Source organism: Amaranthus tricolor, chromosome 4, assembly GCF_026212465.1.
Source record: "Amaranthus tricolor cultivar Red isolate AtriRed21 chromosome 4, ASM2621246v1, whole genome shotgun sequence".
Classification (NCBI taxonomy): domain Eukaryota; kingdom Viridiplantae; phylum Streptophyta; class Magnoliopsida; order Caryophyllales; family Amaranthaceae; genus Amaranthus; species Amaranthus tricolor.
In genome coordinates, this window is record NC_080050.1 from 9,145,798 (window position 1) to 9,217,886 (window position 72,089).

The following is a 72,089-nucleotide window of genomic DNA, read 5'->3' on the forward strand; positions in this document are numbered from 1 at the left end:
ATTGAGAAGTTTGATAGGAACACAAATCTCAGTTTATGGCAAGTAAAGATGAAGGTAATTTTGATTCAAAATGGTGTTCATAAGGCACTTGAAGGTGATGAGAGGAAGCCCATTGGTCTTAGTGAGGCTAAGTGGGAAGAGATGGATGCAAAAGCTTTATCTGCCATACAACTTTGCCTCTCCAATAATGTTTTGAGGGAAGTTGTTAAGGAGGTGATTTCAAAAAGGATTTGGGAGAAGTTGGAATCACTCTACATGGCCAAGAGTGTTACGAACCGATTACTCTTAAAGAGTAGATTATATGATCTCCGATTGCAAGAAGGTAAGCCCATGAAACCTCATTTTGATGAGTTTTACTCTATAATTTTGGATTTACAAAATATTGATGTTTCACTTGATGATGAAGACTTGGTCATTCTCTTATCATGTTCACTACCCCCTTCTTTTAAGCATTTTAGAGAGACCTTATTGTATGGTAGAGACACATTGTGTAGTGAGTAGTTAGAAAGGCCTTGACACAAAAGGACCTTATGGATTCTCAATTTGCATAAAAGTTGTCCATTGAGTCTAATGATGCTTTGTTTGTCAAGGAGCCAAGTCGGAACAAGAGAGGTATGACTTGCAATTATTGTAGGAAGAAAGGCCATCTTAAGAGAGATTGTTGAAAGTTAAAATCCAAACAATCGAATGATTGCAAGTCCAAAGGAACTAGCTCCGTCGAGGCTAGTTATGTTGAGGAAGATTTTGATGTTGGTGCTCTTGTTGTGACTAGTGAGTACAAGGGTGGTGATTCTTGGGTTTTGGATTCGGGATGTTCAAGCCATATGACCTCTAACTCTAGTTTCTTCTCAACCTATTAAAAGGTTGATGGAAGAAAAGTCACTATGGGCAATGAGGCTAGTTGTCCGATAGTTGGTATTGGTAATGTTAGGATCATTATGTTTGATGGTGTTGTGAGAACATTGACCGGAGTCCTCCATGTTTCAAGCATGAATAGGCAATTAATATCCCTTGGTACTTTGGATAAAGAACGTTTTGTGTGCATTGGTGAAGGTGGAGTTATGAAGGTTGAAAAGGACCATAAGTTGTTCTTGAAAGGGTCCATTGATGATGATGGCTTGTATAAGCTACTTAGTTCAACCTTAGTTCGGTTTGCGATGCTACTACCTTAACCAAGCTTTGTGATGTTGATACTTTTTTATGGCAAGAATGTAATCTCAATATCTTCCAACAACTCCATGGGTTGTATGGACTTGGTTGGTGTCTGATTCATACTCTTTTGTAAGCCCTTAGAGGGCATTGTAGTACATGTGCTTTTGTATATTGTTGTGCACATGTTTATTTTGTTTTGTTGAGTATGTTGCTAGCTAGAGATTTTTGTGAGTGTTGTTAAATGATCTTTGAAGGTGATGTTTTGTGACTTGGAGAATACAAGTCAAGGTGGAGATTGTTAGGATTAGGGTGACTTATGTTCACCATGTAATCAAGATGATGATTAAGGTAATTAATCACTTTAATTAGTAAAGGTTAGAACAGGACATATCACATGTTTGTGATTTGGTTTGTATGGGTATCTTAGTACAATGTACTATTGGAAGAGTATATTTGACATGTGAAAAGTTTGAAGGGTAAATATCAATCCTAGGATAAATGTGCAGGGTTATGGGAGACCGTGGCTTAGCATGAAAGAGGCTTAGCATGGAATAGGACATACACTGACCTGTTGCTCGACCCTATGCTCGACCTAAGCTCGACCAACAGCAAATCGAGCGAGACTACAGTGGGTATTTTTCGTGTTCTATTGGAAGCTTCTGCTGGATCTTTTTTGTTCCTTTTACTTGCTGTCCCTTTAGCTACTTGAAGCCTTAATTCTTTCTATATATAAACTTGTCTTAGGCCCTTAATATGTGTACCAAAGTTTTATTATAGTGAGCTACTCTCTTGCTTAAGAATACTCCCCATTTTAGCTCCTCTCTTCCCCACATTTATACTCCATTGTAATTCCTTCAAGTTTTTGTATTCTCTCCTTTAAACACATTAATATAATCCTAAGTTAGATGGTGGATGTAGCGCGTGTTTGGTTAATCACCTTAAAATCTTTATCTTGATTATCACTTTATTATTGTTATTCATCATACACTTGCATATTTGGTTCTTATACTTGACACAACAAAAATCTACACTTAAACCTTAATTTAGTGATCCTTGATTGAGGTTTATAGCCTCTCCTTTCAGGGCAATAAGAATTAAAAAAATATTAAAATGAGGATGAAGGAGATTAATCATGTTCAATACTTGTAATATCAATAGAAATATTCTCTAGAGGAACAATAAATAAAACGACCCAAAATGACAAATGAAAACAATTTTAAGGAACAATTAAAAAGTATGCATCATACTCAAGGAACAAAATATGTTTTTTCTATTTTCTAAAATTGGGGCCGCAACGTCACTATTTTTTTTTTTTTGAAATATGTTGGAAGATGGTGACGAGAAGAGGCGGTCGTCAGGGTCATCACCCTTTTAGCAACGTGTTGGTGTTGGATTTTATTTAGCGTCCATTTATTTACTGACAAGACAAAAGTTCGTCACCCATTCGTTGAGCGAGTTAGCTTCCTAAGGATGACTAAAGTGTCTTTGCTAAATGTTTGTGTTTTTAATAGCGTTATGATACTAAATATTGTTTAAATAAATTAATTTAAATGAAGCTTACTTAGAAGTTGCACTTTTTTTTTTGTTTTGAAGAAGCAAAGCACTTTGGTGGAAATGTAAACCATTTAAATGTTTTGATAAGTTACAGGTTGTTTGTGTGTAGGTTGCTTGTGTGCAGATTTTTGTTAGTTTTTTTGTGGTACTCAAGCTAATGTGCAACATTATCTTTGATTTTGCAGAATACAAGTGTATTTTGTCTTTTTTTTTCGGTTTATTGTGATCTTTCTTTTTGGTTATGAAATACTAGTATTAGTTTTATAATAGAAAGTTGATATAATAAAGATATTCACGACCATCAAACAAATCAAATAAGATCTTATTTAATGATTATATATATCTTTATATATTTAAAAACAAATTATAAAATAAGATTAATTGATGAATACCTCTTATTATAAACTACCTTACATTCACCTTAAGTGTCCCACTTGTCTTTGACACTATTAATTAATCACACTTAAATTGCATTTTATTCTTAATCTATAATTTATAATATAGTCATGCTAGATTTTGTTTGATTTTGTTTCAATAAAAAAATTATTAATATCAACTTTCTTAATTATAATTATTGGTAATTAAAGATATATATTAATGATAGAAATAATATGTTGGCAAACTTATCCAATCAAATAGGACACTAAAGCTGAATAGGATGGAGTATAGTAATTTAAAAAGAAAATTATTAAGGAAAGATCAATTAATTAGGAAACGAAAGAGTATTAATAAGCATTGCTTTAGCTTATGGTGAAATCTTTAAAGGAAATAAGTTAACTCAAATTTATATCTTATAAGCCTCATTTATAAGCCTACAAGCTAAGACATCTCACAAGTTGCTATATAAACTTAATAAAGTATTATTAACATAAGCAACACATTTCCTTCACTTATATATTGAACACAACCTCGTGACAAAAACTTGCCAATTTTAGAATTTGGACAATATAAAATAGAGAGAAAAAAATTAATAGGGAGAAATTAAAGATCATAATTAGAATTAATGGCTGCTGAAAGTAGCAAGAAAGAAAAGAATGGTTCACCAATAAAGACAGTGGTGGTTTTGGTGCAGGAAAACAGATCATTTGATCATATGCTTGGCTGGATGAAGCAATTCAACCCGGATATTGATGGGGTTACGGGTCTGGAGTCCAACCCATTAAACACTTCAGATCCTAATTCTGCCCGTATTAACTTTAGTGATGGATCTGTTTATGTGGATCCTGATCCGGGTCACTCCATTCAAAATATCTACGAACAGGTGCGTGATGCATAATTCACTACTTTCTCTGACTCTCTGTGGTAGTACTTATGTACGTAATTACGTATGCAACTCTATTTGATGAATTATTTAAAAGTGGAGCCTTCTGCAATGTCGTTTCTGATTATAAGCAATATAGATATTTGCTTAGAGATTAAGGCTTAGGCCTTAGTTAGAGTTAGAAAGGGTCATGATATTTGAAAATTTTATAGGTCATTTAAATTATATATATATATTATATAGGTCATTTAAATTATATATGAAGTGCGTCTTATAGTGAGACCGTCTCATACAGTAATTTGTAATTTAAAATAATAAGGATAATTTTTTTTTTCTCGTGATTTATCAAAAAAATTACTGTTATAAAAAATAAAAATTTAAAAAATTTCCTATTCTACAACATAATAACCTTGACAATATATATTTTTTCTTGTTTGGTATTAATCTTAGATTTTTAATCTTATTGAAAACAAAAGTGTATAATACTTTTTTATCCTCATAATTTTAAGCGTCCTTCTTATTAGATTTCTCACACACTTAATATATTGCCCATAAGATTATAAATACTATTTTCTTTTTCAAATAGTAAAGCATAATGATTTAAATCCTTGTGCGAAAGTGAAAATTGAAGGTAGAGGAAAATTAATTTTATTTTGGAGAAAATAAATATATTAATATACTAAATTATTTTCAATCATAACCTTTTATTTTAATTCTAATGTGGAACCAAATAATGAAAAACAAGAAAAATAATTAGCCAAAAAAGGTTATTTTCAAATCAAAAACTCTTGATGAGTAATATAAATAAAGTAGTGTAGTAGTATACATGTTTTGGTTGGTTTCTTAGGTTGGTAAGAAGTAAGCCAAATTAGTTTAACTTCCAATTTGAGAATCATTAATTTAAGAAGGAATAGGAAAAGATAAAATAATATTCTTATTCTCTGTATCTATGAGAAAATGCAATTAGATTAAAAAATTATATATTTAAGATAAATAATGCTAGAGAGATTGAGGGAGTACTAAAAATAGATATTTCCAACAATTACTTAATATAGTAAATTTTGTTACATTCATGAACAAAAAATAAAGTAAATTTTGTTACATTCAGAAAAAAAAAAACGAATAAAAAAGTGTAGTTACGGTAAAATTACAGACGAAAATGGATTTAAACAGTCACAAGAGCCGTTTGGAAGGTTTTAGTTAGGGTTTTTCGAAAACCGTGAATAAGAGCAACAAGAAGAAAAGTAGTTGCAGTAATTACGAAAACTTTCTTCTTCTCATGTTCGTAATTGAAACTCAAATTGAAGCTTGTGGGTAATGATTTGCGTCTAGATTGGTGGATGCGTGGGCTGGACAAGCTTTATGGTCGGCTTTGGTGGTGGCGTGAGCTGTGCGGAAGGTTTGAGTTAGGATTTTCCGATAAAGCTGTCAGCTTTGGGTGGTGGCGTGGGCTGTGCGACAGGTTTGGGTTAGGGCTTTTTGGTAAATCTGTCGGCTTTGGGTGGTCGCTTGGGTTGTGCGGCGGGTTTTGTATGAGGGTTTTGGAGAGGATGGCGGGAGATCAGAATTCGAGGGGTTGTTTGGGTGAGACTTGAGAGGGAGAAGGGAATTAATGTCGTAGCCGAATAATTGTATTTCAGTTTTGTTTGCCACGCTTGTCTAGTGTTGCTGAATTATTTATATTTTTTATTTAATTGATTTTTAGCCATGTTTATTATGTGTAGCTGAATTGATTATATTTTTCTATTTACTTCACATTTACCCACGCTTATAAGTGTGGCTGAATTGATTATATATATATATATATATATATATATATATATATATATATATATAACGATTATTTGTTTAATATAATTGCATAAGAATTCATCAAAAAGAACTATAAAATTTATTAATCGGGTCAGGTCATGGGCCACAAGATACGTTGAGTCATGTACCCATTGACCCGAGTAGAGGAATTTTTATTTCTAAAACATTAAAGTTTATCTATATTTTGGTTATGGAACAAGTGGATACATACAACAGTACAATTACTACAATAACAAACAAGAACAAGACTAAAAGTGAGAATTAGAAAATCATAATGGATGATTGAATGAGCAGAGACAATGTGATCAGACTAAATAAGGGAAAAGTGAGGATATGAAAAAAAATGAAAAAGCTACTGAAAGCCATAGCATATTCTCCAATTATAAAGGATTAAATTTATCAGTGTTTACTAAATCATAAACAAACGTCAGCACTGCCACATTAATATCAACAAATGCAGTTCATCTATTACCTCAATACAGTAAATCTCCATTAATGAAGCACACAAGAGAAAAGCTTTTAAATATTGTTCTCTGAATATAAGGAGCCAAGAGGTAGGCAACTTGATAGACATTATTTCACATTAAGATAAATTAAAGCCATTAATACAAAGATGGTACACCATATGCTTAATGTAAACCATCTCAGTAGTAATAGTCACCAAATACGCAAACGCCCATGAATCAGCAGTCAATGTAAAGGCCGAATCAGTAGCAACATAGCCAAAAGCACCACTCAAAATGATCAACAATGATAACAAATGTTAACTTAAATGGCAATGGCTGCTTCCTAAATATGGTATCAACGAGGGCAACCAAAAAGGGAGTACACGATCGAAACACAATGAATATATAGACATTGGCATATTAAATCAAATAACGAAAATTCAACGGACATGTGCAGAATGTGCAGCAGCAGCAACGTACATTAACACATAAGCAGCACATAAGCAGTGGTTTTCACTTTGTCTTTTGGTTTCCTATGTATATGCAGCAGCACATAAGCTGATACATAAACTGAAGATGGTCAGATTTGGTCTTTCTAGGTGTACACTGATTATAGAGCAGAATGTGCAACAACGTAAAAGAGATCAGCAAGTCAGTATGGTGTTGAGCAGCAACGTATAGGAGATCAGTAGGTCAGTCAGTATGGTGTTGAGCAACAGTGCTTCACAAAGTGCAGAACAAGTTGGTAGTTCGAAGGTGTGCAGCAAAGGCAAGGACTAGTCTTTGGTAGTTTGAATTAACACATTAACACATTATAACAAACAAGTTTGGTCTAATCTTTGGAACCATAATCACCAATTATCACATGTCTTTCATAACTTATTCATACCAAATATCATACTCACCAATTATCACATGTCTTTCATAACTTATTCATACTCACCAATTAACACATTACAACAAGAATATAAGGATATACACCAACAAAAGATTTCAAGTAGCCTTCAAGATGATTGGACCTTGAAATTCTTTACAGTACCATATTCTAACTCAGTAAGAAATCTTTATAGTACCAAATTCTGACTTGATATGACTTGGTATGAATGCTTTACAATAAAATTATCAAAACAGAGAATGAAGTAATAGCATCAAAACAGAGATTATCAAACACCACCCAAATTCAAAATTGTATAATACAAATATAAGATTATGCAAAAACAAGTAAAAAAAAACTTAATACATCTATAAATTTGATTGAATTCGGAAATATAGAACCGAATTCTGAAACTTAAGACAAAAAGAAAATGGAAAACCATATGCAAAACTTACTTGAAAGAGATGAACACCACGATGAAGCGCACAAGGACAAGTTTAGGGTTTTCAGAGTTTAGGGCAAATTTTCAGAAATTGGGTTAATAATTTCGAAATTCATTCGAAAATCGGATAATTTCAGTCGAAAGAGAATTTGAAAGGCCGAAAGTGTAGCGTGGTTTTGACTATAATTTCGAATTCATTTTACCTTTTTTTAATTTGATAGCGTTAGCAACGTTTAATAAGCATGCCTGAGATTAATAGCTTTTAGTCACGCTCATAAGTGTTACTATGATTTTCAATCTTAATAAACGTGCCTAACTAAAATAAGGCAAATTAAGTGTAAGTATAGACAATTTTTTTAGTAGCGTTTTAAATTATAAATAACATATGCTTAAATCTCAACCATCAACTTAATTTTTTGATTAAGTTGGTACTTCACATGACTAACAAGTTTGAATTTTTTAAATATTTAATTGATTTACATTTATCTTTTGTCCCTCAAATTAAAACTCTTATCCTTATGTTTCTATATAACTGCTAGTTTATAATTGAAAATCCATGTATTATCTAAGATTTTTATAATATTTTTAAAATTATAGGATATGATGATAAAAGAGAAGGATATATCAAGTGAGATTTAGTTTCAAAACTTTGTCTGACAAAAATGACATTTAATCTAATTGATTCTCCTTAATAATAATACCTTTTAACATCTACTTTTAAGATTAAAAGAATTATCAACTAGCTTGCGCCAATTATATTTTTTTTATAAAGATTCTTTGGTCATCTATATTTTAAGACTACAGTCTACATATAAAATAAGTTAATTATTTTCTTAGTGACATTGTCATAATTAGTTTACCTAACTACTTATTTTTCGATAAGATAAATAATTAGGATTAAAATAAACTCTCCAATTTTGTTAAGCCATCAAGATCGATCATGGATGGAGCTAAGTAAACAAGATGTGCTATTAAGTATTAGAGTGGGTGCATATAACATGGACCAAAACCTATTTGACATTTGTATTCTCTCAATTCTTTATGAAGAAACAATAAAACATGTTTGTGGTAATTTGGAATTTAATTTTAGATTCTGAATTTAGACAAATCTAAAATTTAATAGTGTTGATTTCGGTCAATTTCATAAAAATTTCAATGACACAATAAAATAAATCTATTTTAAATTTTTGGAATTCTAAGTAAATCGGTGTTATTTACATCTCTTAAATTTAAATACTTAACTTGATTTTTCCATTTTCAAAAAAACGCTTTTTTTTTTCTATTTAAAAAGCTATCTTGAATTCTTAAAGTTAACCACCAACTTACATATTCATAACAATTTTATGAAAGTAAATAAGTTTGTTGGGCCCACACTAGTCCCATGCATGAATATGATGTTGTTTGCTTTTAAGTAAAGCCCGCACATTTTATGTTTGGACGTACACCTTCCCAAAAGGCCTCGTAATAGAGAGCAAAGGTTTACCTATAAAATTAAGAAAATTTGAAAAACATAAGAGAAAAAATAAAAAAAATTAATAAAATAAATTAAGAATCAAACTTATTCCAAAAGTAAGCGTGAAATTCTCAAATATGAGGTTTGAGGCTGTTCGCAGTTAGTTACTGCGAACAGGTCAAAAAAGACAAAATAGCTGTTCGCAGTTACTAACTACGAATAGCTATTTGACCTGTTTTGACCTGTTCGCAGTTACTAACTGCGAACAGCAACAGGACAAAATAGCTGTTCCCAGTTACTAAATGGGAACAGTTATTTTTGTCTTTTTTGATCTGTTCGCAGTTACTAACTGCGAACAGACCCAAACCTCAAGTTTGGGAATTTCACGCTTACTTTTGGAATAAGTTTGATTCTTAATTTATTTTGTTAATTTTTTTTTTTTTTGCTTTAAGTATTTCAAAAATTCTAAGACTAACATCTCACATGATTCTTCAATGTGGGATTTTGGGATGACACCCAATAATCCTCCAAGGACCACATGCACATGGCCTCTCCTCCAACGATAATTCATTTACTTGAACTGTCGCCACATTTCACAAAAAATTAATCGTCTATGTTTGAATTTAGTTGGACCCGATCTAAATTTGACCCAATCCGATTCTGACTTTACCTTTCCTAACTAAGATGCTCCTATATCGCCAAGCTAAGGCTGAGTCACACATATTCGAGAATCATACAACATATTCTTCCTAGTCGAACCATCAGTTGTGATACCAATTGTTAGGCCCATGAACCACATAGAGGATCCCATACTAGTATACTATTATCCGCTCTGGATAAACTCCACACGAATTTGTTTTGGACGTCTTCCTGAAAAGTCTCATACTAAAGTAGGAAACAAGGTTTATAATTCTTCAATGTGGTACTTTAGAATAACACCCTAATTTTAATGTTGGGACATTTCACGTGGTAACCCTTTATTATTGGCTTTTCTATATGGTAAACAAACATTTTTCTTGATCCATGTAGTAAACTTAAGCTTCCAACTTTTTTATGTGGTAGACAAAAAAGAACTATTTTTGTTAACATAAAGCTATTTTTCCCCAACATAAGAATTTTTTTTCAAAAAATAGACTTCGTGATCATCGTAATTGGCCACATATATCGTAATCCAGTCGAAATGAGTACTTAATTTAACTAAAAATTTAACATTTTGCCTACCATATGAAAAAGTTGGAAGCTCATGGTCATCACATGGATTTATTATCAACCATGTGGAAAAGCCAAAAACTCAGGTCACCAAATGAAAATTTAAACGGCCTGTTTGGTAGATAGTAATAAACGGTGGTAATAGGAATGAAAAACTAGTATAATTTTAGTTGAAAAGTATCATGGCTACCTTGATGGCCATGCTTGTCCAACTCCAATCATCTCATTTTCTTCATAAAATTCATTCCAATGCATTACTATTGGGAAAGGTGGTATTAGGCGGTAATGAAAATTTGTAAACAAAAAACATTTTTGTGATCAAAGTTTCATTACCATGAGAATGATATGAAACTTTTGATGAAATATTACACTATAAATCATTCTCATTACCACCATTTAGTACCACTAACCAAACGGGCCGTTAATGTTTTATTTTATGTTTGACCATATTCAAATGTTGTTCATCTATGATAGGTATTTGGAGAACCATGGAGCCAAGAATCATCCCAAAAGAAGTTACCCCCAAAAATGGAAGGATTTGTCCAAAATGCAAATTGGATCAAACCCGAAATGGGTGAAGTTGTTATGAACGGGTTCAAACCGGATCTTTTACCCGTTTACAAAGAATTGGTAAGCCAATATGCAGTTTGTGATAGGTGGTTTGCTTCAATACCTGCATCAACACAACCCAATAGACAATATGTGCATTCAGCAACGTCTCATGGCCTAACAGGAAATGATACTGATAAGCTAAAGGCAGGAATGCCTCAAAAGACAATTTTTGATTCACTACATGAAGCTGGTTATAGTTTTGGTGTATATTATCAGCTCCCTCCTGCCACTCTCTATTACAGGTATTACAAGGCACATCGTATAATTTATAATTTGGACTAATTATATGAAGTATTTATACTTTCTCCGTCCCCCGGTATATATGTCTTATTTAGTTTGATACATATGTCAATATACTTATTTACACTTTTATGGGTGGTTCTTTGGGCATTTCAGGCAGCTGACCGCCTAGGGCCCCTCGAAATAAGGGGTTTAAATATTAAATGATGTTATTCAGGCTTAGTTTCAAGCAATACTTTTTAAGTGAATTGTTTGTAATCCTTTTTTATATTTTGAATTAATGTAATGTTACAATATATTTTGTCTAGAATTATTTTTCTTGAAGTTGAATTTTTTTTATATTTTAATATAATAAAAGGCTCTATTTTAAAAGGTATCGCAAAAATAAATAGGTCCCTAAAATCTTTCCTCCACTCTTATACGCTTTAATATATTTAATTTAATATATAAAGTTGATATTGATTTTAATGTTTCTATTGAACTGAATCAAATAAGACCAAAAAATGGGAAACATAAGCTAGGACGAATGGAGTAGTGTATAGGAGGCAATTGATTAGTGATAAAATTAACTATTCAATGTTGCCATGTTGGTTGTGCGATTTGTTAGAGAATAAGTAAAGAAAACAGCTTTTAAGTGGAGGTGTTTATTTAGCTTATAGGGTCGAGTTTTGGTTAAGTATTTTGGGTTGGTTTACAATCAAGTCTATGTTCATATTGATTTTGACATAATTTTAATCATTTTGAAATCGGATCAAAGTCAAATTTAATTACTAGATCATATAAATGTCGGATCTTTAAATATGTTTTGAACACCTTTAAATCCCAAGAGTAGGTTTTTTTTCCTTCAAATCACATTTTGAGCTAATTTAAAGATCTATCTACCAAACAAACTAAATATTTTAACTTGTAGATTGATCAAACAATAAAAACCTCAAACAACTTTTAAGCAGATCAAAAAACTTAACTTTAAAGCTAAATTGAAAAATATAACTATATATCCTTTCTAAAACAACAAAAAGTAATAACTGTTTTATTTAAGTACAATATAAAACTTATAAAAAAAGTCAATAATAACACTAATCCTTCAAATAAGCAGACTGAAAAACCAATAGTCAATTAAAGACCCTTTGTTTATCAAGTATATGTAAATAAAGTAAACAACTTATATGCGGTGGTAGAGCTACATAGTGAATAACGAAGTCATTTGACCCCAATTAAAATTTTTAAATTAAGATTTTTGCTTATCAATTTGATAAATATTGATAAATATACCAAATTTACTATATGTATAAATTCTTTCAGGAACCTAAGGAAATTAAAATACATACCAAAGTTCCACGAATATGATCTCTCATTCAACAGACATTGCAAGGAAGGAAAGCTACCAAACTATGTGGTAATAGAGCAAAGATACTTAGACTCTAAATTATTACCAGGGAATGATGATCATCCATCCCATGATATATCAAGCGGTCAAAAATTGATCAAAGAAGTATACGAAGCATTGAGATCAAGCCCACAATGGAATGAAATGTTGTTTATAATCATATATGATGAACATGGAGGTTTCTATGATCACGTTCCAACTCCTGTGGAAGGAGTACCAAGCCCAGATGATATTCATGGTCCTGCTCCTTATAATTTTAAGTTTGATCGTCTTGGTGTTAGAGTTCCTGCTATTTTTATTTCTCCTTGGATTCAACCTGGAACAGGTAAGTAACAGTCACCGTAGCTATTGCTGTTTCTTAATTGATCTTATATATTTAACATAATTTTCTATGTTTAATTAATGTGAAACATATAGTCAAAGGAGATCTTATTTGATTCATCTTAATACATATTTTTATAATATTAACTTTTATAGTTTTCATCTTATAAAAAAAGTTATGCATTAAATATCGTGAAAAACAAAAGTATAACTATTGTTAACTACCAAAGGAAGTATATAATAGGGATTCAACAACAATAAGTTTAAGTCTTTTAAGATATTAGCTAAGTTGATTATATAATAGTAGAAGTCAACGTGAAGAAAGGTCATGATTCTCATCCATACTTAATTATAATGAGAGTTTGTATTGCCTCTGCACTTCTAATTCAAAAAGCTCTCGTATGATAAGTACAGTAGAATATATAACATATTATGAGATTTCAATAAAGATTTTGCTTTTTTTTTCTTTGTTTCATTTCTTTTCAAGACATGCATCACCCTTAATTTAGGCCTTTACTCTCTTCTATTGTGCTTCAAATTTTAACTTTTTTTATCACATCTATAATTTGTGTTAATCTCATTATTTCTTTAACCAAAAATTATTTTCACATTTGTAAGTTAATTAGCTAAAAAATATGACTAATTAATGAAAATGGGTAATGCAGTGGTACATGGTCCAACAGGGCCTACACCAACATCACAATACGAGCATTCATCAATCCCAGCAACTATAAAAAAGATATTTAATTTAAAGGACTTCCTTACTAAACGAGATGCATGGGCTGGCACTTTTGATGTTGTCTTGAACCGAACCACTCCTAGAACTGACTGTCCAGGTACTCTATCTCCAGTATTTTCCCCTGATATATGATTTTTAATTGAGTACATATAAAATATTAAGGGTGTTTGGCAAACGGCTGATAGCTAATTATAGTGGCTGATTTGACCAGCTGATTAGCTTATTCAAAAAAAACTTATTCATATTAATAAGCTGTTTCAACAAGCTAGTTCACCAAACATTAGTATTTGCTGATTTGACCACCAATCCTCTATTCACATCAAAATAAGCTAAAAGTTATTCAATAAGCTGATTTGCCAAACACTCCATTAGCTTAAATTAGTTGTTTGGTTGAATTGTAATTTAATAAATAGTATTAGAAATTATTTGTATATGGATGAGATATAAGGAAACAATTGATCTTTAAGACCTATTAGATCTAACTCGACTCATGGCTCAACCCAAAATCAATTTATGCTATGTTTGGAAATAATGATTTTATTTGAAAATATAAATTTGAATCAAATTTAATGTTTGATAAATATAAAAAGTATAAATTTGGATTTAAGTCAAATCTACCATAATTATAAAAAAGTTAAAGACGGAAATTTGAGAATAACTTTTCAAATCTTGTCATTCTCAAATTATTCATTAATGATTTTATAATTAAAATCTACACTTGAAATAAAATATTTGTTCCCAAACACAACCTTAACAACTTATTTAATACTCCTATTTATTTTGACCAACTTTAGACTTATATTTGACATTTATACCATTTTTAGACCTAATTAGAGTTTACACATGTAAAATTAGTAAAGTATGAACGTATAGATTAAGACCTATTTAGTTAGCACCCAATCAGGACCTTTGACCCATCAAACTTGAAGAGTTTTGGTGTAAATCCAGTCTATTCAAATTTATGGGTTGAGGTGTGTGCCCCAAATATTTTGATTTTATAGGTTTGGGAAATGAGCTTGGGTGATTTAGTCCACACAAAATTAATTGGTCTGAAATTGAATTTGGTCAAATTCAACCCAAATACAACCCATAAACATTTTACCTCCAACAATTAATCAATATATAAACTTTTAGTTGAGTTAACATCACAAAAAAATGATAACATTGCAACGGCCAAAAGGTAATGAACTGATGTTTATCACCTATTTTAGAAAATGGCAACAGCCTAATAACTATAAAACGTTTCACGTCAAAATTAACGACTTATTTATTTTTTTATTTTTGAAATCTACTATAAGGTGGCAACGAAAAAGGCGGTCACCCCTATCATTGCCCCTTTTAGTGACACGCTGGCATCAGATTTTGTTTAGCGTCCACTTATTTAACGAGGACACAAAATACCATCGCCTAGACGATTCAGCGTCCAAAGAGCGATGCCATATGTTTTGCGTGTTTTTTGTAGTGTTAGTTTGTGAAAAACTTTCCCGTTGTTGTATAATCATCCTGCAGTTACATTACCTGAACCAATGAGATTAAGAGAGTTTGATGCAAAAGAAGAAAAGGAGTTATCAGAATTCCAAAGAGAAATGGTGCACTTAGCAGCATGTTTAAAAGGAGATCATAATAAACACAGCTATCCACACACACTTGTTCAACAAATGAATGTTGCTCAAGCTGCTCATTATTGCAATCAAGCTTTCACTCTTTTCCTACAAGAATGTAACAAAGCCACCCAAAATGGTGCTCATGAAGATGCAATTGTTGTCATTGAAAAAACTCAAGAAGAAGACGTAGTTAGAAGTCATGATTCATTCTTTTATAAGCTCTTTTCTTGCTTGCCCTGCATCAACCATCATTGATATATAAGCTACTCTTTCGATTCTCACCTAATCGTCCTTTGTAATCAAAATTTAATTGTGTGCATGGATTCTCATTTCATTATTACCAATTTTTTTCTTCTTTAAAAATATTGAAAATATAATGCTATTAGTAATATAATTACACGTACAAATGACTACAATCACTACAACATTATATATTTTTAGTGGGATATATTTTGGGACATTTAATTTAAATGTCACTACTTTACATTTCTAATGGTATATACAGTAAATTTAGTGACATTTATTAGATTCTTTAGTAGCATAACAAAAAATCATACTAAAATTTTTCGAGACATAAGATCTAGTGACATTTTTCATAAATGTCACTATAGACAATAATAATAATAATTACATAAATCACTTGACAGAGGAGTTTAAAATTAAAACCAACAATTAGAAATATTACATTAAAAGTATAAATCAATAAAAAAATTTTAATGTCACAAAATCCTATATCACGAAAAGTTAATTATCAGTACAAGAAAACTTGTTTTTAGCAACAAGTTTTAGCAACGACTAAATTTTTTTCGTTGCGAAAAATATAAGTTGTTGCAAAATCCATTGTTGTTGCTAAATAGTCGTTGCCAAAAAAAAAAAATTTTTTCCCACCCTTTTTAATAGTTTCCCCATGTAACCCAATTTTTTGCAACAAACATTGTTGTTGTTAAAATTAAATAAATAATTCGTAACAGTATATGTTGCGAATAATATTTAAAAATACGGATACAATAAAGTCGTTGCAAAAGACCATATACTAATAATTTTTTTTTATTTTCCCTCTCAAAACTGACCCAATCCCTCACAAATTACCTTTCGTCCTTCGAAATTTTAATTTCCCTTCCACATTATCCAGCGCCCATTCCCTCCCTCACAAACCCGATTCCTCACAAGCCCTAATCCCGCACACCACCGCACACCGGAGGTAAGCCACTGCCGCCACCTGCACATCGGAGGAACTGCTGCTTTTCAGCCGGTGCTGCCGCCAAGCTACCCTTCAGCCGCCTTTGAACCCACGACAGCAGGTAGTTTTAATTTTATTTTGGCGTTCGTTTTCTGTAAAATTGGTTGTTCTTGTTTCTTGTTGATTTCAATTTATGGCTTGTTCTTTGAATTTCTTGGGCTTTGTTGTAATTATCAGATTAATGTATGTGTATTTCATCTGTTTGAAATGTTGGGTTGTACTGATTTTCGGTTTGCCTTTCGTTTTGTTTGAATTTGTTGTTCTTGTTTCTTGTTGATTTCAATTTATGGCTTGTTCTTTGAATTTCTTGGGCTTTGTTGTAATTATCAGATTAATGTATGTGTATTTCATCAGTTTGAAATGTTGGGTTGTACTGATTTTCGGTATGAATTTCGTTTTCTTTTAAAATTGGTTGTTCTTGTTTCTTGTTGATTTCAATTTATGGCTTGTTCTTTGAATTTCTTGGGCTTTGTTGTAATTATCAGATTAATGTATGTGTATTTCATCAGTTTGAAATGTTGGGTTGTACTGATTTTCGGTCTTGGCTTTGCGAAGGAACAAGATTTTGCCTTTTTGTTGGGCTTTGTTCTAATTATAAGATTTATGTATGTGTATTGGAAATTACTTTTCTGTTGCTAAAAATAACTTTTCTTGTAGTGTATGTTGTAATTGTTAGAGTATATAACATATCCTGGGGCTTCAACCATAAGCTTAAGCTTTAGGTTGAGTTGGTTCCTTGACATGGTATCAGAAGCCAATGTGACAAAAGGTCACGAGTTCGAATCTCAACCACCCCTCATTCAAAGTGGAATATTGAGCACCATGTATGAGGAGAACATGTGTTTCATCCACACTTCTAGCCCAAAGGGCTCTCGTGTGAGGGGGCGTGTTAGAGTATATAACATATCCTGGGGCTTCAACCATCAGCTTAAGCTTTTGGTTGAAGCCCTAGGATATGTTATATACTCTAACAGTAATGAACAAACTTATATTTGTAAACCCTTGTATTCTATTGGCTATGAAACCTCCTCAGACACCAAATATGACACCTCCTTGAAGATAATGTTGCAACGATGAACGTCCCTCAAAAGTTCAATAAAAGTAGAAGATGCGTAATTATTTTTCTTTGGTGATAATACTTGGAATGATAATGAAACTCACGAAGAGATACAATCTACAATCAAAATCCCTAGAACACAAAGAGATTGCAACGTGAATTCAAAGTGGTGTGGATGAACTTAAAAAGATGTAGAGACATTTAATTAGTCCTTCTCCGCGCTCCATGTAAAATAGAAACAAAAACAAAGGATATGCTCGAAGGAAAAATTAAGAAAAGACTTTAGTGGGTGGAATACCCCCTTACATGCATGTTATATATAGAGCAATGCATAACCATATGCTTATCCATTAGAATAACTGATAAATGATCCAAACTGGAAAACAAAGGACATAAGCCAAGCCACGACTCGTCGCTAAAAACGTCGATTTGATATTTCCTTAAAACTGACTCGGTTTGTTCTGTCACATTTTGAGACAAATCTGAACACAAGTGACGACTCGTCGCCTATAAGCGATGACTTGTTGCTTCCTCTCTGCCTTGATTTTGCGATTTTCATTTTAAGCATACTTTTAGACTTAGCTATTATTGTTTATTTGTCCACTACTTAATGTAGTATATATAATATATACTAGTATAATTTAGGTCTTATATACTCTAAATGGCCAATAAAAAAAGTCATTTTTCTATGCTTTTATCCTAGAGGGATAGAGAAGTATGAATTAAATAGAATTTTTATTTATTGAGTTTTCATATCATGACTAAACACTTACTCCTTCTATCACAATTCTAAAAATACAAATAATGATTTACTCCTTTCTATTCACTATTATTGTTTTATTTGATTTTTGCACGTTTACTGAAGCATTTATTCAATCATAAATATCTCAAATTGTGTTTATTTAAAAGTTATAAAATGTTTTTTTGATAAAATTTACATCAAAATGAATCAAACAAGATAAGACTTGACTATATGCTTTAATTTATAAATTAAGGATAAGATACAAATAAGAGTAATCTATATATAGCATTAAAAAATCAAATGAGACAATAGAAATAACTATTATTTAATAAAATAAAATATTCACCATCTAAAAGATTCTATTTTTCTTAATTCTCGTTAAAAAAAAATATTGTTAATAACAGGTAAGAAAAATTAAAGGTATTTCGGAAGCAAATTATAGAAAAAGTTAAATTATTAAAAAATAATAAAAAGTGTAATTATTCATAGGTGATTTTAATTATCAATGTCAATTTTTCATTAAAAAGATTGTTGTAATCATATAATTTAAAATAATAAAAATAAGTGTGATTAGTAAGGTTTAGTGGCTGGTCAATGTGGTAAGCATGAAAGTTGAGATCTATGGTTCAAAGTAAAATACACGCAACAGTATTAATATTTTGAATATTTTAATTTAAGACTGTTAAATATTTAGTAATAATTTAATTTAAAATAACAATTTATATTTTTATGGTATTTCAACTTTAACATTAAGTTTCAAATTTAGAATTTCTCATCAAAAAGAACAACTTAATTAGAATTTTTATTTTTTAATATAATTAATTTGTTAGTGTATTGGTCATCTGACTATAATCATTTTTTTAGAATATTGACTATTTAGAAGCTTTTAATGTAGGCGATTAAAATAAAAAAATGTTTGCAAGTTAATTTAGGTAGGTTTTTACTCATCACAGAAGTTCTTTTCGTTTTTCCTAAGATAACTAACGAAATCATAACTGTTCCAACATCAGTAATTAGGCTGGTGACCTTCAATTAAGTCTCCTCGCCCTTTGCCCATTCATTTTACGGCCCATTTGATTGATGGTAATAAAGTAATGAGAATGAAATGTTATAATGGCAATAGTAATGAAGAAATGGATATGAGAATTGGTAATGAAGATTCTTTTGTTTGGTGTGCATGACTAAAGAATGATAATGGAAGATAATATTCCATTGATTGCATTTGGTTGTTAGTAATAAAAAATGGTAATGACTCTTAGTTTCATTATTGTACATTTGTATCTAAAAACATTATTGTATCTAAATTATTCTATCTAATGATTCTTTTTTTAATAATAATATTTTTTTGGATAATTACATACATTACCTTTTTTTTCTTCATTATTTTTTTCTTCAGCTCGAAACAACATTACCTTATTTTATTACCACAGTTTTACTTCATTACCATTACAGCCTAATACCAGGTTGTTTGATAGTAATAAAAATGGCCCTTTTTGGTAATTTCATTACCTTATTTTATTACCATCCATTACCATTGAAGGCATCCAAACAACCAAATTTTTTATTACTTAATTTTATTATCATTACCGCCCTCTAATACCATGTACCAAACGGGCCGTTAACGTACTTACCTTCTTAGGCATAAGCATTTAAAAATATTACTATCACAAATTTTTGTATGAGACAACATCATTAATAGACGTATCTCATATATAGATTGAACAGCCTGATTAATACAAATATAAATTTAGCTAGTTATTTTAAAATCGCCTCACCAAGATACGTATCCAAAATATAGATTGAGTTGTTATCAATGACTTGTATTGCAAAGACAAATAGTCAACAAATTAACAAATATTTGTTTGATTAATGGCAACCAAAACATTACTTATAATAAATATAAAAATTATATATTCACAAATATAGTATTCATTGATAATATATATATATATATATATATATATATATATATATATATATATATATATATATATATATATAAAAGAAAAATCAAATCATATTACATTATTTATAGAATGTGAAAGTAATAATTCAATTAAATATTACCTAGAAGAGGAGAAATATATTATGGGTCATCTGTAACAAAATTGTACTTCTAACTTATTAGTTTGTCACATTCTACAACAAACTCAAGAACCCATACTACCCTCTAGGCGAACAGGCATCCCAGCAAAGTTATGATCTGAATTATTTGATTAAAATATTTATTAATATTGAATTATATAAAATATATCATTGTAAATTTTAAGCACACGTATAGATACGAATGTTTGTCACACATAGAAATGGATGTTTGACCATCCAATACAAGGGTTATGTCATTCATTTATTTTTTGTCGTGTTATTGTTTTACTTAGAATTAACAATTTAAAATATCTAAATTATAAAATATCGCAAACTCATTGGGTAAAAATACTATATTTAATTCTTGTGCAAATCCCTTGTGAAATTAGTAGTATAAATTTCCTTCATTTTAAAATATTTGCCACATTATGGTTATTGACACTATTCATTACTTACTTTATATATTGCAACTAACGTGTAAGAAAAAATATAGTCAATTGGGATCTTATTTGAATCCTCTAATTACATGCTTTCATAATATTAATTTTTTTTAATTTTAGATGTGCATATATAGTTCAATATATAAATGATCAAAATAACAAATTAAATTGCGTAAAAACTCAAATGTAACAAATATAATAAAACAAAGAATTATTGTACTTAGGGTTGAGCAAAACTATCTAATTGTTCAAAGATCCGATTATTCGATCCGACATCCGATTCGAAAATATAATTCAGAGCACATATCCTCAGAAAATCGGATATCAATACGAATTCAAATATCAATTCAAAATTTTGGATATTGAATATCCGACTTTTTGAATAGTTGGATATCGGATATCCGACATTATTTTAGATAATCGGATATCCACATGTTATACGTAATTTCGGATATCCGATATTTATGAGAATAAAATTATATTAAAAAAATATCATTTTTGACTAAATTTGGATATCGGATATTTTGATCCTACTTAGCTCAAAAATTTAGGTGATAGGATCATAACACGATTCTACAATTCTACGATACTACGATCCGATCCCACATGGGTAGTTTCAATCGTAAAATATTTTCATATAATACAGATTTTACGTACTTATAAATATATAATTAAAATATTTATAATAATACCTTTATAAAATTCAAGTTTTTCTTAATTTGCAATTTTAAAATGATTATTAAAAGTATTTTTTATTCAAAACTTAATAGATAAAGTCAAATAAGTTTTTACTTACACCTTAAAACTTAAAAAGAAAACAAATATAAATAATAATAATAATAATAAGTAATTCAAAGCACATTGATGTATATTTGTAGGATCACACGATCCTACGATCCAATTCTACCGATTTCGATCCTACTCCCTCAATGATTGTAGGTAAAATCCCGATCCTAATAACCTTGGATATGTTAGTTTCCATATGTCCGATCCGTCTACATATTTTGGGTCGAATATCTGATTTTGGTCATCCCTAATTGTACTATAACATACTGCATTGCTTGCTTTGTACGCAAGCTAACAATTTCCCAAAATTGCAATCATACAAAAACTTACCTAAATAAGGACGTCATGTCCCTTTGGGAGTTATAATTAAGCACATACCTTAGCTTTATTAATAAGTTAAGCTAACCTAGTTATCCACTCCACTTTATAAACTTGTCCCCTTTTATATATCTTTGCCTTTACACTTGAACAATAATACATACTACATATTAAAAGAGAAGAAACCCATAAAATAGGAGTGTTTTTTTAGGAAGTTTTAACTTGTAAAGCATGGATAACAGTGGGACTAGCCTAGCATCTCCTATTAAGACTGTGGTGGTGTTAGTCCAAGAAAATAGGTCATTTGACCATATGTTGGGATGGATGAAGGCAATCAATCCGGAAATCGATGGTGTCTCGGTGGGTCAGGAATCGAACCCATTGGATATTTCGGCTCCAAATTCAAAAAGGGTTGAGTTTGGGGATAGATCGGTGTATGTCGATCCTGATCCAGGTCACTCAATTCAAGACATTTACGAGCAGGTACGAGTATTAATAATAATGTATATGGAAATTTAGCAAAATGAATTATACATGCTAAAATAATAATAATATAATCGAAACAATACTAAATGCATATAGCTTATGGTATTTACGTGTCTCCACGCTTTTACGCCCAATGAATTTTTTATTCTTAACTAGTTGTAACAGTACGTGCAAAAATAGTTGTAATTTTATTAATAAAATTTGTTGTTTATAATCCAAAATTTTCATTATAGTTGAAAATAATTGTTGAAAATAAATCATATGAAGATTGATGATCAATTTAATTCACTTAAACTTTATTGAGTTCAATTAGCAAGCACAAAGTTAGCTCCAAGGATCCATAGAGAAGGAGGGCATAGCCCCCATAGATCGTAGTGCACCTAAACTCTTCCTTCTATCAAATAAGGAAGAAACTCAAATAGAAGTATCCAATGGGTATAGATTTTAAGCAGATACACTTGAGAAAAGTAAAAATTTAAACTTAACTAAAAGAAAAAATTTTGAACATCAAAACAAATTTAAAATCACAAACAATCACAATGAACTTACTAACTCATAATTATTCAAAGGCTATAATCTTCTAATGCACAAGAATTAAAGAAAATTAGTCAAATATACGAAAGAAACAAATTAGGTACATTATCGTATCACTTTGACGTTTGTACATGGAATCTCTATGTAATAATTAACACAATAAACAAACAAGAAAACAAATTAAAAGTAAAGGTTTTTATTTTTTCAATTAGTTCGAATTTCACTTTATAGAAGACCGAACTTAAAATGATAATATCATCGCATATCTGTGAATTCAAACATAAACCTCTGATATTTAAAAAAAATAATGTTCAATCCTGTTTAAGGGTTTTGGCGCTTTTTAAGTATAAGAATAAAGAATAAGGATAAAAATAAGTGAAGACTCTATTAACCTCTCTTTTTAGGGCAAGAACATAATATTTTTATAGGAGCTTGTCTAAATAAAGCAAAATAAGTAAGACATTAGAATACTCAAGGGCTTACTTTGATTGAGAAAAATATTTAAAAGGAAAAAAAAGTCAAATTAATGAAATAAAAATAATTAAAGATGCAAATAAAATAATTAGAATAACTGTAAAAGAGGTTGATTTTCTTTATTTGGAGGAAAAGAATTTTTTCACCATCTCTAGGGTAAATTTATACCCAAAATAAGGAAATTAATTGCTATTTTATTCATTTTCCACTACTTTCTAACCATTTTTTCTATCTTTTTTAACAATTAAATTTCTTTAATTATCTATCTAATTAACTTTGTTTTTCTACTTTAACTTTTATTTACTCCTTAAAATATTTACTCTTAATCCAAGCGGACTCTAAAAAGCACGAATAACAATTAAATTTCTTTAATTATCTATCTAATTAACTTTGTTTTTCTACTTTAACTTTTATTTACTCCTTAAAATATTTACACTTAATCCAAGCGGACTCTAAAAAGCACGAACCATGCAGCACCAATTTGAAGCATGTCATCACCATTATATATAGTCCGCTCATAGAATATTGATCAGGATTTTAGGAAAAATAGAAGGCAATAAATCATACCCTTAAATAAGAATGCTACGCCATAAAGTCTCTTAATTCAAGAAAAAAACCATCTAAAGATATAATGAGCTTAAAATGAGAAAAACAAAAACCTTCCAAGTTACAAATCTCTAGCTATGAAGGGATCTAAGTCCAAATCTATCAATATGACAATATTGATGAATCTTATCTCCACAAATTTCAATTTTCGGCTCACCTTATAATAGTATTCGAAATTTCAACTATCTTAATGATGGAAATTCAATGTTGAACAGGTATTTGGTGAGAAATGGAGCCAAGAATCAGCCCAAAAGAAAAAGGCAGCAACAATGCAAGGATTTGTTCAAAATGCAAATGGGATCCAAAGTGGGATGGATGAGGCTGTGATGAACGGATTCAAACCGGATCTTGTACCCGTTTACAAGGAGTTAGTAACCCAATTTGCAGTTTGTGATAGATGGTTTGCTTCAGTGCCTGCATCCACACAGCCTAATAGATTGTATGTGCATTCAGCAACATCTCATGGATTAACAAGTAATGACACAATGAAACTCATTGGAGGATTGCCTCAAAAGACCATTTTCGAATCTTTGGATGAAGCTGGTTTTTCTTTTGGTATATATTATCAATATCCTGCATCTACCCTATTTTACAGGTAAACTGTTGGAATGATTTATTCCACATCGATAAATTAAAATGGTGTGTACCCCGTAATTTATAAGTTATTAGAGTCTTTTCTTCCATTGTCATATGATTTTAGAATGATATGTTCTTGGCTTATGATTTATAAAGTGTGCACCCCGGTCCGATAGCCCTTGTAAATCCACTCCTATAGAAATGGGTAGCTGAGCTCTAGTATATGCTAGGGCTATCATCTGTCACGGTCGTATATGATAGATTATATAACATGTTTTGGCTTCTAGGGCGCTTTATTTTAGCTATTGACTTATACCATGCGAAGTAATCATCTCAATCAAAAAGAGAAAACTAATGGTTGGAGTTGCTCAATGTCATATATCATTTTATAAGTATGGATAGCAAAGAACGCTTGCCTAAGAGGCTACCATCCACTTATTGGATCGGAAGCCCAAACATAGTCATCTATGATACGAGTCAAAATTCTGAGATCTGATTATAACAACTATAATAAAATAGTTAGTTAAATCATCTATAATACGTGAAATTACTGATAATATCAATCAAAATATAATGGTAATATTGCGTACATTTGGCTCACTAAACGCCGCATAAGTGAAAGCCTCAAATAAATAACACAAGTCTATACATTTATATGCTTGAAATAGTAAATTCAAAAACATAATCACCTTTCTATTATTAGAAGAAATATATGTAGATTAAAATTGGTAAGATATCTTAAGAATGAGACAAGCTTGAGAAAAGTTGATCAAACTAGTAAGAAAACTTTGATCTTTCTATATTTGGCAGGAACCTTAGAAGACTAAAATACATAACACATTTCCACCAATTTGATCTACACTTCAAGAAGCATTGCAAAGAAGGGAAGTTACCAAATTATGTGGTGATTGAACAAAGATATTTTGACTTACTATCAATACCAGGAAATGATGATCATCCATCTCATGATATATCAATTGGTCAAGAATTCATCAAGGAAATTTATGAAGCATTAAGATCAAGTCCCCAATGGAATGAAATGTTGTTTATAATAACATATGATGAACATGGTGGTTTCTTTGATCATGTTCCGACACCAATCGAAGGCGTTCCTAGCCCTGATGACATCGTTGGTCCTGAACCATACGGTTTTAAGTTTGACCGTCTTGGTGTTAGAGTTCCGACTATTTTGATCTCTCCATGGATTGAACCTGGAACTGGTACTTACTATAATTATAGTTACATTTACACGAGATTGAGTGGACAGAGTTTTTTTTTTTATATATATATTTTCGACTAATAAAGAATAGTTGTTGGGTGTAGTGTTGCATGAACCTTTAGGGCCATACCCCACATCACAATATGAGCATTCTTCAATTCCAGCAACTGTTAAGAAGATATTCAATTTGAAAGAGTTTCTAACAAAGCGTGATGCTTGGGCTGGTACTTTTGATGGTGTGGCTAATAGGACAACTCCTAGGATAGACTGCCCAGGTAAATTTAGCTATTTATGGCTTCATATTAACTACTAAGTACTAATTGATTCTTATAGAAACATACATAAAAGATAAATTACATTTATACAAGTCATAAGATCAAAAAAATTATGTCTACAGATTTCAAGGGATGATACTCAAGTCTAACTACCACCATTTAGGATTGATCATGGAAACAACATTTTAACCCGAATCTATCTTAAGGGTCGATAGTGCTATAATCGAGTAAAATCGATACTAAGGTTGATAATGCTCCAATTGAGTAAAGTCGAATAGAAGAGGACGATAATGCTAAGATCGAGTAAAATCGAATAAATTAAGGGGTGTTTGACAACCGGCTGATAGCTGGTAGCTTATAACAGATTACAGTGGCTGATTTGACCGGATAATCTATTCACTAATTTGACCAATTGATTTTGAACTCGCTGCTATGAGCAGTTTATTCAAAAACAATTTGTTCAATCAGCCATTTAGCAAACATTAGCATTAAAAAGTTTAACCACCAACTCTCTATTATATCAAATAAACTAAAATTGTTTCAATAAGTTATTTTACTAAACAGCCCACTATTATTGGTTGATAATCAAAACTCTCAGTGCTAAATAATCTTTAATTTGTGTAGAGCTATTCAAATGTGACCCGATTCGAAAATCCGAACCGAAACCGAAAGTTAACCGACCAGAAAATATGTTTCTTTTTTAGCTTTATCGAACCGACATTATCCGAACCGAAGTTGCGCCCCGACTGATTTACGACCGAAAATCGTAAAATCGAACCCAAACTGCGACCGATTTTTATAACCGACATATAAACGTTAACCGAGATTACCGAACCTAATAGTGACTGACCCGAGTCATACCCGACCCGAATCATACTCAAAATCGAACTTGATCCGGCTAAAACCGACTTAACCCGAACGAATTTTTAATTGAAATGCTGTAAACCTGAACCAAATTTTAACATAAAGGTATGATCGACTCATATTCAATCATCTTATTAGTTAATCTAATAAAGTAACAGAAATTTTAATAAATTAAATTTTATACATACATAATTTCATATATTTAGAGTTAATAATCAATGGTCAACGTCTATTTAACTATTTTTAATCAAATTAGATGAAAAATGATAAAACTTTAATTTTAATTTACAGTCAAACAAGTAAAAGTAACAAAGTAATAATCACTAACTGATTTGCATTTTAACTATTTTTCCTTAATTAAGGGGAATCTTATCATCAATTAAAAAATGTCTAACAACTTAATCTGATATTGACTCGGTCTATAGTAATTAGTAATTCGTAGCCGAATTCTACTGGAAAATAATACCCGAACTCGATCTGTACCTGGTATAACCGAACCAATTATTAATCAATGATAGTCCGAGACCGATTGACTACTCGACACGAACTTCAACCAACACCGAATCAATGTTAATCAGATAGCTCAAATAACTAATCTTCAATGAACCGTGACTAACCGACCTGACTCGAGTGTGACCCGCAATAACACACATCCGAAAAATAACCAATCCAAAATACAACTGAACCGAATGACACCCATCTGAAACCAACCCAATTACCCGAATGAAGACCTCTGCGTATGAGCCTATATTCTCTTTCTCGTTGATCAATATACCTTACCTTGGAAAATTGCCTATAAATGCAGTCACTATGCCAAAACCAGTTAAACTAAGAGCAACTTCAGCAGTGGAAAACAGGAAATTATCCGATTTCCAGGCAGAGTTAGTGCAAATGGGCGCATGCTTAAATGGCGACCACAAGAAGAACACATACCCGGACGCATTAGTAGCCAAGATGACAGTTAAAGAAGGTGCTGAATATGTGCAAAAAGCCTGGAAAACTTTCTGTCATGAATGTGATGAAGCGAAGAAGCGAGGAGCAGACGAGAACACGATTATTGAAGTAGATACTGAACCATCAAACAAAATTTACAGATCATTCATTGATAAGTTTTTCTCTTGTTTAGCTTGTAACAACTGAACCGTTGGTTTCAGCATTCGTTCGAACACATACTGAACAAATCAGATGAAATCGAACAAGATCGTGTTTTGAAAGAAACCAATGATTCAATCAATTGCAAACTCGAAATTATCTAAGATTTGATCTGATTTGATCTATTCCGTGTACATCTAAATCACAAAAGATTAATTTAGAACTTTGAGAATGAAATCTAAGGGTATGATCCGTCCATAAACTGGATGCTACCACGTGGAAAAATAGTTTAGTCAAATTATAAAAACAACAACCAACACTTAATAAGGGTAGAAATGATAAAATGGTGAATTAAACAGAAATTAATAAGAATTTAATGGAAAATATTACGTTAAATGCTAATACCGACATTTCACACAAGTTAGATGCTACACGTGAAATTCCTCTAACTATAAAATTGCACGTTAGATTTCACAAGTCAAATTTAGGAATGAAAGAAGTGAAAAATAGTCTTGAAATCATGGACTTTTAGAAATTATATTGTATTTTGCGAGTTATAGTGTAAACGTTGTAGCCAAATTGTCAGACTATGGTGGCTTAAAACTGGAGATAACCATGGATTTGACTTTACATAAGTTACTTTAACACTTTTACCTACTTATTTAAAATTTATTAGACGATTCAAATAAAATCACACTTAAATATATCAAATATGAGGTCAAAATAAGAAGTTCATATGCTAATAATTTGTATTATAAAGCTATTAAATCCATGTATGATGTATGTATTATGGTTAGACCGTCTTACACAAGAATTTGTGTATAAAATAAACTTGAATGATAAATCGAAGGGAATTTTATATGGCAACAACGTGTTTTAAAAAATGCAAGTGGTAGCTTTTTTTAAAGATTTTTCCACAGCTTAGTATTAAACTTGTCTACTTATGTTTTCAGTAACATTAATAAACAAATAACGTTAAAGTAACCGTTAAGTCCACTTTTTGAAAGACTTTTCCTACAAAGTCTTCCGTACTTCCACGAAGGCAAACCACTCTTCTTCATTCCTTAAACTTTTCTTCCATGAACTCTTTATCCACTTTATTATAACCTAAAAATTCTTTCTAATTTTGGGTTTGTTTCTTCTATTATTATGTTAATGTAGTTCATCTGAACCTTTGAATTTATTTTATTTACTAGTTTATTATTGAAATTAGGACTTATAGCATTGTTAATGCATGTATGTTATTTTATGTTTTCTAGGGTTGCGAAAATTAGGGTTTTAAACGTATCTTTGATTTTGATTTGCAGGAAAATCAATCTATGGTGTTAAGATTTAAATGGTTATGTGATGATATTGACTTAGATGTAGATAATAAGGATAAGGTTATTTTGTTACATTTCATAATGGATTGGGAGGATAAGTGTACTAAAAATTGTAAAATTATGCCTGATTTCCTTCATTTGCATATGTTTGGAAAATAAAACACATCGAACTGAATTATAATCAAGACTTCATGAAATTATTTGAAAACTTACCCGATAAAGATATGATTTACATTTGGGTTGGGGCACTTGACGAAGAAAGTAGTTTGATGACATCAGTTAGAAGTCTTAGGGCTTTACAAGCACAAGCATCTCAAACCTTGTCCTAGAAACCCCTATTCTTTTGTCCAGTATACCACTTAATGTCATTCTTGCACGTAAGAAGTTGCCAATTAGGAGATTTCCTAGGTTTTGAGGTAATGCAAACAAAGGACTTTGAGATCAACTATTTAATTGGGGTTGATGGTACAAATCTAAAAGAGATGCATACTAACAAAGGAAAGGGAGCAGGTCTAAAATTATGAAATTTGGTAGATGCAAGGAGTTTGAGCATAATGTAAAGACTTGTAAGGATGGGTTGACAGCTAAGAAAATGTGTAAAAGTGTGTCAAAGACAAGTCAAAGTTTTTAGGGTAAAAGAACTTCAACAAAGACATCATCTTCACAAGCAGCTTGAATCATTCAATCTGATATGTAATAACTACTGTTGACTTAGAACAACGTCTTACTTAGTTATTTGGAAGTTTATGCATAAGCTTTTGATGTGTTTTTGTGATATACGCTAATGGATGCTAGCATTAACTCTTATTTAAGTATTACTTTTGAGTAACTAGTTAAACTTAGTAATTAATACATCACGATAACAATTTAATTCCTAATCATAAGTGCAAATAGAAGTAAACATACAATCTCTAAAATCTTTACTACAATTTTGATTAGCTTCACTAGACTTCTTAAAACCTCCACTTCACTCGCAAAATGACTATACAGACATTTTCTTTCATAACCCAACGAAAAAAGGTGCATAATTTACATTTATAGTAGCTTTGACAAGATTGTAAATTGTAAGTTTTTGCATGCTTAAGATGAAGACCAACAATGGTAAATGAGGATACTAACAATGGTGGATTCCAATTTGAAAAACATGAAGCTTTCGCTGCATATAAATGGATTTGATTCGAATTTAAAAACTTGCTCCTACCCTCTTAGTAAGGATAAAAAGTTAATTTTATAAGTGTAACGGCCCGGTTTAGGTGACCCGGAAAATCATATGAAAACATGATTCCGGTTCACAAACGGACACAAGAAATTCATTTTTCACTCGGATCGTCAACGTTCCAACGATAAAGGAATATGGTCAACGCAGGAAACAACGCCAAACAAAATAAAACAAGTCAGCGGAAGTCTTTACATACAACTCGACAGCCTACCGGCCTCTAGACTAGCTAAAAAGTTGTACGAGATAAAAAGAAAACGTCATAAACTTTCGTTACATAAACTGAGTTATTTCGACTTATAAACTTATTACAAAGTATGTCTTAGATTTGATGGTTACGGGTTCTAAGCTGAGTCCTCACTCCAGCCCCCTCCTGCAATCAACCTGCTGCACGTCGTATGACAACACGTAGCAGGTTCCAAAGAACAACCAATACACGTCAGAGACTTCATACATATATCAAACAGGTTGAATACAAGCATTGTGTTTACCCTAGCATGCAAAGGCTCTAATACATATTCTTTATTCAATGTTTCCAATCTTGTAACGTTGCCCGTCCTGTTCGGGTCGTTCAAGTATAAACCATTTATTTTTAGATAATTCCAACTTGTAACGTTGCCCGTCCTGTTCGGGTCGTTCAAGTATTATTTCAAATATTTTTGGTGGAATACACTTGGGAGAGCTAATCCCAAGGCAACCACCGACCTAAGACGTTGCCCGTCCTGTTCGGGTCGCCAAAGGCTAAAGTATGCATACCCCCATGGTGACCGTAATGATCCAAAACTGCCATGGGAACAATAATTTATAATATTTCAAACCATTTGTTAACCCCCTTTGGGTAACATAACCAAACGTCAATCCCTTTGGGTGACAACTCATAAATTCTCAATTTTCACTTAATTATTTCATATTATTTGAGGTGTCTAATCCTTATGTGATTTACAAAGCCTCGATTAGAAATAAAACAACATTACTTGCACAACCATATAAACAGTATGGTCTAAGCGTGTACCTTAAACGCTGCAAACACACACGTTGCTCAGGCACAAAAGGAATTTCACCCTCTTATAAATCGAGGTCCTAAACAACACACACAAAATGATCACATATTAGATCGTGTTTACATATTTAATCCACTCCATACCACTAAGATATCACTAAGACTAGATAATTTTAAATGTTTTCATCCAATTTCCAATGATTCCAAATTACAAATTCTGACCAGAAACTTTAAGGGCCATTTCGGACAGATTAGAAAATTCAAATGAAAAATCCGACTTCGCCGTTGCGTTCGGAACGCATCAATTACCTTGGGTACCAAATTTCATAATTTCTAACATCCATTTACTATTTTTAACTATTTTAAGCGTTTAACGAGTTTTTTTTTTAACACATCAGATACATAAACCAACAACGGAAACGACTAACATTTCCCGAATCGGCACCAATACCAAGACAGCAGCTGCTGTCCGGAACTCTCTTCACATTATTTTTTTTTTTGTTTCTATTATTATTTATATATATACATACACAAAAACCCCATCGTCAAAGTATAAGAGTCATCAAAATAAAAAGAATAGGCCCATCCATAAGATCTTCAAGAGACTTAAAACTCCACAAATTATGATAATTAAATTAAATACCTAATTCTCTTAACAAATTAAAATTTTGTAGAGAATCATAAAACAAAAATCATCTTTCTTGATTCAAGACATATATATATATATATGAATGCACAATCCCTCAAGCAAAACCAATTTGCTAAAGGATTTATAACTTCATAGATGACTACACTACTTGATCCATACCATTTAAATTCCTACTAATAAATTGTAATTTAGTTAGAGAAATGTGAATCATAAAAGAAATTTATTTAAATATCAATATTAACTTAATTCTTTTAACAAATTAAACTTTGTTAAAGAATATAAATCAAAAACATAACTCAATCCTTTTAACAAAATTGAAGTTTATTAAAGGATTAATAGAGAAAAAAAAAAAGAAATATATATATATATAAAAGAATGTATATTCAATCCTCCTAAAAATCATAGGATATCATCATACATAAAATATATTTTACCTTAGAAATCTTATGAATAAAATTTATAATAACAATTCAACTAACTTACCCCTTGAACAAAAGATTGAATTGCACAAACCAATTTTTTTTTTCCTTTGAGACAGCCGAAACCAAGAAGCAAGGGAAGGAATTTTTCTGATTTTTTTGTAATCACTTTTGGAAAAAAAATGTGAAGAATTCAATTGAGGTTTAAGGATTAATAGGCATTATTAATCAATTATTGTGCCATAAAACCCCATGATGAGAGGGGTTACAAAACTCCTCCCATCCCCCTTCACACAACCGGCTGCTTCTTCCCATTCCCACCTTTAATTTTTTTTTTAATTAATTAATTAATTGAGTAATTATTGTGTTATTGTCACAATAGAAAAGAAACGTCACGCGATAAAACTCATTACCGTTAAAATTAAACCTACGTTATTACTTATAATTAACTATATAAAGTAGCATAATTTTAATATTACTTATTTATTTTATTTTGTTATACTTTATTTTATTATATTTTATTTATTTCTAGACCCGATAAATTACGGGGTGTTACAATAAGACTTTATGAAATTATGTAAAAATTAGAGCAATAAGGCTACGTCAATTGGTAAATACATAAATATGTTGTGTTTATATAAAATTTCTCTAAATATTATCAATAGCGTAATTTAGCAAATAATTCAGAAGGGAGAAAATATAAATAATTCAACTCGGATTATATCATTATATACTTCAATCATACATGTATAAGATGATGATTTGTTTAAAAAATACAGAATGGTGAACAATTAACGTTGATCACACTCACTAATTGCCTTCATCCTCAATCTCACTACAATCTCTCTATCAAACACACAATCAGAAATTCAATCCCTAATCTTTTCTAAGATAATCATCATCACCACGTTGAAGCATCAACAATGGCGGAATTCATAGATTTAGAAAACCATGATGGAGTACGAATGCCATGGAATGTAATCCCAGGCACAAAACAAGAATTAAACAATTCAGTTATACCACTTTCTCTTCTTTACACTCCACTAAAACCTTTCCCTGATCTATTAATTCTTCCTTACTCTCCTCTTCGTTGTCGATCTTGTCGTTCCATCCTAAACCCTTTTTCCGTAATTGATTATGCTGCCAAGATTTGGATCTGCCCCTTTTGTTATAGTCGCAATCATTTCCCTCCTCATTACGCTTCAATTTCTGATGAGAATCTTCCGGCTGAATTGTTTTCTCAATACACTACGATTGAATATGAACCTCCTTCAGAAATTCATACCCAAAGTCATACTCCACCAGTTTATTTATTTGTTGTTGACAATTGTTTGATTGAAGAAGAAGTTGGGTATTTGAAATCTGCTTTGTCTCAAGCTTTGGATTTGATTTCTGATAATTCTCTTGTTGGGTTGATCACATTTGGGAGTTATGTTCAAGTTCATGAGTTAGGGTTTTCTGGTGGAGGTAGTGGGATTCCTAAGTGTTATGTTTTTAAAGGTTCTAAGGAGTTTAGCAAAGATCAGATTGTGGAACAGTTAGCTTTTTTTGCTAATAGGCCAAAACCGGCTTCGGGTGTTGTTGCTGGTGTAAGGGATGGGTTATCTGCTGAGAGTATTGCTCGATTTTTGTTACCGGCTTCTGAGTGCGAGTTTACCTTGAAAACGGTATGATAGTTGACATGATTATGAAACTACATTGATGATCACACTAGTGTTTATTTAGGGAGGCATTAAATTAGGTAATAAATGGCTATGGTGATTACACTAGTAGTATCGCATTTCACCATGTTGATGATATTTGTTTTATTATAATTTTTTGCTTGAGCAATTTGAGGTGGTATTGAATTAAGTAGTAAATGATAATGGTGATCACACTGAATTTCATGGAATAGATCATGTTCATGAAATTTAATGGTCTTGATTTTGTGCAGGAATTAGAATGTGGTCTTAAGTTTCAGTTTACTAGTATATTGAGTGATGAATGATTGTCTTGATGATAATGAATAATGTCCTGTATTATAAAATTTGTGGTTTATTTCACAGCTATTTTCAGCATACCCTAGGCCTACGGTTTGATTTAATCGACTTGTATAGTTTATTCATTTTATGTATAGTTCTTTTGTCGCCTTATGGACGTAAAATTTCCCTAACACTATGTTTGAATAACATTTTTGGAGAGAAAAGAAAGGGAGGGAAGGGGAAGGGAAGTAAGGGAAGAGAAACGGAAGGGAAATAGCTCTTGTTTGTATAGGAGGGAATTAAGGGGAAAGGAAGAGAGATGCAAGTTATCCTTCAAATCTTTTCAACTTTGGAAAGATTGGAACCTTAAACAAAAAGTATCAATCAAATCCTCCCAATTCCCTCCCCTCCAATACCCTTCCTTCCCATTTTTCTATCCAAACAAGAGATTCTTCCTCCCTCCAAATCCCTCCCTTTCCTTTCCCTCCATTTTCTTCTCTCCAAAAACACCCTAAAATTGTGAAAGTTACCTTTTGGATGCTTTTGTTGTTTATTGTGCTATGTAATGTATAGTTTTGATTGATTGGCAGTAAACATTGCTTGCTGATTATTGTTTCTTCATTTTGTGTTGTTGATATGGTTGGGTGAGTTTAGTTACTGGAGGAGCTTCAGAAAGATCCTTGGGGAGTGCCAACTGATCAGAGGCCAAATAGGTGTACAGGAACTGCAATCAGTATTGCAGCCCATGTATTGGGAGCTTGCGTTCCTGGATCAGGAGCGAGGATTTTGGCTTTTGTTGGTGGTCCATCAACAGAAGGGCCTGGTGCTGTAAGTTATCTGTTTTAAAGGCTCTGTTCTAATCTTAAGTTTTTAGCTAAGCATTGTCAGTTGCATATTGTTCTGGTCTCTTTGGAGAGATTTAATGACTTGTCGCCAATTTACCTGTTTGATAATATGCTATACATAATTTATTCTGTAAATGAGACCTACTGGATTTCAGAGCTGAAATGAAATAATTGACGAAGAGGCGGATAGAGTATATGATCAATCAAACACTACTAAATTAATCATGTAACATAGAAAAACATATTACATGATACCAATAAATCAATACTAATTTTACATGATGATTTTTCCATATAACTTAAAGTACAATACTAATCTATGAAAATCAATTAACCACTACTAAATTAATCATATAATATAAAAAAACACATTATAGCAATGCTAAATTTCATTTCAAAAAGAAAAAAACTAATTTAGACTTCTAGGTGAAGTACAAAATTACATGATACAAATAAGTCAATACTAAATTTACATGATTATCAATAAAGCAAATGCGTAGTTGAAATTATAATCAATTCCCTTGAATTATATATGAATAAAATTTCACATTGATTATAGTTAAAATTGCAAGTTATATCAAAAAAACATACATTTCTTCTTAAATTCTACAAAAATGGTGAGTTTGGGAGTGGTGGTGTGGGTTTAGCTCAGATGTTAATGAATGTAGGGGTGAAAGCAAGGTTATTAGGATCGAGATTCTACCTAGGATCGTCGAAATCGATAGAATCGGATCGTAGGATTGTGTGATTCTACAAATATGCAATAAATATACTTTTATGTGCTTTTGGATTATCGATTATCAATTACATTTGTGTTTTATTTAAGTTTTAAGGTGTAAGTAAAAAGTTATTTGACTTCTATTAAGTTTTGACAAATAATACTTTTAAATGAAGAAAAATTTTGAATTTTATAGTGATATTGATATAATTATTTTAAATATATTTATTTATACATAAGTGAAATCTGAATTATATGAAAGCATTTTACGACTTAAACTACCCTTGTAGGATCGAATTGTTGGATTGTAGGATCGTGTTATGATCCTACCACCTAAATTCTTGAGTTAAGTAGGATCAGACGATTCTACCACACCAAGATCCTACCTACAATCCAGATCGGTCGCCTAATTTGAATCGTAGTATTATAGAATAGTATATCAAAATCGGGATTCTATTAACTATGGGTGAAAGTTTGGACTACGGTTTGGTTTTTTATCAAAACCAAATCAAACCAAATTTTATTTGGTCTTCATTTTATCAATCCAAAGTCAAACCGTTTTTGTTATAAAACCGAAAACAAAACACCGAATTATTAACGGTGAAAGCCAAACACTGAATTGCAAAACCGAATTATGACACGAAATCTGACATAGAAACAAGATTTCACACATTGAAATTACAAATTACATCATTAACTATCAGATTTACATGGAAAAAATATCAAAATTAGTAAAAATTAAAAACCCTAATAACTCTGCTTAAATATTTTTACAAGCCCTAATGTATTTACATATCTACTCTCTTTAAGTTGTCAATAACCATTAATCGACCGAAAATGTAATTATAATGCCATTGAATGATTTTCCTGCAGTCTCCATTTTGTTCATCCTCAACTTTTTCAATTTTCTTGCAGTCAAGGCAGACCGAGATTTCCTCAAAAATAGAAAACAATAAAGGTTTGCACTTTGTTCATCCTCCATTTTCCATCAATCGACAAAAGAAACCCAAAATAAAAATTTCCTCAAACCCTAAAAAGAATATCAAAAAGAAAAGGAGATCTTTCCTTAAAATTTGAAAATGTCGAAGAAAATCTGGAAAAAAAGAAGCATATATTTTTTGTGATGTGAGAAACTTGAAGCAAATTTGTATGTTCAGCTTGTGTTTTAAGGGAAAAATTTACTTATTTTTGTACGTCATCAATGAATAAGCTTATGAGGAAAAGATGGGATATGAGAGAGAAAGGAGAAAGAAGAAGGAGAAAGGAAAGCACGGGGATGCAAAATAAAAGAGTAAGGGTGCTTGTTAGGGTTTTTTTTCTTTTAAAGGGACGTGGCTGTTGAGTGTGGCCTTATGGAATTAGGCTCCTCCATTTGGGCTTAGGTGTTAGTGTGTTACAATATTGTTTATTTTGATTGTTTCAGTTTTTTTAGGTTTCAACGTTTGCAAACCAAAATCAAACCGAATTATTTTCGGTTTTAACTTTTTCAAACCATATCCAAATTAAATTATAAAAAAATCAAACCAAATTTCTAATTTGGTTTGGTTTGATTTGGTTTTCGGCTTTTATCCGAGTAACTTTCACCCCTAAATGAGCATAGCTTGTATACTTCAGATCAAGGGTTCTTTTCAATTTTTTTTAGTACGTCTGTGTCCTTACGTGCGGGAACATAAGGGCACATAGGTCCGCTTTGTGTCAAAGTGTGTATCTTGCTCCTTCATGGCATATAAGGGGTGGTTCTAGACCTACTACTAATCACAATAGGACTGATGCATCTTTAATTAGTAGTTTATGGTACAGGGTGTTGACCATCTTCCAAAGACAATGTAATTGGAAAAGTTATGGTCATTTATATATTCAAAAACCGCAAGTCTTGTATGAGACTGTCTCACCATGGAACAATTTCATATAAACTTTAAGATCGTGAGCGATGACTTTAAGGATATAAGTAACTACTGTTAATACTATAAAAACTAATCACTTTAGAACTGTAAGTGAGTACTTTAAAGTTATAAGTGATTACTTTAAGATTGTAAGTGATCACCTTAAAACTATAAAAGGTGATCACTTTAAGATTATAATTTGTCAGTTTAAAATTGTAAGTGATCACATTAAGATTGTAAGTAATCAAAAAGACTATAAGTGTATATTGAGTCAACCTAATAGAGATAGTCTCACTCTCACTCCCACTCTCATCTTGAGACTGTCTCATTTGAGAATTTGTGATCAAAAAATTGTCTGCTTGTCTTTCTTTCATTTTAAACAGGCTTTTTGAGTGAAGGCATCCCAGTTGAATTATGTTTTGTTTGTGTGAAGTTCAAACTCTGTCGATTAAGCCTTTCAGTTGATTTTGTGGCATGTCACTTGCATTCAGGTTATATTGTTTTATCATAGTCATATTTCTTTTAGGTACTTGAGGGAGTCTTACTTTTATGGATAGATATACCTTAGACATTCTAGAAAATGAGTGCCGAGGTCAAACTGTAACATTTTCTTTATATTTGGAATTGCATTAGTTAGATACTAAAAAGTAGAATGACAAGGGTACACTAAACATTTATCTTTTCATAAATTCTCTTTTAAGGTGGTCTCATAGTGAGACAAATAGCACAACCAAATTAATTAAAAAATCTATTTTTGTACTTAAAATACCCACTATAGTTGTTTAATGTTTAATATGTCATTTTAGAGGTTAAAATTGACATATTGAATATTTAAACACTTTAGTATTTATACAAGACAGTCTCACCGTCTCACAATCTCATACAAGAGTCGCTCTTATCTTTTTGTTTCAAATTTTGAGTAAGATAATGTGCATAAGATTCACTAAAATTAAGTCTTATATTATCTTAAATTTTGTGAAACCACTGTGACACATGAATGTCCTTATCTTCAATGTTGTGGAAGCAATGCTTCATGGGTGTTACTATGCAGTTTGTTTCTACACAACTTGCGTTGACCAATTTGAAATATTTTACTATACCATTGTAAATTGTAATAGGTAATTGAAGAGCTTTGAATTTTTTATTAATACTTCACAACTTAAGATAACCTCCCTTCGTACTTAAATAATGGATCAAATATATTTGGGGGTCATTTTAAGGAGTTGAGGGTTCCATTAAATATATACTTTTTAATAAAATAATAAAATAATAATATGCCTATCTTTAGAATTCTTAGTAAAGGGTTCCATTAAAGGCATTAAAGCAAAGTTTAAGGTGGAGAAAGCGAGCTTAGAACAATTCAAATAATCACGTAAAAGATGATTAACACTTATAAGAATATTTTTCCGACGAAACATAGTACACACTACATAGAGGGCAAATCCAGAATATAACAAGTGATGTCGATAAATTGATTGTCTGAGCTGTAGCATCATCTCTAGCAAGGACAAAAGGATCAAGCACATTAACCGTTGGAGTAAACATATTAATGACATTGCAAAAAGTTTTAATACTCTAATCTGAATAATACTGCTATAATCATTGAAGGAACTCACCTAAATTTTTGAAAAAACTCTAATTTACACAATTGTCAATTGCTCAATTTAATTTCAATTAAAGATTAAATATAAAAATAACCACATACAAATAAGAACAAGATAATAAATAAATAAGTGATCATATACAAATGAAGAGGAATGTTTTAACATGAATATTTTCAACTTCAATAGAAAAAATTACCACATATAAATCAAGAATAAGATAATATATAAGGTAGTAAAAATTAAGAGGAATGTTTTAAATTGAATACCTTCAACTTCAATAGAAAGTAGAATGTGAATGTCAACTGGAGGAGTCTTTGTTAGTTAGTGAATGAATGTTGAGTAAGTTAGGATTTGGTTTGTCGAATAATATTTCTTTTCTCTTAAATCTTCAAAAAAAAAGGGTTATGGAGTTTTGAACTGCAGACTAAAAATACACACTAATCTACCAACTTGGTCAACATACTTTTTATCACCAATTTTTTCCCCTAAAATTTAAGTGATGTCAATTGACATCACTAACTCCCCATTAAATTCGCCCCATACTACATAGGCAATACTCCGGTCCTACTTGATCATCCACGCAAATTCTCCTCCTCCATAGTCTACATTCCTATCTCTTGTCATATGGACTTGATGTCCTATATCTCTCATATTATTCCTCACTCCTGCAATTAAAGTCATCTTTGATTTCCCTCTTCAACCTTTAATATCTTTGTTTCTATAGAAGATTATTCTTAGGCACTTCACCATGACACTTTATTTATGATCAAGTGTGTGATCTCATCTTTTAAAGCCACAATTAGGTGAAGACTCATAATAGAATTTTGATTTATAGCAATGGTAAAAGAGAAATCCTCCATTGCTTCTTTTAAATAATAAAATACCAACTTATTTAAAAATAGAGAAGAATTATGCAAAGAAGATGGGAGGAAGTGGGTTGGGCAATGGAAAGAAAATGAAAAAAACACGAAAGAGCAAAAGGCGTCGAGGAGAGAGATGAAAAACTAGAATGCAGAGATACATGCTGCCAGAAACATTGGAGATGTGCTTAAAAGCAAGGTGGGTTGGTGTGGTTTTGTGAGAGACTTTGGAGCAATGGTAAGGGTTGAGAGAAGTGAGAGATTACAAAACTTCGGGCGTGGGGGACCATGTCGAAGAACTCTAGCATGAAAAGGGGGGAAGTTGATTTGAAAGATGCCGAGCCTACCACTCTATAGGGAGAAGGGAATTTCACTGCATTTCACTTTTATTGCCTTTGTCCTCCTTATTTTGGATATCCTGTTAGGAAAATGTGGTCAACCATCAATGGTTTAGGTGTGGAAGCAGTGACTAAATTACCCTGTGTTGTTTTTATCTTATACTTCATTAATATAGCAGTGCCAATATATTCAGTAGCTTTTTTTAGAAATAAAAGGTTCGCTTATACCATCAGAAGATTTCAGAAGATCCTACTTTATTACATGATTACATCCATAATCCAAGTATGCATTTGTGAAATAGCATACTGGTCTATAAACAGAGGTCGTGATTATGGTTTGAAAATTGAAATTTATGCTATGCAATGATGGATGACCTTATGTGGAAGAGCAAGTTCAAAATCTGTTGCAACTTGGCCTCTGCTAAACTAAACATTAATGCTTAAATTGTAGTCTTGAATTTCTGAATATCTGATCGCTTGTGTTTTATTATTCTCATTTACAGATTGTCTCGAAAAATTTATCTGAGCCAATCCGTTCACACAAGGACTTGGATAAAGATTCTGCTCCTCATTATCATAAGGCTGTAAAATTCTATGAAGGAATTGCAAAGCAGCTTGTGCACCAAGGGCATGTTCTTGACCTTTTTGCTTGTGCACTTGATCAGGTACTAATATAGTTCTGAGGTAGACCATTCATTGTTTGGGGGGTTGAAGTAGCGCCAAGTTTTAGTTTCTCTTTTGTCTTCTGTGCTATTTCCTTTCTCTAATTTAGAAGATGTAATATTTAGGTTTTAATATGGGTAGGTCAAAATTCATTGGTTGGCCCATATCTTTTCAGCTTTATTGTATAATATTTCTCCTACTCCCCCTTTGTTTTATTTCGCCAGTTGGCACTTGGCAATCATGTCACATGTGGATACATTAGCTTTTTTCTCTTATTCTTTACTTATTTCCCTTTTCTTTATTTTATTTAATCTTATGTTTTATTTTATTCGTTGTTTTTCCATCTCATAATTAATTATAAATTAGAATAAACGTTCCCATCGTTCTGGAGTCACTTTTGGTGTGCGTTCCCGTTCCCGTACCACATCCTGAACCATATTGCGTTCCAGGTAACTATGTGTTGGCAGCACCGTCTTAGTAAGATCACCTTAGACAAGAAAAAAGTGGTGGGAAATGGGAGCTAAATTATGAAGAATGATGAGTGATGAAGTGTAGGCTTCACTTTTTCTCATCTTAATTGAACCTTTAGAAATTATTTGAACTTGTATGCGCTTGTTCAAAGTTGTATGGACTTAGTTTGGTCATAAAATGTATTTGATGTGTAATCCCTGATCATTGACTTTCTTCTTGTTGATCAGTCTTTATTTTTATTATCTTTTAATTTTTTCCTTGTTAATTATGTTTGTGCCTTGGAAAATTGTTCAAATACATCTAGTAATATTGGGCACCAATTCAGTTATTGGTTGCTGTGGAAGGAAATTAAAAGTAATATGAGTAATAATTTATTTTCAAATATTTGAGGTTGGCTCAAAAAATCTGGTTCATCAAAGGCATCTGTGAGTTAGTTTTGTACGTCTCAGAGTCCTTTGTTCCCTTCTCCTATAAAAAGTAGGGTAGAAGGTCCGACCAATCAGTATCCTTAGCTTACCTTCACATCAGCTTGCAAGTAAATATTAGTTTTGCTTAAAGTAGTGACATTTAACTGGCAAGAACTCTGGCTTATTGTTTAACATAATTGTGTAACACCTTATTGGCATATGTTGAAATAAGGAGTACGGTTTGAATTGAACCTCTTCTTTCCTTTTACAACAAGGGTAAAGTTGCGTACATGGCCTTGTCTCCGCGTAGGCAAGAGCCACTTGATGGCTTTAGGGTAATGGAATGTTGCTGCTGCTTGATTTTGTGAACATGTCTCATGCTGCAATTGAGAGCAAGCCTATCCTCCCTTACTTGCCTCTTACTTGCTTTTACTATATAGAGGAATCGCTGTATCTCAGATTATTTTCATTTCCTTGAACCTCTGGAGAAGAGGGTCTCATTTACATTCATTTTTCATATACTAGGTTGGAGTTGCTGAACTTAAAGTTGCTGTTGAGAAGACTGGTGGTCTTGTGGTCCTTGCCGAAAGTTTTGGACATTCAGTTTTTAAGGATTCTCTTAAGCATGTATTCCAGACCGGGGAATATGACCTTGGACTAGCATCAAAGTAAATCTTTGTTAGATCATGCATTTTCTTTTCTGTGTCTAGCTTGTAAAATATTGTTGAATATTGCTTTTTTCAACTGCAAAGTGTTTGCGATTCAGTTTAGGATTTCATTGATTTGCCATGCCCTTTGACACTGTCTTTCTTTTCCGTTATTAAGGTTTGTGTGTCATCTAGCTATATCTTATATTGCATGCTTATTGTGAGTATCATTCATCGTGGTAGTTTCTTTTGTTTTGGGACAAGGAAAGACCTTACCACTGGAAATCTTGTTTTAGTATTAATTTCATTTGATTGTGATATAGAGCTTTGACTGGTTTGGTTTTCATCTTCTTTTCTAAATCTTATGGGGATAATGTAGGACTGTGATTGGGTGATTTGTTTGGTGTGATACATTACGTTTATTGACTTCAAACAATGCTCCATAGCCTGATTTTTTTAAACATTGTGCTGACATGATTTTCATTATCTTGATCTATACTATTTACTTCACTGGTTTTTACAAGTTCATTGGTGCTGTTATTATCAAATTTCTACGCATTGTAATCTTGAATTGATGAACTGGAGTTCAGAAAGTGTGCACTCTAGACTTTACTGTTGGTAGTGCATTGTGGTCGCTTTCAATTTCGACAGGCTAACTTTTAATCTCTCTTGTTTATTGTTGATATGTTGGTTTATTTATTCCTTCTTGTTGGACATCTTCCATTGACTATAATAGTAATCGTTATATTTTTCCATTTTAAAAGAGGCACCTTAAAGATTTACCAATATTCTTAGAGGACATCTGCCTATGAAGAACTTTTCTGGGTGATGGTGGTGGGGGAATTCATATCTACGTATACATATATATTTCCTCACCTTGACTCTTCTGATAAACTCTATAACCAATGATAGAAGAGGCTACGACTTTCTGCTGCTCTCATAACAGTCAGTAGTGCATATTATGTTATGCGTCATTTTAATTTTGCTCATTAAAATCCGAAACCTGAGCATAGTGACTCTTTTTTCTTTACTGGGAATGGATGCTCCATTTATTGGTAGTGAATTCAGCTTTTTAGTTTTTCTGTGAAATCGATTTATTAGTTCATACCTTCAATCACAATTTCATTTTTATATTTTGAAAATGAAATCCTGTTGGTTTGCAACTTTGAGTTGGCCACTGTAGCTTCTAGATTTAAAACCAAAGTGCATAGTGTAGATGATAACTTCAATTGTTGAAACTTGAAAGGCTTGACAAAAACTAGCTAACTGATCTTTGCATTGGCAAGTCACTACATTTTCATTTACAGATCTGTTTTAGCTAGCCAGTGATTGAAACTTTTACGTAGGGGGCTTTGCATTCTGAATGAAAGTCAAGATGTAGGATTGTGATTTGTGTGAATCTATGATGATTTGCAGTTCTGTGACTGAGGATTTTTGTATCGATAAGAGTGATTGTGTCTTATGTTTGTTTCTGTATAATAAGATGTCATTAAATTTTAATACTTCTATGGAAAAATTACCAAAATAATCCAATCTTACATAGATTTTCCTGCAATAATCCCAACTATTGATTAACCATGAATAATCCGAACTTTGAAGGATATTTGCCAAAAGTATACTATAGTAACTGGTAACCTTTACAGTAGGTCATTTTTACAAAAAAATTAAATTAAAATAAATCAGAAAATAAAAAAATTAGTTAAAAAAACTAAAAATGTGAAAAAATCAATTACCCATATCCATGCCCCTCCACCACTCTTCCCATCTCCTTGCCCCTCCCAACTTGCCACCACTCCCTCCCCTATAGCCACCAACCCAACAACCTTACTCATTGGCCACCACCGCCACCAGTCTTGTTGTGCCATTCACAACCAATCATCTACATTCTACACCGACCTTTGTTTAGTTGGCTTTTGAGGTGATGAAGATGAGGAGGTGTTATTGAGTGGGGAGGAAGGATGGCATGGCAGAGGGAATGTGTTAGGGAGGAAGGGTATTTAAATATTTTTTTTTAATATTTTTGTTATTTTATTTTATTTTATTTTTTTTTTTGATTAATTTACCTATAATAACAAGTCATAATACGCACAACAATATTCTTAGGTAAGTGACCTAATAGTTTAAATTATTCATGGTTGATCAATAGTTGAGATTATTGTAAGAAAATCGACTAAAGGTTGGATTATTCTAGGTAATTTTTCCTACTTCTATTTGGTTTTACAACTGTTTCTTGTAGGGTTGATCAAGCTTGTCAATAGTTTTCTTTGATATTTTTTAATTCTCAAACAAATTCATTTAGTTAAATGATTGAGGATGGAATCTCATGAAGTTTTTTAGGAAAATGAATTGGAAAATCCTATTTTTTGTAACTGCAATGAAATTGACAAAATTTGTTGAATTACTATGCTTTTGAGAATTCCTTATTTCCTACGTATTTGGAAAAATAGGACTCGCTAGGTCTTTCTTGTATACTTTTTTACAATTCCAATTAGCTTAGAGGGTGTATATTTTTAATCTGGTTTTCAAGACCTTTTACTTGAAGTGAAAGGTGCCAGACCTACTGAAAGCCTAAAGAATATATTTTAATCTTATCTGTGAAGTCAAGAAAGAGTCTTTTGCTACCTGTTGTAAAGGGAGCCAGACCTATTCAACACCCAGGAACCTTCTGTGTCTTGACAATTTAGCAAACAGGCTAATTCAAGTTGTTCTGGTTTTGCTTGTCCCTATGTGACCTGAAAAGAATCTGAATACTAAACGCTGCTGGGACGACGTCCTGCTCTGTTTCATTTATTATTTGCTGCCTTTTCGTTTAGCAGATGCACAATCATCAAAAGATTTGGTACAGTATCATAGCTTTCTTTTACAGTTTCCAATTTTGCATACTTTCTCTAATCAAATGGCCTCTGCAGTGGTATATTTGAGGTAAGCTGCTCCAGTGACATGAAGATTCAGGGAATTCTCGGTCCTTGTGCATCACTTGAAAAGGTATTTTGGTGCTTTTATTCTTGTATCCATTCATGTTTGTGCTTTTTAATACTTTGATGTTAATTTTTGATGTTTTGGTACAGAAAGGTCTCGCTTGTTCAGAAACTGTTATTGGTCAGGGCAACACAAGTTCATGGAAGTTGTGCGGCCTTGATAAAGCTACAACTTTGTGTTTATTTTTTGACATTGCAAAGAAGGAGAGCCCTGATGCTATTGGTCAAGCCACTAGCAACCTTTTTTACCTGCAGTTTTTGACCTAGTAAGAACTAAACCTTTCACTTGCTTGATCTATTGATGATCCCCTTTCGCTATCTGCTTCAGTATTTTTTAGGAACTATTCTGATCTGTTGCAGTATTTTCTCAGTTATCAACATGTAAGTGGTCGTATGCGACTCCGTATTACGACTCTTTCTAGGCGATGGGTTGCTGGTCCAGGAAGCACTCCGGTATTTCCTTTACCTCCTTTTCAACGCCTTATCTTGCTTTATACTAGTAGGATCAGGATGAAAAAGCTTATGAATTTATTGCACATTTTACTTGCCTGGATTTTCAGGGAAAAAGTTGTGTTTCAAATTTCGTTCTTTCCATGACCCCTCTTAATTGAGATAATAAATTCAATGTTTTAAGGTAGGAATCAACCGGATTCACACATATTACATATTGGGATCGGGTCATACGTAAAAAGCATACTGAATTTGTATTTGAACCTTCTCTTAAATTTTAATCTTATTGCAATTGCAAGGGGTGCCAACTGCCAACTAACCATATCTTTTGAACTAGTTACAAGAGGATTCAATAGATTCACAAGGGCTTGCTGTTTTCGATATTTTTTGTGTGCATGATATTTGGCAGTTAGAAATTTGAAGTCCAAGAATTTGAGAGGGAAGAGAAGGCTGCTACCTGCTCCTGGTGGTCCATGAAGGCGGAATGTAGCATTTAACTCCATTTAAGAAATTGAGTTTATGAGTCTTTCCTTTTCAAAACTTTCCCTTTAGAATTTGGATTAATAAGCCATAGAATATGGAGTTAAGGATGCATGACCATTAAAATAATTGGGGCTGAGTTCTATAGTTCTACTCAGTTTACCTAATTGATTGGAAAAAGATAATTGGGGGGCAAAAGAAATTGAAATTTTGCTTCCCTCCTATTTTTCTATTTTTAAATGATTTATTTTTTGATTTTATCTTATCAATGTGTTCATGAAATGGGAAGTGATAGTTACCTTAATAAAATAGGTATGAAGTATTCTTTTTTTCCCAAAATAAATTCTTTTTGAAATGGATTGTATTCAAATTATAGTTTGGAAAAATGCAAACAAGATTTCAACCACCGGCGGTCTTTGCATTGTTACATAGATTACTCTAAAATGAATCCCAACTTCAGGGGATGTGTTCTAATAAATGATCTCAAGTGACCAAAGACTTGCTCAAATGTTGATTTTTGTATTATGCTATTTCTTTCTCCCTTTTTCCATGCATATCCTGGGATATTGTGAGAAATCTCCCCCTCAAGTTGGGATTTTCCCAAGATAATCCATATTTGTGATTGTTCTTTCTAATATTTCCTTGAACAACGATTTTTATTCATCTTCTCAAAACTTATGGTTCCTTATTTTCTTTTTTATGTCTTAAGACACATTTCCATCTTATTCTTTATTACTTAATAAGAGTAGTAAAATGACTCGTCAAATCATGTACACTTTTTATTTTTTGAAGTTGCATATGATGTTTGTTATCAAGTCTCATTTGGAGACTACCTCCTTGATTTCAAAGGTAAGGTTGCATACATCAAAGCCCAAACGTTGCCCAGGAGCCTTTTGGAGTCACTTAATGGCACCAGGGTGAAAGAATGAAAATGATTGCTTATATTTTCAGGTCATGAGACACTTATGCTTAAAAAGGCTCTCCAGCCTTTAACATAGTCCTAAGTGTCCTAATTGTACACTAGGGTTGTAATTCTACATTTAAGAGTTATCACTAAATGGTGGAGAATAAAAGAGGATAATGCAAAGTTTTCAGCAGATTGGTAAATGATTTTGGATGTAGAGGATACTTGGACAAATATGAAAACTTGCATCATTTGAATAGCTAATGAGATTTTAGGAGAATCAGGTGGTTATTTGTGGTAAAGAAGGATACAACATGGTGGAATGAAGAGGTCAAGATAGTCATCATGGAAAAGAAAAAATGTTATCTTGCATTAGAAAAATGTGTGAATGAGGGAAACTTTACCAAGTATAAGGAAATCAAAACCAACACTAAAGTACCTGTTCATGAGGCGAAATTAAAAGCTTTTAAAGAGGTATTTGACAAACTAGGTTCTAAAGAAGGTGACAAATATATATATATATATATATATATATATATATATATATATATATATATATATATATATATATAGGATGGAAAAGAGGAGGCAAGCAAAAACTAATGACATAGGTGTAGTAAAGTGTATCATGGATAAGGATAAGAACATTTTAGTTAAGGACGACAACTTCAAAGATCGATATAGAGAGTATTTTGATGAGTTATTTAATGGAGAACAAGAAAGTATTGTAGGAGACACAACAATCACTTCTTTTAAATGAAAATGGATATGCAAAGAATACAAAAATCAAAGGTAGATAGGGCGTTCAAGAAAATAAAGCTAAAGAAAGTGGTTGGGCTAGATGGTATACCTATTGAGGTATGGAGATGCCTAAAGACAATTGGAATGACTTGACTAACTGATCTAGTCGATAAGATTTGGAGGACAAACCAGATGCCTAATGACTGGAGAAGAAATGCTCTTGTTCCTAATTACAAGAACAAAGGAGATGTCTAAGATTGCTTTAACTATCAAGTATCGAGGAATAAACTCATGAGTCATACCATAAAATTATACGAAAGAGTGATAGATATACGTATGAGGAGATGTACCTCCATATTAGAAAACCTATTTGGATTCGTGCCAAGAAGATCTACAATGGAAGTAGTTCATCATATGAGACAAATGATGGAATATTATTGTGCTAGAAAAAGAGACTTGTATTGGTTTTTGTTGAACTTGAAAAAGCATACGACAAGGTACCAAAATAAGTACTTAGGTGGGCAATGACAAAGAAGGGAATTTCCAAGAAATACATTAATATAATGTAAGATATGTATCGAGAAGTAAAACGAATGCTAGGACATGTAGAGAGGCAACAAAGAATTTTCCAATCACAATTGGACTTCATCAAGGCTCTACCCTAAGCCGCTTCCTTTTCATAGCGGTCCTAGATGAGATAACTCGATCGATACTAGAAGATGTGCTTCGATGAATGTTGTTTGTCGTTGACATTGTGTTGGTTGTGAGACCAGAGAGGAGGGTAAATGCTAAGTTGAAACAATGAAGATAAAAGTTGGAGTTACGAGGTTTCAGATTAAGTCGGAGAAAGACAGAGTACATAGAGTGTAATTATAGCAGAAATGCGATAACAAGAGACATTATAAAGCTAGAAGTGAAATCACTTCAAGTGGATGCTTCAAATACATTTGGTTCATATTTTAGAGTAGTGGGGCATCCACAAAGGTGTGACCCATTGAATTAATGGTGGGTGTCAAAAATGAAGAGTGGCTACTGAAATATTATGTGATCGATATGTGCTCTTAAAGTTAAAGGACAATTTTTATCAAACGGCTACTAGACTAAAGCTACTATATGGATCAAAATGTTGGACTTTAAGAAAGGATCATAGTAGTAGATGTACAGAAATGCGAATTACTCGATAGGTGAGTGGGAATACATCGAGGGGTAGAGTTCAAAAACGAAGTTATAAGAAAGAGTTTTTGAATTGCAAATATTAAGGAAAAGATGAAAGAGAATTTTTTAAAATGGTTTGGGCATGGGCAAAGATGGGGTATTAGTCAATCGATAAGAAAATAGAAGTTGGAGCTCGAGAGATTTAAAAAGAGGGTGAGAAAGACCGAAGATTATTTAAAGGAAAATAGTTGAAAAAGATATGAAAAAAGACTTGCAAATTGAGATGGTAGAAGTCAGAATGAATGGAGAAGAAAAATCCATGTGGACGACCGTTGAAATATATATATTGGTTCATGTAGTCAATGTCAATCTTTTGGGATTAAGGATCTAGCATTATTGTTGTTTTATATTGTGTGTTGAGTTTTTTCTTGAGTGACATAGATTAGGCATTTTTTAGAGTATGCATTATATGCTCTGGTCAACTTTTGATTCTTTAATCTTCCATGTCAATGTGTCAAAATGTTATGCTACTCATTTCAGACATCAGAGATGATATTGGTTGATGAAATGACATGCATCTGTTATTTTGTTTATTGGGATACGAAAACATCTTTCAAGTAGCAAACTCACGAGCTATCCCAAATGGCACATACATTTTCTTAAAATTTACAAATGCCCTCCTTTGCCATTGGTTCTATATTTTATAAACTTCTTTTGTTACTGCGGAGTCATTTGTCAAGTTGCTATAAAAATGTATTCAGTTTGTTGCATCTTGTGCTTTTCTCTATTATTTATGCTTTTTTCTCGTTGACATTTTGTAGGAATTAATTGCGGGGTTTGATCAAGAAGCAGCAGCTGTTACTATGGCACGTTTAGTTTCGTTCAAGATGGAGAATGAGGTAACACCCATTGAGGACTCAACTTAAGATTTTGTTTGTTTGCTTGTGGTAGTTTATGTTAAAGTTCATATGATAAAACTTGTTATCCATAGCAATATGCTTCCTGAATCTTGTAATTAATATCTTAATCATAAAAATTGCTGAAAGGCTCAGCTGCGTATTAGAATCTCCTGTTTTATGCTTCATTTTCTGGACATCTTATAGTATTCATGATCATAGTGCAAAATCTCAATGCGGTTGTGGTTGCGATAATGGTTACAAAAGCCACTTTCACAGTTGGCGCCTTCACCTAAGGCTAAGGCCTTGAGCACCTTAATAGGGCTAAGCGGGGCTATTCCTTAAGATGAGCTCCTCAGGTTTCAAGTGATTTTCAGCGCCTAAAGGCAAGCGCCCTATAGCGCCCTAAAGGAAACCATTATTTTGCACTATGTTCATGATGTTTTGTTTTTTGTGGCTATGTATGTTTGAAAGATTGTTTTCTCTATTCACTCTTATGTTATTGATTCTTTTGTTTTGCCGCAGTGGCTACGCATGCTATAGTTGCTTCCTCATGTGCTATTAGGCATCGTTTTTTAGATCTACCTTTTTTTATTTTCACCTTTATCTACCTTTCGAGTGGGTCAAATGGTTTCAGGAGATGGGTTAAATGCTATGTGTATGTTAAGATGAATCAATGTACATATCATAAAGGATCAAGTTTGAATTGAAGACATAAAAATCGTTTTTGAGTCTCACATATTGAAGATAAAATTAGAAAATTTTATTTATGTTGGTTTGGTCATGCACAAAGAAGACGGAAAAATGCTCTCTTTAGAAGAATGGAAAGTTAAAACATTAAGTAGATTAGAAGAGGAAGAAGTAGGTGGACTAAAGATGGATTGGATAAGAACATAAGATTTGTACTATAATCTATGGTTGTGATCAGGCCATCTCAAACAATTTAGAGGCCCTGAGCGAAAAGTCGAACGTAGACCCTTTTCCATGTTTTCATTCGTATATCGCTATTATCACTATTAATTACTAATGTCTTCATCAATTAAAGTATCAGTATTATTCATTATTTTGGGGTCGTTTATAAGTACTTCTATGCAGTGCCTCTTCTTACCATGTTTTCCTTCGTATATCGTTATTATAAGAATGCATAAATTAGCTTTTACTAATCAAATAATTATCTAAAAAAACTAATCAAACTATCACTCATACAGTAATATTCTAATTTTTGAATGATAAAATTATTCAATATTGTTATTATGCTTTTCTTACCACGAATAAAAGGGAATATGCTACAGTTTTTTACTTCAAAGAAAATCATGTTAAATTATCAATTGAAGAACAAAAAAAAGGTCTGATACAATAATGTCCACGAACATTGAGATTATAGAATAATAAAAGGTTGGAAAAATTCGTATTAAGAAAGTGGTAAGCCAAGATTGTGTATAAATAAGATTAATTAACAAGTGATCTAAAAGACAAAAAGATGAAGTTTTGTATACAAATATTGTAATTATGAGGCAGAGAAAGACATGAAAGGATATTGAAGATGAAAAGATTATTCACCTTCATTGGAAGAATGAAGGGGAACAATTATAATGAAACTTCAATTGCGCTTGTTCGTATTTAATATATAGAAGATAGAACTAAGAGTGGGCTTAATATTAATTGTGGGAATTAGAATAGATTATTATAGGAAATAGAAGAGAATAAAGGAGCGGTGCAATGACTACCAAAATTATGCGACAAGTACTGAAAATCACACTATTTATTTCACTGTTAGGCCTCGCCTAGATTGGTAGTACCAGGGGTAAAAAATGTTGGAGAAAATTTTACTGGTATATTATGTTGTTTGGAATGGATATAAATTTCTCTTGGGGTAATATAGTCACCCTCAAAACGGAGTAGATATTTACCCTTATGAGACCCTGGGTAATATTTCTCTAGTAAATATGTTCTCTACTTTTCATTCTTGTTCAATGAACTATACTGTAGAGTTTTAATGGAAACTTCACATGGCCAAAAATTTGAAGACCAATTATATTTTTTTACCCTCCTTGATATTTCTCTCTCCACTTCTATTTTATTTTTTCTCTCTCCTCCATTTTTATCTAAATCGAGTTTTCTCTCTCTCAAAACTTCTTTTTCCTTAAATTTGGGTAAAACTACTTCATATCTAGTTTTAAATGTTGTAATTCCAGCATGTGTCATCATTAAATTAGTATCTAGCTCTCTTGTTCAATGGTTTCTTATCTCGTATGTAAAGCTTTTGTCGGAATTACACGTCAATAATGGCGATAGTACTAAAATCAGTGTGGATTAGTGTCTAGTTTTGTCTTTATGTTTATTAGCATGTCTTTCCAAGTTTCAAATTTATTCATTTCTCTCTACAAAGTAATATTCATTAATTTGGCTAAAATCATGTTGGTTATTATTTATTAATGATTGTTCAGCTCTGTTCTAGTAGATGTGTAAGATGATGAAAGGGGAGGGAAAGTTTTAGTCCATTAAAAATGCCAAACATAGAAAACAATTTTGCTCTAGTGCAATTTCCTTTTTGAATTTGTTTGCCAAAAATATTTAAGTTGAATTAATTTCCCTTTAATTTTTACCTTGAATCCAGGCAAGGCCTTAATAAAATAATTTTACATATTATGGGCCCTTCAAAACCGGGGCCTTGAGCCATTGGTCATGGTGCTCCTGGTATTGGGCCGGGTTATGATGATTCACGTTGGTTTGTGTTGATTCTTTATCCTACTCCATATTGTTAGGTTTAAGGCTTTGGAATTTTTATGTTATTTAACTTTTCAACGAAGTTAGTTCAGAAATGACTGAACTTAGGCTTGTAATCCCTCACCACTATTTACTTGTTTTGTTAGTTCCTCTACTTGTTTGATGCATCATCTTATCCTTCTATAATCTTTTACTTGAGTTTTAGATTTATTGCATTGTTGGCTTGCAGGCAGAGTTTGATCCAATACGATGGCTTGACAGATCATTGATACGTCTATGTTCAAGATTTGGAGATTACCAAAAAGAAAATCCAACCTCTTTCAGCCTATCTCCAAGGTTTTCAATATTTCCTCAATTTATATTTCATCTAAGGAGATCTCAGTTTGTACAGGTAATGTATTTTTCCCCCCCTAAATCTTTTATCATTGCATTATTACACCAGTCGCATAATCTATGTCTCTATGATAGGTGTTCAACAACAGTCCTGATGAGACTGCATACTTTAGAATGATTCTTAACCGGGAGAATGTAGCCAACTCAGTAGTGATGATTCAGCCCTCATTGATTTCCTATACCTTCCATTCCTCACCTGAACCTGCTCTTCTAGACGTTGCGGCAGTTGCTGCCGACAAGATATTGTTACTGGATTCATACTTCACTGTTGTTATTTTTCATGGTGTCAATATTGCTCAGTGGCGCAAGGCCGGATATCAGGATATGCCTGAACATAAGGTTAGTAAATCTTTGATGATTGTGTGCTTCATGTACAAAATCACTTATGGTTTCTGAATAATTCTGAATGTGGCGCAAGGCCTTTGCCGAATTGTTGAAAGCTCCTCGAGATGATGCTGATGCTTTGATAAAAGAGAGGTTTCCAGTTCCACGCTTGGTCATTTGTGATCAGTATGGCTCCCAGGTAATTCTTATACTGAGAATTTAGAGGATTTAGGAGTTGGAATGAATGTTAGTTTTCTTGTTTGCAATTTAGTGGTGTTTGCACTACTGAAAAGCTGTCACTCCGACTCTAATCTTAGTTTATGTTGATTGTTTTACGTTTGAGATGAATCTTTGATAACTTAGTTATATTGCTCTGTCAATTAAGGATGCCGATATTATTTCGACAAGAATATTTCCTATCCTTAATATATGTCCCTTCCTCAAACTTTGATGTCCTGAAAAGTCTACAAGAAGTGAAACCTTGTAAATTTATGAATTGGTCCTGAGAAAAATTTGTTCAAACAAATAAGTTTTTTCAGTCACGATTTTAGAAAATTTTGTACTGATATAATAGGCTCCCTGGTTAAAGTAGCTATTCCATCAGGATCAAAGTTAAGTTGACAGAGGGAGTAAATCATAGTAGAGTTAGTATATTGAAACGGCATAAATGAACACGTCATAAAATAGTAGTACCGAACTACTGATGACGTGCGAAGATTGGACTATCTTTGAAGTATTTTGATTTATAATTAGAAATTAGATCACATGTCATGCTTCCCAACTCTAAAGCCCATAACTCAAGTTGTGTTTTGTTTTGTTTTATGATAAATTTTCTTTGCACACTTTTGTAATAAACTGGAATTTGCATATGATTGATTGAGAAGGTTATGAATTAGTGTAATAGTTTTTTCAAGAAATTTGATCTTCTGTCTCCTCTCTTCCACCCTTTATTACAATTTCCGAGTAATTTCCTGTAGCATTGCTATGCTTATTGCTTAATGAAGTTGATCGATAGGCAGAAGAAGCATGTTTTCTGGACTTGGAAGTTGGAAGACTATCCAATCTTTCTCTTCTCAGCTCGTTTAATGTTACTCAGTAAACTTTTAACCTTCACTCCAAATCATTAGTGAGCTTAACTATCTTATTTAGGCCTTTTTCGTTACTATTATCAGGCAGGCTCATAATGAAAGCGTCTTGTATTATGTTCACTTCAATTATCGAAAAGCCATCACTTGTAATAATGACATTTTATCTGTTTGAGGGCAAGAAATGATCTCATAATAGGATTTTGATGTTATAATCTTGGATTAAGCATTATGCACATGTTAATGTGATTTTCCTTGCTTGTTTAAATATAATTAGGCTCGGTTTCTTCTGGCGAAGTTAAACCCTTCATCTACGTACAATTCTGGTGCCTCTCTTGCTCCCGGTGGAGATCTCATTTTCACAGATGATGTCAGCTTAGAGGTGTTCTTGGATCACCTGCAAAGGCTTGTTGTTCAATAAGAATAGCATAATGCAGTAGCTTCCACAATTTTGTACATTTCTATCTGAGATTGTTGTACAGTTTCTTTAATAGTGAGTCTTGTACTATTTTGAGCTTGGAAATTCTTTACGAAAGTTTACCGTGAATAATATGAATTTTTGTTAATTTTTCTACAATAATACGATCTATTGATTAACCATAAATAATTTGAATTTTAGTTGGTGTTTTCTCTCAACATCTTAACAGGTTAAACTACCTGCTATTGTAGGTAAAAAAATCTAAAAAGTTAAAAAAGCAATCTTAATTCTTTTCCTCTCCCCCAACTACCCAGCCACTCTCCTTCCCTACCCTACCTTCGGCCAGCCACCCCCTCCCATCCCCTCGTTCCGACCACCAGCCCAAAAACTACCACCTTCAACAAAAATCTACCAAGTCGCAAACTCAGCCCTCTATCAAAAACCCTAGCCTTGAACTCATCCGCCAACACGATCTGGGATACGTATCAGCCTCCCTTCCCTTCCCCTTGAGTGGTGGTGGCCTATGGATGTTGATTCAAAGATGAAACCGTGATGGTGACTTTGAGGTGATGGGAGGTTCACTATGGTGTAAAGGTGAATTACATAAAGTACTTTTTAGGGAGTGGTTGGTAGCAGTGTTGGGTTGTTGTGGTGTTGATGGTTGGTAGCTATGTTGGGTTGGGCTGTCATTCAGTGATATATACCTTGTTTTGGAAAATTTGAATAAAATAAAATTATTTAACAACTTAATTCCAAAAATAAGCTCCGTGATACTTATTTCCTAAAATAAGCGTCCGTACATCTAAGCCTAGCCTCGGTTTAAATCGCTGTTACTAACAGCGAAAGAAAAAAAAAATAAATAAAAGGCCAAAGTCGCTATTAGTAACTGCGATTTTGACTTTTTTATTTTTTCCAGATTGCTTCTTCCTCATTTCAGTTGGCGCCTTCTGTTTGCATTTTCGATACTTACTGTAATACCCCAGATTTAGCTTGAATAAGGATTTGATAGACTACTCATATCAATAAGGTGCATCTTCTTTTCTAGGGAGCCCATTTGCTAAGAACTCCACAGTTAAGCGTGCTTGGTGGAGAGCAATCTTAGGATGGGTGACCTCCTCGAAAGTTTTCCCGGGTGCGCACGAGTGAGGCCAAAGTGCGCTGGAAATACTTGTGTTGGTTTGTGGGGCTAGTCTACAGTCTCCAAGAGTAGTCACCAGCGGTCCGAGGGGCCGGGGTGTTACACTTACGAGCTCTCTTTCTTCTTTGCACCATTAAAATCAACTTCAATCCTTCAACTAAACTTATCAAATTTCAAGTTTGTACCAGTAATTAGTTATTTCATCTTCCTACATTGACGTAAGGTACTAATTTTTTGTGTTTTTTTCCATATTTGAAAAATTAGGGTTAACTTGATTTTAATGAACTTTCACATGAATGTAGGTTTTTAAACTTCCAATTTACTAATTCTTGTTCATCTACAGCTTATTGAGGTACGTTTTTATTATAATGTTTTTTATTTGGTCTTGATTTTAAAATGTATGTCATGTATGGTGGTCATTTACACTTAAACTCTACGAATATGTCGATTGTAGTTGTTATTTACCTTGATCTTCATAATGAGGTTGTTTGTTCGTAAATTTGTTGTTGAATTTAAAATGTATAGTGGTCATATATTTATGAACCTGATGGTGATGCTGATTTTGTATGTATTGTTTAGAGCTGTTCAAAACAAACCCGACCCGAAAATCCGACCCGGAATCGAAAATTATCCGACCCAAAAAAATGTAAGTTTTTTAGGTTTACCGAACCGCAATTACCCGAACCGAAACTTCACTCGAACCGTTTGATAATCGAAAAGGGCAAAATCGAACTCGAACTGCAACCGAATTTTATAACCGACATATAAACCTTAACCGATGTTACCCGAACTGAACAGTGATCGACCCGAGTCAAATCCGACCCGAATTATGCACTTAACCGAATGCAACCTGACTAAAACCGATTAAGATCGAACTGTTTTTAACCCGAACTGATACAAATCCGAACTGATTGTTAATCGAACTGTTTTTTACCCGAACTGATACCAACCCGAACCGATTGTTAATCGAACTGTTACAAATCCGAATCAATTTTTCACCTAATTTTAGCAAATTAGGTCCAATTTCAGTTTTCTAATTATGATTTTTTGAATATTTGAAACTAATTTCTAATATTGAAAGATTGTAAACAAGATTATATATAAATATTTTAGCAAATCAATTATAAACCAATAAGATTTTACCAATTCTTCAAGCTTTAAGCCCCAAAAATTTACATTCATCACTTATACATCCACCAAATATAAATTTACAAATATTAAGTTTTTAACCCCAAAAATTTACAAGAGTTTACGCGTAGTTCCCATAGAGGAATGACACCAACAATATTTGAATATTTTTTCAGTACAATGAGCAGATCACAGCTCTCCTTGATCCATCATCAACAAATTTTTTTCTCAAGATTGCTTCAAGGACACAAATTGCTTTAACTCGAACCTGGCAAAAATAGTCACAAATTGAAGAATAAGGTCTACACAAAAGACAGCCAAAAGTATTTCGCTCAAAGAACAATTACAACTTATTAGCATACTCAAGCAGTCCTTTATCAAGTAGAGAAGAAACTGACCATTGGAAGAACTAAACAAGAGCATAAATAAGGCTGTATACATTAATATCCCAACTCTCTACCTCCCTCCACGTTTTAGAACTCAAACGCAAATCAAAGTTAGATCAAAAGGAAGAAACTGACCCCAATGAATATAACTTTCAAAGACAATAGCATCAGCCCTTACCTTCCTTCACCAAATTTAATCAAGTTCACAGCCTCCTCATCAATTTACTCAAAGCAATTTACTCAAAGCAAAACTCAATCAGTGTGTGCGGCTATGACGGTGAAGGTGAAGAAACTAGGGTTTCTTCGACTGCCTTAAGATTGTTGGGTATTTGGGCCGTGAGAGTGTGAAGTGTAAATTGCCGGAGATGAACGTGTTCTACCGGCCGGATTGGAGGAGAACAGATGGGATTGAAAGAGGGCCGCCGATTTCAGTGAGAGGATGAAGAAGAGAGAGTTGGGTTAGGGTTTATTAGAGCGGGATTTGGGAAGTGAAGTATCTTGTTTCGTGCTGTATCTGGATTCAGGATGAGGAAAAGAACCAAATCCCTTTTTTATCACATGACGCGACGTGGCACATTCATGACCGCTGATATGATATTATCATTACAAATCCAACGGCTAAAACACCTTATCCGTGTGCTATCTTAATAACCAATAACATTTTGTGCAAGTACAACTCATAGATTGCTAAGATGGTAAGATCTCACACGTCTGTATACAAAGATCAACGACTTAGAATAAGTAATGTATCAATTGAGTAATATATTCATCAAATTGGACAATTAGTTATCTAAAATAATTTATTTGAGTAATATAAATATTTTATATCAAATATTAAATATTTTTATTATTGAATTTGGTCAAATTGCATAATTTAGGCTATTTAATTCAAAGTAACAAAAAAGGTGGAGTACTAGTTTCATTTACAATAAATTACTTTAGAGTATTCAAGATCAGTAATAACTAATAGTAATAAGTAATAACATTGAGTTAACAGTCAAATGTCAATGATAGTCTATAACTATAACTCTATAACTCTATAAGATAGTTTGTATTAGTTTTATTCACTCCAATAGGTCTAGTTCCGAACATTATTAAGCTTTAAATTAAATACAATCAATTATTAGTGTAATAGATTTATTATTTTAAAGTATTCATGGTCACTAATAAGTATAAATACATAATATCATATAAAATGGTTATGATTACTTGATTAATCTAATTCACCTTATTATATATAATAAGTTTCAATTATAAAACTTAGAAATACAATCGATTATTAGTGTAATAGAGTAATGTATATTCTAATAGCTTATACTCCCTCTAATTAAAAAACAAATGTCTCATTTGGAATTTGCATAAATTCTCCCTCTAGTAATATATTCTAAATTTCTAATAGGTTAATTACAAGCCTAAAAAGAAATCGAGATAATTACTTTGAATTGGAGAGACTATTAGTTTTGACTTTAGAGTACTCAATAAGACAATAACGCTAATAAGTCTAAGTACGTAACTAATAGCCTACGAGATAGTTTAGATTATTCTTATTCATTCAAACAAATCGAGTTTCGATTATCGAGTTTTAATATTCAATCAATTATCAAAAGTAGCAACATGATGCATTATTAAATAAAAGTCTCATATATATATATATATATATATATATATATATATATATATATATATATATATATATATATATATATATATATATATATATATATATATATATATATATATATATATATATATATATATATATATAAACTAATTGAAATAAATTTATCTGCCATAAAATGAGCATACATCAATTAAAAACCCGACTATTAACTTATTTCGATATTGACCCGATCGATAGTTGTCCGTAACCGATAACTACTCGAAAAATAAAGCTCGAACCCGATCTGTACCCGAAAAAACCGAACCAATTAGTAATCGATGACAACCCGAGACCGATTGACACTCGACACGAACTTCAACCGACACCGAACTGATGCTAACCCGATAGCTTGAATAACCGATCTCCAACTGAACCATGACTAACCGACTCGACCCGAGTGTGACCCGTTGTAACACACAGTCGAAAAATAACCAATCCGAAATACAACCGAACCGAATGACACCCATCCGAAACTGACCCGATCACCCGATTGAACACCTCTAGTATTGTTGTAGAAACGGATTCATTTCGTGTGACTGTTGTATGCTTTTGGAATGGTTCAATTCGATCAACTAGTAACAATGTTAAGTATGTTGGGGGAAGACGTAAACTGTTTGCATGCAACTCATACATGGATTTGAATGAATTTAAACATTTTATATGCTCTAAGATTGGCATTGACACTACAAGAAGTACTGTTAATTTAAGTTTTAAGTACAATTTGAGTGGAGATTTGTTAGCTTTTCCGGTTGAGGATGAGGAGGCTATAGATGCAATGTGGGAGTATTGAAGGTCTACCCCTACTCCTTCTTTAGAGTTATATGTAGAACAGGTATCCCTAGGGAATGAAGATATCAATGTTGTGGAAACAAATGCATTCATGAATATAACTTCTTCTGCTCCTTTTCATACGCCTTTCCTTACCCAAGAACCCAAAATTCCTTTATGCCATTTTCTTCTTATCCTTCTATTGAACCCAATCAACTTCAATTTCAAGTGACAAATGACGATACTTTTAACTTAGAAGATACAAATGAGCCGTGGGGTGATGTTAATAGCGAGAGTAATGAATTTGTAGAAGCTCCTTCTGAGGACGATGTGGGTGTTGACGAGGAGGCTCTAGCTAATGACATGAGCTTAGTCAACATTTCAACAATCATTGCTCCTACACCCTATGCACTGGTCCCCCCTCTAGATGAACACATTGAGGACAACTCTTTGAGGTCTTGGGATTGTGATACAACCTACACCGATGAAGGAGAGTTTCAAAGGGTATGATATTTGATAACAAGGATGCCTTGTTGGACGCTGTTGGATTGTATCATATTCGTAGGAACGTTGAGTACCGAACTGAGACTTCAAATCAAACCGTGCTCACCTTGAAGTGTAAGAGAGGGTGTAGTTGGAGGCTTAGGGCTAGGAAGAGCTCCTATTCACCATCATGGGAGATTGTTACGTATAAAGGGAAGCATGGGAGTTGTGTATTAAGTACTGAAAATGTGTCAGCTGGGCACATACATTTGACATCTTCCGTGATTAACAATCTTATTAGAAATTGTGTTGCTTAAGACCCATCAATTAAGGTCTCTGTTGTGCGTCAAATGGTGAAAGACCAATTTGGTGTCGAAGTGACTTATAAGCGGGCATGGTGTGCTAAACAGCAAGCCCTTCTCTCCATCTATGGTACATGGGAAGATTCTTATCCTCTTCTTCCACGCTTCTTGAAGGCACTGCAAGTTTCAAACCCCGGGACCGTAGTTTAGTGGTTCTTTAAGGAAGATAATGATGTCGGTGTGTATGTCTGTCCTAGTATTAGAATTTTCCAACGCGTGTTTTGGGCTTTCAAACCTAGTATTGAGGGATTCAAGTATTGCAAACCCCTTATTGCCATTGACGGAACACATTTGTATGGTAAGTATCGCCATACGTTGTTGACTGCGATTGCCCAAGATGGGAACAAGGGAATCTTCCCGCTTGCCTTTGCTTTGGTCGAAAAAGAATGCATAGCCGCGTGGTCTTGGTTTATGGCCTGTGTTCGTAAGCATGTGATGCATAGTCCAGGGTTATGAGTTATTTTCGATAGACACGCGGGCATTCTAGCAATCATGGAGGAGCCGGAATGGCAACCTCCGAACGCCTATCATAGGTTTTGCTTGCGGCATTTGTTAATTAACTTCAACCGTCAAATGGGTAATGTGAAGTTGAAGAAGATGTATGGAAAGACTGCAGAGGAAAGACAACCAAAATAAGGTCATCGAGGGATTGAAGGCCATTGGTGTTGCTAATCGAGAGGCTCTTTTTTGGATTGATCAAGTTGGTGATATGTGCAAATGGTCAATATGTCATGATGGAGGGTATAGGTATGGTGTTACTAATACCAACTTAGCGGAAGTGTTCAATAACGTGATGAAGAGTGTACGTTTCTTGCCCATAACTACTCTTGTGGAGTTCACCTTCTATCGTGTTAATGATTACTTTGTTAAAAGACGCGAGAATGCAAACGCATGGCTAATTGGGGGAAATAAGTACACTTCACACGCCACTAGAATTATCACCCGTAACACCGAGAAAGCAAACTACCATGAGATCGTCGCATTTGACTATAGACGAGGCCTTTTTCAAGTTAAGACAGGACATGGTAATAGAGGATCCGCCAAGGGTGGTAATATACAAAGTGTGGATATGTGAGAGATGAAATGCACTTGTAACAAACCCTCCATATATCACTTACCTTGTTCTCATGTTCTTGTTGTTTGTATTAAACGACATTTATCGTATGAGCGTTTTGTGGACTCCTGCTACACGACCCAGACCTATGTTAACACATATGAATCCATATTCTTGCCGTTGATTGATAAGAGGTCATGGCCTCAATACACTGGTGTTGAGGTGCTACACGATCCAGATCACATTCGTGGATTAGGAAGACCTAAGTCCAGGAGGATCACGAACGAAATGGACGAAGGATCGCGGAGACGCAACGCTTGTCGACGGTGTGGTAGTGACGGTCACAACACTAGGACTTGCACATCAAGGTAAATAGTATCTGTATTTGAGTATATAAACATAACGATTAGAAAACAAATAAATAACATAAGTAAACAATTTGAGTACTTCTTAAGTACTTTTACAATAAATAACGCTTTGTTCATGTTGAATTGTAGCAGAGATGGATCCAGCAGCTCCAGGCCCTCTCGACCCTAGCGTGCTTACGATGCAGGCGGATCATAAGAGTAGTGTGCTGTGGGATGTCCAGGTAATTGACTTTACTCTTTTTGAATTCATATGCCTTAATACTTTAACTTCAAGCTAACACAATATTTGCGTTTAGGTGTCCGACACGGATCCTCCCGTACCTTCAGCTTGCGAGGTTGCATGACTTCCACCTGATCGCATACGGGAGAGTCGATCGGGCGCTAGTCACGGCTTTAGTCGAGCGGTGGCGTCAGGAGACTCATACCTTCCACCTACCTATAGGTGAGGCTACCGTCACATTACTTGACGTAGCTGTGCTTACACGGCTTCCCATCGAGGGACATGCCGTGTGCATCGATGGACGCCAATTCGAAAGCTGGCAAGACAAAGTCCATAGACTATTAGGAGTCCAACCTCCGGCAGAGGTAACCAAAGGGAGTAGCCTGCGCGTAACATGGCTTGTACAAAACTTCTCGCACCTCCCTGAAGGTGCTGATGAAGCCACCGTTGAGAGATACGCTAGGGCGTGTCTCTTATATTTGATTGGTGCTGTCTTGTTCTCCGACAAGACTGACAACCGGGTACAACTATTGTACTTGACGTTGCTTGATGTGCCATGGGAGGTCATCTCCGGATACAGCTGGGGTTTGGCAGCCCTAGCGTATCTGTACAGGAGACTTTGTGAAGCTTCAAGGAAGAAGGTGAAGGAGATCGCTGGGCCCTTGATTATTCTACAGGTAATAATAAGTTTACATGTTATCGTTTTGTTTCATTTATTATATATTTTTGTGTTTCTTTTACTTACTTATAATGGTAATTCATAGCTTTGGGCGTGGGAACATGTTCTCATTGGTTAACCGATGAGGAGTGTGGAACGTGGTGCATTTGCGCCACCAGTGCTTCCTCCCCCGCATGTTCCATATAGATCGCGGTGGTCCTTTCAAAGACGAACAAGGACTCACACTGGATCGGGCGTGGGGTTCTACCGCGATCAACTCGATCTACTACGAGCTGACCAGGTAACAACTTCACTACAACTTGTTTTGTAACTATCACATTGCGTAATTTATTAATCGAATTTTCACATATAGTTTTGATGGGACCCTTACCCCGCTGAGGCATACGCTGCATTGCCTCAGCTCTCGGGCATCTTGTCAGGGGCGTGGAGAGCATCTGTACCTCTGATCTGCTTCGACATAGTCGAAGTGCATCTCCCTGAGCTCGTACTTCGCCAATTTGGGATGGTACAGGGCATCTCGCCGCCATGTGACACAGAGGCGGAGCTCCACAACTCTCGCAAGGGTCGGGATCCCAAGAACTGGCTGGAGGTCTTCGGGCGCCATGTCGCTCGTTGGGAGCACAGGCTAGAGCTGCTGGCCCAAGGTGAGCCGATCGACGCTGCAGGCGCACCTACTAAGGCGGATTACATGCCGTGGTTCCTCTCCATCACTCGTCGATGGATGACACCACGAGGTATCATGGCAGCAGCCCAGTACGCTCCCGCAGCATCGACAATGACACACTTTGTAAGTATTCTTCAACGTTGATTATTATCCATAGAACTTACACGTTAAACATTTCTTTAATACTTAAGTCTTACTGCAGGCACAAGGCATTGCATCAGTCATCAGCTCCTCCCAAGAGGAGCCCATACGGGAGATGGCCCAAGGCATACTCCTAGGCACGCAGTTTCAACACTTCATTCCGGAAGTGACTACGCCCCACACCACTACGTACGAGTACGAGTCATCTCCTCATCACCCCGACGTTCATCTTGAGGAGATTGACTTAACGTGCCCGGACTACGGTGCCAGGTCCTCACAGGGTGCCACATCATCACATTATCAATCACCTCCCCTACCCGAGCGTCATGCGACGGCCTCTTACTATCGTAGGAGGCGTCGTAAACCGTCACAGTTAGACAGGGTACAGGAGGAGGATTAGCATTAGAATAATGTTTGTATATATTGAACATTTGTACATACTCAATATTTGTAACATTTGGTCTTTTGTGTGTAAATTGTAACATATATGTAGATGTATATATTTTTATCGTATTATCACACGTTTATTATGAATGAATTGATGTTAAGTACTCAGACTTTTCGGCGATGAATCATTCCGCCAAGAATGCAGTATGAATTTAATGAAAAGCAAACAGACAATCATATTCAAATAAGGATGTCGCTATCAAACATTCAACACAATTTCAATCATGTTCAACAAATCCATATCAAATTACATACTTCATTCGTTAAGTTAAACTACCGTCGCTAACTAAGAAGGCTTCTTAAACTTTTTCATAATCCTTTCAGTCTCTTCTTTCCTATGTGCCATATCATCCATTTGTCTCTTTAGATTAAATACCTCATCTTTAAGCTCTTTTTTTCCTTTTCAAGCCGTATTATTAAGTCTCTCTGCCATTTGGTATCCTCCGGAGCAATCCATCTAAAGTATGTGCATCCTAATCCGTCAACCAAGTAGAAAGGGCAAGCAACAAATTCACGCCCTGGATCGAAGTCGCTCCAATCTGTATTAATCTCAACTTCATAACCACAATCACAAAGCTCTTCAATACAATGCTCCTTTGACATCTACATAATACATATAATATAGTAACGTAAGTGAACTTTCAAAAATAATATTAACATTTATAAATTGAGAGTAAAACTAACATAATACCTTAAGTTACCTTTAAAAAAATGGATATAATGAAGTATGGGAAATAATGGAGCTATTTATAGAACATCATTACAACGGTTATTTTCAAGTTTCTAACGGCTATTTTTCTAATTAACAACGGCTACTTTTGTTCATAATAAAAAATAATAATTAAGGCCAAAGTCGCAGTTAGTAACAGCGACTTTTGGCTTTTAATTTTTTTTTTCTTTTTCGCTGTTACTAACAGCGACTCTTGCCAAACCTAGGTTTGGATGTACGGACGGTTATTTTGGAAAATAAGTTTTCACGGAGCTTATATTTTGGGAAATAAGTTGTTTAATTGTCTTATTTTTTTCAAATTTTCCCTTGTTTTGTAGGTTACAAGTTACCTTGCCTACAAGCAAAACTCCTAACGGCCCATTTGGTATGTGATAATAAACTAATGGGAATGAAAAATTAGTATAATTTTGTTTAAAATAATCTCTTTGTTACCTTAATGGTCATGCTTGTTTAATTTCAATTATCTTATTTTCATCATAAGTTCATTCCAATGCATTACCACTGGGAGAGGTGAGAGATGGAATTAGGTGGTAATGAAAATTTGTAAACAAAAAAACTTTTTTCTGATCAAAGTTTCATTACCATGGGAAAATAAAGCACTTTTGATGAAATTTTACACTATAAATCATTTCCATTACCACTATTTAATACCACTAATCACACGAACTGTTAAAAGTTTGAATTATTCATAATCAATCAATAAATTATATTATTGTAAAGAAATTAGTTTAAATTTGTATTACTTTACCGTAACTTTTGCTCAAAAGTTCTGATAATGAATATTAATTGCCAAACATATTTTACGTTTGCATAAATTTACAAATGCAACTGTGATAACAGCCAACAGGGTTGAATTTTTGCACCGAAATCCCACGTTTAAGAATCACAAGCTAGAGCTTTATATGATTCATGATTAGAGTAAATGAATTTTGATGGTTAACAATTAACATGGATCTTCCAAGAAACTGATGTATGTTACAAAATCCCAACGTATTGATCGATTCAAAACAAGCTAATTAAAAAAATCAACTATTCGTTAAAACACCCCCCAAAAGACAAACCAAAACATAAGTTAGTACTCAAATAGGATGAAAAAAAATCCTTGTGGAGAAAATACATTAAGAATTGTGTATAACTATCTCAATAATCAAAATCCTCAGGGGTCTACATTTGATATCCTCAAGGCGGCATCCACATTCAATATACAGAAATAAAACAACACTACTCAAAAACACAGGGCATCCTAAGATGTTAGGCAATTAAGAGAAGGAAATCAGTGGATCATCCACCCTTCATATCATCTGCAGATGAAGATCGGCGGCCTGTTGAGCCAACTCTGCAACCATGGCATCATCAAAGAATTTGTTGATCGTCACATCCTCGCTCATACCCTACACATATAATCATCAATGAGCACAACAGTATAATAGTTTCCTTAATGTTATGTTTAGAAGAGAACTTCTTTACATTTCATACTAAAAATATTTCCAACATATGAAGACTTACAAGAAAAACACATCAATATTTTTTCTGCCCTTCCTAAGTATATACCAAACATACTCTAAGATTGTGTTTAGATAGAGCTTGAAATAAAAGGAGGGAAAGGAAGGGAAGAAGGGGGCACAAAGGAGAAGAGGGAAGGGAAATGTGGTAAGTTCTTCCTTTTAATTTCTTGTAAAATTTGAATAAATCCATCCCATTCAATTCTCTCCCTTCTGTCCCCCCAATTCCTTCCATCCAAACAATGCATAAAACTTTACAGTGTTCGTGATGCTATACTGAAGATCATTGAAGTTTTAATTTCTCGCCAAAGATAAAAGATAATAGATATTAATCGTACCTTTCTACGCCTTGTTTTGACCATGAACTCTCGTGCAAGGTGCTGTACTGGGGCAGGCTCAAGAGGGCGTAGAACTATGCTTTTGTCAAGCGGATCTCCAGGGACGATGGCCCAGTGGTCAAACACCGAGAGGCAGAAAGCTTGACCTTGTGTATGATATCTTAAATCTGTCTCGAACCCAAATGATTCTATCACGGGTAAAAATGCCTAAAAAGCAAGAGGTAAGCGCAATGTGTTAAACTTCAATGTAAGAACTCAACATGCAGCATATTTTTGTAATTTTGGATGCAGGGTTTAACACAAAACTGAAGAAACTTGAGCATAATTACAAAAAATAAAAAAATAAAAACAATTGAAGCATTAACCCAATGACAGTAGGATGAACAGAGAAGAATAGGTGACATAAAGTAAACCCAAACCTTCACAATATAAGCAGGGGTTCCTGGTTGGGGAACATCAGCAGTCACATGGCCACGTCGACGAGACAAAACCGTGTAGATTGCAGAAACACAATCTATTGGCGTTTGTATCTGGAACAACACAATTACAAAATCATGAACGGAGAAACAGTCAATAGTACTGTAAGAGAAAACAAGCAATTACCTCCACATAATAAACTGGCTCCATTAGACGAGGGGTCGCCATAAGAAAAGCTGAATAAGCCACACGACGAGCAGTGGGGATGATTTGTCCAGTGCCCCGATGTAAAGGCTCTGGAGCAATCCTAGCATCAACTATCTTGAATTTAACATTTCGGATTGGTTCATCGCAGAGAGGGCCTTCTCGAGCACCCCATTGGAAGCTTCAGAAAAGAATAGAATGTTTCAAGGAAAGAAAAATGGAGCACTTTGGGAGGAAGGACAAAGGTATTAAAAAATAGCTTACCCTTGAACAATCGAATCCTTCACAGCATTCAACATGTTTTTGTCAACTTCACTAGGAAGTGTGTCATCTAATAGAATGTTAGGACCCTAAAAATGAGGTGGTTTACAAATCAGATACAATGCAAAAGGCCTATACCAAAAGCAAATCATTCTTTTGAAATTTTGTTGAATCTGAGCTCACCTGCTTATCTGGACCAAAAGCCCATATAGAACGTGCAGCCAACAAATCCCAGTCATACTTCGTTTGAAAAAAGTCTCCCAGTTTCTTTCGAGGCCAATCAATGCTCACAACACCATTCTCGATATCCTCCGCAAGACCTCTCTCCAATGGCTCCGCAATCTTCAACGGCAAGAAACCACAATTATCAAGAGTTCTATGCAAAAATGGGTTATCAAATCCTAGAAACACTAACACCAGAATGAATGTCAAATCATAGACTAACCATAGTAATCTTGTTCTTCTTATTTGGAGTCTCTGCAAAACACTTCATTGATGATGATTCTACCACTGTTTCACAGAACGAGACAACTGGATCTGCAACCTATTACCAGTTAAATACAAAAGGCGTGGTCAGCAAATTTAAGGGAATATTCTCTAGATCAATATGGGAAACAATGAAAATGACGGGCGAAAAGTAAATCAAAAGGTTGATCAGTCAACAGCTGAAATGGAACTTGGGTTTCACAGCATAAGCTAAAGAGATAACATGATTATTTTACAGATCACATGAGTGATTCTAGCTCAATACACCCCCTCCCCAAACACATAAAAACAATTTGAAACAAATTTAAGCAACAAGCTGAATGACTAAAAAGCAGAACACACCTTCACTTCTACTTCAGAATAAAGCTCCCTTAAGTCCTTCATGATAGAATCAAGGTACAACTCCCCTGTGCCCAAAATAGTATGCTCCCCAGATTCCTCTACTTTGGTAATAGCAAGAGGGTAGCTTTTGCTGATTTTTCTCAGACCCTCCACCATTTTTGGTAGTTCACTAGGATTAAGAGGCTCCGTAGCAGTTTTCACCACTGAAAGTGTATTAAACTGAAGAGGACGGAATATGTAGACATCCTCGTCCAAATCAACATTACATAGTGTTGCAGTCTTCATGATAGAGGCATCTACACCTTCAATGAGAACCCATGAACCAGGGGGTGCCTTGCTTATAGGTACCCTGTAACGAGCTTGGTAAACCCACAGCTTTGTTACCTCTTTCTCAGTCATATCTTCTTCATCCTCAGGTGAGTACCCTTCTCCCAGCACACGAACAGTCTGCCCAGTTTGGAGCACACCACTGTACACTCTTCCAAAGGCATCAAAAACACTGCAATCTGATTTCGGATAGAGTTTGGTGACATTTACCATAAGCGGCCCCGACGAATCACAATTTTCCATGAACTGGTAAATCACAGAGTCTTTTGGACCAGTGTATATGTGGTCAACCTTTCTTGAAGCAGCTTCTTTGCCACAGGGAATGTGATGAACGATCATATCAGTGAAGCCTGTAGCTGTACCAAAAACTGAGCTACAGGCAAGTCTTAGCAATGGACGAACATTCAACCTGTATGCAGCATTTGGAAGTGTAACACCAAGTTCTGCTAGTGTAGCCTCTACACTCTTTTTATGCTCTCCTATAACTTGACTATATAATTTATACAGGGGTTCTAAAATAAACTGAACAAAAGATCTTTCCCCTCCAGTTGCCGGAGGTTTTCTCTTAAAAGTTCTGCCGTCAGGATGGTAGTAAATGTCACCCCAAAGACGAGAAGCAAACTTAGTAGCATCAAATGGAACCCCATGCAGTTTTACATATAGTTTTGCAAATGATTGCAAAGTAAATGACCATCCTGCTGTCGCACTGGCAAAGCAGACGTTTCCTGCTGTGGGATCTATAAGCTGCAAATTACCAGCACTTGAGGAAGCAGCTGTAATATGATTGTTGATAATTTCCAGAGTATGCCTCAACTTATGGTAGGCATCCTTAGGAGGCAATTTAAGCTCGGTAATCAACCTATCAACCTTCAATAAAAATAAAAAAATTTTGAATCCCCAATGACTTTAAACTCAGTATATTATTGTATTGAATAACAAACTCTTGAGCAGAAATTAGTACATCCGATAAAATCAGAGTAAAAGTGGAGAAATGATTCGAAATACCTTGTTGATAACAACAACAATTGGGAGGCGTTCCTGGATTGCATGGCGAATAGCCCTCTCAGTATTGACCTAAGCATATCAAGAAAAAAATAGCTAGTATCAGGTGACTATACATCAGGTTATTTTTGAAGTATGTCATAATTGACTTCATCTCAAACCAGATTGGGCCATCCACATTAACTGATGCAGAAAAAAAATCTTAACATGGAAAAATTACAATTGAACCATGAAACAAGAACAAAACAATAGAATATTATTAATTTCTTGGCCAGAAAAAAGATAGGTGTTGATCATTCTTATGGCCTGGGATTTCACTCAAACTACTAAATAATTTATGATATGCATAAACAGGAAACTGTAAGGATACACCAATAGACGGGAAGTATAAAAATATATAAAAGTTTCGTTTCAATTTCTTGCCAATTTAGATAGACTTTCCCAAGACACACTAGTATGAACTTAAGAATTGGCTCATGTGGATGAGCACTAAAAAGCAATTGCTCATCTTGGCCAGGCCTATAATCTTTTGTTTATAAATAGTAAACTTTATTAAATATCTGGTGGATGTCAGTGATACAATATAATTTTATTTTCTTCAATTGATTCTTTATTATCATTTGATAATTTATAGTTGTCTAGATAATAGGTATCGATACTTCATTGTATTTTTCTCGATTATTTAAGTTTTGTTGATTAATTAAATGTTGACTTATTAATAAAATTAGTATTTTATCAATTGTCACTAAAAACTATGCGAATGATGTTCATTTCTTAACAGTAAATATTTCAAATATCCCCTCAAGGCCCCTAAATATCAGAGGCGTCCCTTTGAAATTTCCCCATATTCTAACATTTAACACGATCATGAAGCAAGAAATAGTCCCAATTATGCAAAAGCATATACAAACTTATGTTTAGATTATACAAATTGTGCATGTCATATCAATTACAATCCTATAAGACAACCCAATGCCTAGTGAAACAAAGCCAACACAAAAACAAAAGTGAATGAATAAAGAACACTTACCATGACACCTTCAGCAGCATCAACAACCAGGACAGCTCCATCAGCAAGCCTGAGAGCAGCACTCATTTCATCGGAGAAATTCACATGACCAGGGGCATCCATGATATTGATCAGAAATGACTTTGAGTTGCTATCCTCAAGGACAAGAGACATCGGCACTGACTTAATAGAAATCCTCCTCTCCTGCTCGTCAACCCTTGTATCCGTATATCTAAAGCATTCAGCAATATCCACATATAAATTGTATCAAGCTTTTAGTTTCTTGCAAACTTCCATAACTTCAAAACATTTTGACAGCACTTTTATTCTAAGAGAATATATGTGTATCCACAGTAAGATAGCATCACTAGGAAACTAGTACTTTTAACAAAACAAATCTTATTCACAAAGGCATAAGAAAATTTTCAAGTGTTTCCCAAAGCTCCATCCCAGCTCATGTGTTTTTCATTAAAAAATTCATTGCCAATCCTGAACACTTTACCAAGTGTGGTAATTTTA

General features: G+C 33.4%; 4 protein-coding genes across 4 annotated transcripts in view; 3 read left to right on the forward strand and 1 right to left on the reverse strand.

Annotated features, from left to right (window-relative positions):
* Positions 1-3,370: 3,370 nt before the first annotated feature.
* On the forward strand, positions 3,371-15,427 carry LOC130809753 (non-specific phospholipase C3-like). The gene is made up of 5 exons (XM_057675543.1): positions 3,371-3,967; positions 10,678-11,057; positions 12,358-12,767; positions 13,429-13,599; positions 15,012-15,427. The coding sequence occupies exons 1-5, from the start codon at positions 3,710-3,712 to the stop codon at positions 15,359-15,361; spliced, it is 1,569 nt and encodes a 522-aa protein (XP_057531526.1). The 5' UTR covers positions 3,371-3,709; the 3' UTR covers positions 15,362-15,427.
* A 6,525-nt stretch (positions 15,428-21,952) lies between these two features.
* LOC130809754 (non-specific phospholipase C4-like) lies at positions 21,953-28,111 on the forward strand. Its single transcript, XM_057675544.1, has 5 exons — positions 21,953-22,257; positions 24,090-24,469; positions 25,261-25,670; positions 25,774-25,944; positions 27,614-28,111. Exons 1-5 carry the CDS (start codon positions 22,006-22,008, stop codon positions 27,946-27,948), a joined length of 1,548 nt encoding a protein of 515 aa, XP_057531527.1. The 5' UTR covers positions 21,953-22,005; the 3' UTR covers positions 27,949-28,111.
* A 5,120-nt stretch (positions 28,112-33,231) lies between these two features.
* On the forward strand, positions 33,232-55,640 carry LOC130809755 (protein transport protein SEC23 C). The gene is made up of 12 exons (XM_057675545.1): positions 33,232-34,173; positions 35,122-35,295; positions 41,219-41,380; positions 42,782-42,924; positions 45,813-45,888; positions 45,972-46,147; positions 46,253-46,334; positions 50,433-50,510; positions 53,464-53,625; positions 53,703-53,966; positions 54,046-54,150; positions 55,314-55,640. The coding sequence occupies exons 1-12, from the start codon at positions 33,430-33,432 to the stop codon at positions 55,455-55,457; spliced, it is 2,310 nt and encodes a 769-aa protein (XP_057531528.1). The 5' UTR covers positions 33,232-33,429; the 3' UTR covers positions 55,458-55,640.
* An 11,131-nt stretch (positions 55,641-66,771) lies between these two features.
* LOC130809756 (110 kDa U5 small nuclear ribonucleoprotein component CLO) overlaps positions 66,772-72,089 on the reverse strand; it is a 7,720-nt gene continuing 2,402 nt past the window's right edge. The window contains exons 2-11 of the mRNA XM_057675546.1: positions 71,592-71,802; positions 70,565-70,633; positions 69,233-70,426; positions 68,850-68,948; positions 68,588-68,746; positions 68,408-68,493; positions 68,126-68,324; positions 67,942-68,052; positions 67,523-67,729; positions 66,772-67,073 (exon numbers count right to left, since the gene is read on the reverse strand). Coding sequence (XP_057531529.1) covers positions 66,975-67,073; positions 67,523-67,729; positions 67,942-68,052; positions 68,126-68,324; positions 68,408-68,493; positions 68,588-68,746; positions 68,850-68,948; positions 69,233-70,426; positions 70,565-70,633; positions 71,592-71,802 — 2,434 coding nt within the window. The 3' untranslated portion in view covers positions 66,772-66,974. The remainder of the gene's footprint in view (positions 67,074-67,522; positions 67,730-67,941; positions 68,053-68,125; positions 68,325-68,407; positions 68,494-68,587; positions 68,747-68,849; positions 68,949-69,232; positions 70,427-70,564; positions 70,634-71,591; positions 71,803-72,089) is intronic.

Bases quoted from the DNA above. Each gene is read 5' to 3' on its own strand.
- LOC130809753 (XM_057675543.1), top strand. From the start codon at position 3,710: ATGGCTGCTGAAAGTAGCAAGAAAGAAAAGAATGGTTCACCAATAAAG. The intron at 3,968-10,677 runs GTGCGTGATGCA...CATCTATGATAG, and splicing joins TTCAAAATATCTACGAACAG to GTATTTGGAGAACCATGGAG. The intron at 12,768-13,428 runs GTAAGTAACAGT...TGGGTAATGCAG, and splicing joins TTGGATTCAACCTGGAACAG to TGGTACATGGTCCAACAGGG.
- LOC130809754 (XM_057675544.1), top strand. From the start codon at position 22,006: ATGGATAACAGTGGGACTAGCCTAGCATCTCCTATTAAGACTGTGGTG. The intron at 22,258-24,089 runs GTACGAGTATTA...AATGTTGAACAG, and splicing joins TTCAAGACATTTACGAGCAG to GTATTTGGTGAGAAATGGAG. The intron at 25,671-25,773 runs GTACTTACTATA...TGTTGGGTGTAG, and splicing joins ATGGATTGAACCTGGAACTG to TGTTGCATGAACCTTTAGGG.
- LOC130809755 (XM_057675545.1), top strand. From the start codon at position 33,430: ATGGCGGAATTCATAGATTTAGAAAACCATGATGGAGTACGAATGCCA. The intron at 34,174-35,121 runs GTATGATAGTTG...GGGTGAGTTTAG, and splicing joins GCGAGTTTACCTTGAAAACG to TTACTGGAGGAGCTTCAGAA. The intron at 46,148-46,252 runs GTAAGAACTAAA...GTATTTTCTCAG, and splicing joins TACCTGCAGTTTTTGACCTA to TTATCAACATGTAAGTGGTC.